The sequence below is a fragment of the Castanea sativa genome, chromosome 11, assembly GCF_040712315.1.
Source record: "Castanea sativa cultivar Marrone di Chiusa Pesio chromosome 11, ASM4071231v1".
NCBI lineage: Eukaryota > Viridiplantae > Streptophyta > Magnoliopsida > Fagales > Fagaceae > Castanea > Castanea sativa.
This window is the reverse complement of record NC_134023.1, coordinates 56,194,977-56,267,065: the sequence shown is the minus strand read 5'-3', so window position 1 is coordinate 56,267,065 and position 72,089 is coordinate 56,194,977. Positions and strand designations below refer to the sequence as shown.

The 72,089-nt window shown below is 38.0% G+C and overlaps 1 long non-coding RNA gene and 1 pseudogene across 1 annotated transcript; both read right to left on the bottom strand.

Moving 5' to 3' along the window:
* Positions 1-33,257: 33,257 nt before the first annotated feature.
* LOC142614652 (uncharacterized) lies at positions 33,258-36,249 on the bottom strand. The gene is made up of 3 exons (XR_012840492.1): positions 35,930-36,249; positions 35,087-35,187; positions 33,258-33,792 (listed from the first exon to the last, which is right to left on the bottom strand). It is a non-coding gene; the product is annotated as an uncharacterized LOC142614652 (long non-coding RNA).
* Positions 36,250-70,236: 33,987 nt separating this feature from the next.
* LOC142616760 (protein FAR1-RELATED SEQUENCE 5-like) overlaps positions 70,237-72,089 on the bottom strand; it is a 4,229-nt pseudogene continuing 2,376 nt past the window's right edge.

The window sequence follows — 72,089 nt, the reverse complement described above, 5'->3', positions numbered from 1 at the left end:
TAATAATAGTGAAATTTCGGGAGTGGTGACTTTAAAATCACTCGGCGGGGTTTTTGCCGTGTAGGTTTTTCCCATTCGTAAACAAATCACCGTGTCATTTAATTTCCGCTGCATACTTAGTTTAATTGGTGATTTGTTTATGCTACCATGCAATTTGCATGTTAATTTGATTAATTAATAACTTGGCTAATTAATCAACTTAATCCATCACAAGGGGTCAATACGTTTTTGGCCTATCAAGTGGTATCAGAGCAGACACACTCTAATTAGGATTAATCTTTGTGTGTGATCCATTGACCCCTGTTTGTCATGGATAGAGGCCAGTCTCTTATTATACCTCCATTGTTTGATGGTATTAACTATGCATTTTAAAAAGTACGCATGAGAGCTTTCTTGCAGTCTCTAGATAAGAAGGTGTGGCAAGCTATGGAGGTAGGCTAGACCAAGCCTAAAGAAGCGCCGGCCAATTGGGATGATGCTAAGATCAAGGCAGCAAACTTCAACAGCAGAGCATTGAATGCCTTATTCAGTGTGGTCACTAATGAGGAGTTCAAGAAGATATCCTCCACTGAAACTGCTAAGGAAGCATGGACTGTCCTCCAGACAACCTATGAGGGAACAAAGGCTGTCAAAGATTCGAAGCTACAAAGGCTCACTACAAGCTTCGAAGAAATTAAGATGGAGGAGGATGAGTCGTTCGATGAGTTCTATGCCAAGCTCAAGAACATAGTGAACTTAACTCTAGAATGGTTCACCAAAAACACATGGGATAATATGTTTGATCCATCACCAGTTATGCAAGCGGAAGTATCAAGTTGGACGCTTGGGGAGCAGCCAATGAAAGGAATGGTATTCGCGACTAAATTGGTGGTGCGACATGCATTGACTTGGTACGCACTGCGAGAGAATTTTAGGTTCAAAACTGAGCATTCAGACTCAGAGAGGCTTATGGTGAGTTGTGAGAATGATTCTTGTCCATGGTCAGTCTGTGCGATCTGTTGCAAGGGAGACAATGTCTGGAAGATCACAAAATGCAAGGGCCCCCACACGTGCGACAAAATTCAGAATGCTTATGATGGTCAGATGATTGATTTGGTGTTCCTAGCATACGTACTTGAGCGCTATATACGAGAAGACCCCGCGTATAAGATAAAGAACTTACGCCACGTTGCTTTGGCAAACTTAAAACACGAAGTATCTCACTACAAGGTATTTTTTAACTTGCATTCTTTTTTCAATACAATGTAGAGACATCAGTCTTCATGGAAGTATAAGCAAGATATTTTTTCCCAAAACCCATGAATACCTGATATTATGAAAAATGAAATTGAAAAAAAAAAAGAAAAATGAATAAAGAGAAAGAAATATTATCTTCATCTTATAGCCTTACAAGTCTTGATTTCTTTTCTTCAACTATAAAAGTTTAACTTGTATTCATTTCTAACGTAATCATTATGGTTCATATACAAGGTATGAGATGCCAAACAAAAGGCCGTTACAGCTATATACGAGGATTTTTAGGAGTCTTATGCAGAGTTGCCGCTTTTTTTGGCAGGACTTAAGGATGCAAGTACGAGTACAAAGTATAAGTTGCTAATGGACGATAATTATGAACCAGGAACTTGTACATTCAAGTCCATATTTTGGGCATTTCGTCCATGTATTCTTGGGTTCAAGCACTGTAGGCTTGTGATTAGCATTGATGCAACCCACCTCTATGGAAAATATAAAGGGAAATTGATGATTGCAATGGCGACAGATGCTAATAATAAGATTTATCCACTAGCCTTCACCATTGTCGAGAGCAAGAGCACAGGGACTTGGGGTTGGTTCATGGCTTGTATAAGAAGGTATGTTATCGGCCGGAGCAAGTTATGTGTCATATTTGACAGACACCCTGGGATACAAGCTATCTTCAGAGACACTAATCGAGACTTTTTGCAGCCTCCCTTGACACAACATCGTTACTGCCTTCGTCATCTATGCAGTAATTTCAATACTAGATGGACCAATGAAACTTTAAAGAATCTAGTATGGAGGGCAACAAGTGCTACCTAGGAGCGAAAGTTCAATGCCACCTTCAATTTAATTGAGAATGTCAACCGGGATGCACACCAATATCTGAAGAATGTGCCCAAAGAGAAATGGGCTCTAACTTTTAACGAGGGTTACCGTTATGGGGCGATGACTACAAACGTCTCGGAGTGCTTCAATGGTGTTCTAAAGGGTGCTCGTAGCCTGCCCATTACAGCAATGGTGAAATACACATGATTCAAACTGAATGCTTACTTCGATGATCGTTGCAATAAGAGCATAGCATAGTTGAATTCAGGGAAAAAATGGTGTAAATATGCCTTGGATATCTTCATGAGAAATAAGGAGAAGGTGGATCATCACAGGGTGACGAGATTGAGCGCGCAACAACAATCATATCAAGTAGATACATCGCATAATTCAGGGAGTGCTGGACATGGGGATCACACACATAGAGTTAATCTGCTGCAAAGAACTTGCACATGTTAGAAATGGAAATTGTACAAGATACCATGTTCACATGTCATTGCAGTTTGTATTAGGTATCGACATGATGCAGAGCAGTACATTGCCCATGCTATAGCGTGTACGCACTGTTCCGAAGCTATGCTCTCGTTTTTCCTGCGTTGAAAGATAGATTATCATGGCTAGATCCTAAAGAAACTCGAAGGGTTGTCCTTAACCCCCAATTGATCCGAGAGAAAGGTCGTCCTGTCTCAACACGAATCAGGAATGAGATGGACGAGGGCGGGAAGCGGCCGAGAACCACATCATGGAAGGAGGGGGGGGGGAGGAAGGTGCAATGCAGGTTGTGTGATCAAGAGGGGCATAACCGAAGAACATGCCCTAAGCGGAACGAGGTACTGACGAGTGGTGGTCTCATGGACTAGGTACGCTAAGTTTGAACCGTGGCATCCTTCTAAATGCAACTTGAAACAAAATGCATGATATGTTAATGGGCAATAATAATTACCAACTGATACCAGATTCACCAGGTGTATGTTAGGTGTATTCTAATTTTTACTTTCTAAAAGTTGTTTCATTATTGTTCAACTACAAAGAACCATAAATAATCCTATTCAATTTTATCTGTTAGGTTTTTTTTTTTTTTTTTTTTTTTTTTTTTTTTTTTTTTTTTTTTTTTTTTTTTTTAAAGGTAAATGAACTGCTAGTTATGGGGCTCCTTGTGGCTTGGTGTTAATTGAAACCATGATTCAGTCATGTTGTGGTCTACTTAATTTTCTTGGCCATGAGCTTATATGCAGTTTGATAAATTAAGTCCTTTATGAACAAAAACAGCTCTAGTACATATTAATTTTCTTGATCATTGTTGGAATAATCATTTTCCTTCTAATAATTATTTTCCTTGCTTGTGGTAGGTTGTGTTCATACAGTTTGATAAATCATCTCAATCAAGTTTTTCCAAAGGTATTGTACTTCTAGTTGAAAATGCCTTTTGCCTTAAAAGGATTTAGTTGACCATACTATCAAAACTCTAATGGTACCCTAGATGTACTTGGTGGCGTCAACTATGAAAATATTTTGGGGAACGTGTTTGACATCAATAATGCTCAAGACAGTATAAGCTAGTGGATGTTTTCTTGTGAAAATTGGTTCTTTGCAAGGTCAACCAAAGGATAGACCTCAAAAGATGAGATGTCTCCATAATTTTGTATGCCGGTGATTCTCTCTTGACTTTCAAGTTCTTGTGTGATTACCAATTGGAATTTGGATGGACATGCACATATACATTAGTGTAATTTTGGACAGTAATTTTCATACCTATGTAGATGTTAGTAATCTTGATGTCCTTGTTATTTATCAATGCTGAATTACTTTCTTCTGTTAGCCTTCCATAAGAACTTAATGTAGACAGTGAAAAATGGATTCTAGTTTGTATCAAGTTTGATAGCTCTCTGATATTTATTATAAAAAAATAATGATTTGACTCCAAACACTACTTTTCTTGGTTCTGGGATGCTACCATACAATGAGGAAAACATTTGTGGAAACATAAGGTGCTCTGAGCCACATCTTGAGTGTGTTGTTTTCCTGGTTTTCTAATAACGTGAATTCTAACTCCCTTCTTTAACCAATCATTTTTTTAGCGAGCTAGTTAGAACAAATGAGTTATGCCAACGATGCTCAAATGCTTGTGTAAAGCTTGGCCGAGAAATGGGTGTGAAGGTTGTTGATCTTCTTACTGCACTTCAGAAAAGAGATGATTGGATGGATGCTTGCTTCATGTAAGTTTTTGTGCTGCAATGGAACTTCTTATAAGTATTAAAAAAAAATAAACTGATTTATAGCCACCGTCCTTTGGGTCAGATGGCGCTTCCACCCCTCATAAGTATAGGATTGTGGTTTTGGTCCTGGGTCCAAGTCCCGTGTGTGCACGCAATTTACCCATGGTTTCTTTCCTAGTTATGTTTGTGACAGTTTGTCATAACGTGTTTTTGGCACTCATGTTATCAAGTGATAGATTTGTAGTCTGAGTTTTTGAGAGGAGTCATTTTGAGATTGAATTTAAACCAATTGCATTCACATTCTTCTCTAGATACGCACCATGTTAGTCAACATGTCTTCAGTCAAGACTTCGCCAATAAAGTGTGATGTAACAGAGTAATCATTATGTTCGTTGGCTGTGTTTTAATTATAATTTAAGTGATAAAACGGGTGTGTGTGTATATATATATATATATATATATATATTTTTTTTTTTTTCCCCCCAGAGATGGGATTCATTTATCAGCTGAAGGGAGCAAGATAGTTGTTGAAGAGATACTAAAGGTGATCAAGGAAGCTGACTGGGAGCCATGTCTACACTGGAAGTCCATGCCAACTGAATTTGCAGAGGGTTCACCATACGATCTTATTGCCGCTGATGGAAAGACAACATTAAATCCATCATAATGGACTTTCTATAGGGAGCATCAGTGGGACTAAGATATGTCATTTGCTTTCATTTCCATGTAGAAGCTGCCTACTTGAATTTGAAGAGTGAAGATCTTGAATAAGATATTTAGAAAGACAAGTAGCAAGAGAGAAAGCAGGGGGAGGGGTTATCATTGTTGCAATTGTTTATTGTAAAGCACACTTAAACTGGATTATTTCATGTTCAATTTAAATTTGAAAATCATCTCTGAAAATGAAGTTTCATACATAGTTTCCACTATAATATTGTAAAAAGGAAAAGCTTCTCTTTCCATACAAGATATGGAAACAATTTGAAGTCAACCTGCAGGTAGAAGTAGGAAATTTATAGTTTTTTTATTTTTTTTAAACTCCTTTTGCCTGAGCATTATGCTCCCTTATCATGTATAATAGATATATAGCAAGTATGGCTTTGAGATTGACCAACAGTTTTACTTCTGTTCATCTTTCAACCCTAAAGAAAGCTTTTCACAGTTATGAAAAACATGCTAGCATTCATGCAAAGCGGCTTGAAGCTTGTTATGGTAGTTCAATTAAGGTCCTGCCTACTAGTGTTTATGTTTAGTACAATGACAGTTTGATAACACAATCAAGTTCATTTGAGTCCTTCTAGTATAACTTGTGTTTAAGGGGGAACCATTCCTCTAATGACAACATAAAAACTAGATTATTAGTGTAAGGGTTTGTCATACAGGTTGATACTCGAGTTTAATGGACTCGGGTACGACTAACATAGTACTCGAGTCCATGAAACTCGAGTATCAATCGGCATGATTTGCAGTAATCATATAGATTAATACTTGAGTTTAATGGACTCGAGTACCAAACTAGCACAGTACTCGAGTCTAGTAAACTCGAGTACTAGATGGATTTTTTTTAATGCCAAATGCCAGCTCAGCCTGGGACACGGTGGCAGAACTAGGGGTACTTGAGTTTACTGTGCTCGAGTACTATTTAGTACTCGAGTTTGAGAAACTCGAGTACTGAAAAAGTGGTAGATCTCCATTTAATTCCGAAACAGTGCTAAATTGACAATAATTTCAGACAAAGGTGGTATTTGGCCATTTTGGCCCTCACTTTCCCCTACAATTTGTATTCAGCCTCCATTGTTCTGCGTTTCCCAAAAAAAGTGAGCTGAACTTCTCTTAAATCTCCTCTTGCACCCTATTTTTTTCAGAGAAAGCTCTTGGTTTTCCGCTTCTGTTGTTAAACCGTTGGGGACCGGAATAAACGTGTAGCTATTTCTATGGAAGCTGTTAGAACTTAGAAGAGTGAGGGAAACTTTTTCTTGGTGGAACTGGGAAACATTTGGCACTCATAAGTCGCAATGCACAGAAAAGACCAACACTACAATGACTTGCATCATTAGCTTATATATGGCTATCCTTGCGTGGGATTCACCAAGTGGCAGAGCCATTGGGAGGTTCTTTGTTTTTTCAATAAACTAAAGAGCATTACTTTTAGATAGTTCAAATTAGTAAAATTATTAAAGCTCCACAATCTGTCACACCAAGAGGAACGGGGTGGTGACTGAAAGTCGTTCAGTGCACTGCGGGTTAACGAAGAGACAGAGGCAGAGTGAGAAGAGAGGGGCAAAGATAGAGAGGCGGATAGAGAGGGGCAGAGATGAAGATGAGAAGTGGACAGAGAGTGGAGAGAGAGAAAAGCTGATATTATGACAAGGTTTTGTTTAATGCTGAGTATTTTCTTGGATCTTTTTATAAAAAAAATGTCATATTTGAATAATATCTTGAATAATTGCTAAAATTTATAATATATTATTTATAAGCATTTCGATTATTCTTAATAGATAATATAAAACGAAGGTTTGAATCAATCCCTTAAACTACCAAAAATAAAATGCAATATAAACAAAATTAGTAAAATATTTTTTTTAAAAATATATCTTAGAAGGCTATACTCACAACTCGGTTAAATTACTCAAGATAGAAATGCTAGAAGGAATGGGCCCCTCAAAACCCCTAGCTTGGATCTCTCTATTAACAACTCAATTCAATTGGATTTGGATCACACCTGACACCTTATTTAAAGATTTATATTTAAAAAATCAAGGAAAAATGCGCACACAATTTTTGAAGTTGTTTCCAACTTCGAAAAAATTTAGCCATTCTTCCAATGAAGTTGTTACTGCTAATTCTACTGCATATATCCCAAAACAGAAACATTATTGAAAAAAAATACAAACAAGAAGAATGCTATAGTCACCAAAATGACTTAGATTTTTTTAAGGAAAATCTAAAAGTACTATCAGCCACAAAAAAGGTTTCAACCACTTACAGTTCCATTAATTTGGTCAAATTATTAAGTGCGATAGGAAATCTCCTGCGAAATTGTTAGCACAAAGAAAGCTATAGTCACCAAAAGGAAAGTTGAGGTTATTTCATGTGTTCAGAATTTAGCAAATCAATGACAATTTAGAAATGACAAATCAAATTTTATTTAAAAAATTAAGAAAAAGAAAACAAAGAAACACTTATAGATTCTCCAAGTTAACCAACTTTCCAAGCCAAGGGGAACCATTCCAAAAAATAGATTGTTCTCTATGCCCCTAAGTATATAATATATTCTTAAATATTAAAGTCGATTAGACCAAGTGGAATTATGACCTAATTTACTATCTGAAAGTTCGGATTTGTGTGAAAACACAAGAGCTGTTTAGACCCCCAAATTAAAAATTACGGTTTGGTTGATTTTACTCTAACTTAACTAAGTGCGGAATAGAGTAAATGTGAGCGAGCGAACAAACAATAAAACTACTCTAAGCCATATTCATCATATATCAACAGTAAAAGGAAAGCTAAAAAAGTAGGGAAGAAGGATGCAAACACAAGATAACACGGTGATGTGTTATCGAAAAGGAAACTGAAGAACTCGGCGAAAAACCTCTCCGCCGCCCTCCAAGCGATAAATCGATCCACTAGACAATAATTTGGGATACACGAATAGTAAGAGTCCTTCAAAGCCTAATCTACCTAATGCACCTAAGCCCTCCAAGCTCCTACTCCAACAAGGTTTCTCGGAACCGTGTCTTGTCTAGCTTTTCGGATCTTGCAATTCAGCCCGATTACATCCACCAACGCTTGGCTTCTTCCAATACTTCCCAGTAGCACCAAAACCTCACTTTACACTCAGAATGGGTGTGGTAAGTATTTGGGCTATCAACCTCTCAAGGATTTGGATATAGAGAGGTAGGAGTACAAGGAAAACCACAAAGAATTGTGTAGATGATTGTGGGTATAACAATCTCTAACTCTCAAGTGTGTATACTAGGGTTTTCTCTCTAGAAATCACTCCTTACAATATGTGGGTAATGAGGGTATATATAATATGGGTGAAGACATGGTGTAGCAGATATGCCAAAATAGAAAAACAGAACGTATCGCGGGTATTTCGCAGGAAGGCCTTACCTGCGAATTACTCGCAAAAACTAGCTGTCATGACTCTTCGCATTCCAATCATGTGCTCTGCATGTGGCTCACTTCGCGAGAAGACTTTTCGCGAAATCCACTTGCTCTTCAATAAAAGCTTGATTCTTTACACTCTTTCTCACACACAACCTATACAATGAAATCCCACATAAAATACGGGATAAATATGATTGAACAAAATTACAATCAAATTTGACACAGACTTAAAGCCAACACAAAATAGTTGTAAATAACAACTTTACACTATCTACATGACAAGTGATGATAGAAATACTACAAATTTTACTACATAAAGCTTACAAACCGATGTGTCACAAATTACCAAAAACCAATTCAAATATTCATTCATTAGTGGTTGAAGTCCACTTATCAACTTTCATTGTCATATCACTTTGTAAGCTTTATGTTGTTAATTTGGTAGTAGCTCTAGCATTTTCCCCTATATTATTGGTGAGAAAGAAAGAGACAATGAGAGCATACAGAAATGTAAGTGTGGTAATGTTTCCCAAGAACCTTGGAATTGGTCAATTAATGAAAGAAACTAAGAAAGTCATATTAGTGCCTAGCCAAGAACTTCAAGAATCTTGAGAAATTGCCTAGCCAAGCTTTGTCCTTAGCTTGGTAACTTGTAAAAGGATTTTAGCAAAGGATATTGAAACTTGCAACAACACAGTAAAAAAGACCAATCACATCTATTTGGCATTAAGGAATTAAAGATCGTATCTAAGATAAATAACTTATAAATTCCAGCAATTACAAAGAGAATCATATACAATTCACATAGGAAAATATGTATATATTAATTTGGGCACTATTCTCTATCTACATGGTTTATTTGATCAATAGGATTCCATCTACTCTTCTGCATAATAAAAGACCTTTAGAAATGTAATCTGACTCTCCCCAGTCCTCCATCTTATGCTCACCTTAGGGTATTTGGCTGTATGTGTTATGTTGCCACCTTGTCTCATCATAGACACAAATTCTTACCAAGAGCTGGACAATGTGTCTTTCTTGGTTATCCATGTGGAATTAAAGGTTACAAGCTTCTAGATTTACATTAGCATTCCTAACTCTTCTCATATTCACTCTCCAACTCATGGCAAATTGTCTCCAAATCTAGATTCTGCACCTTCTACAAAATCTACAGAACCTACTTTCCTAGTTACTCACTACAATAAAATAGCCTTATTGCAATGAAATTTTTTGTTGCAATAAGCTTCATATTGTTGCAATAAACCTCTATTGCAACGATTTTTTTTTGTTGCCCACTGTTGTGGTAAAGTTTGTGGCAATAGACTATTGCAACAAAAAATTTGTTGCAATAAAAGATTTTTATTAGTATTAAAATACTTTATTGCAACTAAAAATATTGTTGTTATAATTTATTGCAACAAATTTTTGTTGCAATAGGTTATTGCAACAACCACCATTCCACACATCCCCATTGATCCTTCCTACAAGAAAGTCATCATGACCACCACCATCATCCTCGTGGTGTTATTGGTCATCCTCTTCATCATTTTAGCCTTTACCATCATCTTCCTCTTGCTCTCGACATTGCATCCAACTATGCCGAGCATGGAGGAGGAGAAGGAGGAGGAGGAGGAGGTGGTTGGAACCCTTGAGGTTGAGGGAGTTTAGGTTGTGTAGGTTTTTTTCTTTTCTAGTTAGCTCAGTCTTATGTTATATAATCTTTGTTTTGTTTTATTTGCGTGTGTATGTAATGTAAGAGGGTTAGTATTAGTACTGCCTCTTTGTGTTTGATTGTCAATATTGTAATGGCTTTTGCTATAAATAATATATGTATATATGTGAGTAGTTTTTATAAGTTTTTTTTGTCCATTGTTACATATATAGTCATGTAAAGCTAGACCATTCGGATATAAGTTTTTATAAGCTTTTTTGTCCATTAGTACATGTATAGTACTCTCTACAAGAAAATAGCCTTATTGGAACGAAATTTTTTGTTGCAATAAGCTTCATCTGTTGCAATAAACTAGGGGTGACAAATGGATGGGTTGGGTCATAAATGGGTTGCGTGTGTAATTACCCATTTATCCATCTATAACTTGTTTATATATAAATTAATTACTCGCCCGACCCATTTAATTAGTAACCCACCCATTAAATCCAATATGACCCAAATACCTTTAAAACTAGTTGAATACCCTATTGACTTCCAAAATTACCAAAATACCCTTAAACACCCAAAATGACCCAAATACCCCCTACACTTTCAAATTACAAATATACCCTTGGATATCCAAAATTACCAAAATACCCCTAGAATGATAAATTTGAGCTTTTAGAAAAACCATTGGATTGATGAAATTGTCCATGCCTAGTAAGACACCTGAACCTATTCCTTTCCTTCCCCTTCCCATAAATCTAATAAAACTTGTACATTTTGACAAGTCTGGGATGGGACCAGCGAACTGTTTCTTCATTAGCCACAGTTGGCACATCGATGTCATCGATGACAACACGTCAATGGTACCTAACAAGCCATTTTGCTGGTGGTTGAGCCTGAGGTTTTGAATCCCGGATCCTACAAAGGATATAGGTAAAGTACCATTAAGATTGTTGTAAGAAAGTTGGAGATCCTGAAGATCCAGTAAGGAACCAAAGAAATCTGGTAAAGGCCCAACAATGTTTGCGTTGCTAGCATAGAAACTGACTAAACTAGTGGCCTGAGTCAACTTGGTGGGGATGGTTCAAGGTGCAATATTAAGGTTTTGGCTCAAGGTTAAGATTTGTAAGCTTGTGAGTCCTTAGAAGAAACCTGAAGGAGTGAAGGTGAAATTTTTGTTGTCAAGGTAGAGTTTTTGGAGAGAAGTGAGGTTGGCAAGGGAGGGGAGAGATCCAGAGAGAGAATTTCCATTGGGAGAAAGAGTGGTGAGTTGGGTTTGAGTGTCGAGATCGGAAGGAAGAGTACCATTGACATAGAAGGGTTTAGTGGGTATTTGTGGGTATTTAAATTTTAGATGGGTTTAGTGGGTATTAGTGGATTTATCCATTTAGAGTAATCTAATTAAATAACCAAATGGGCCTTTATCCATTTAACCCAAATATTCAAATGGGTTGGGTTAAGGCTTATCCAAATAAGGTGGGTAATGGGTGGGTTCATGGATATGAATAAAAACTGCCACCCTTACAATAAACCTCTATTGCAATGAAATTTTTTCATTGCTCATTGTTGCGATAAAGTCTGTGGCAATAGACTTTTGCAACAAAAGTTTTGTTGCAATAAAGTTTTGTTGCAATAAGTTTGTTGCAATAAAAGAGTTATATTATTATTAAAAATACTTTATTGCAATAAAAAGATTGTTGCGATAAAAAGATTGTTGCTATAGTTTTGTTGTGATAGGTTACTACAACAGTAATTTTTGTTGCAATAAAGTATCTCTTGGAAACTTATTGTAACAAATCTTTTTATTGCGATAGGTTAGTAAAGTACTTGTGAAACTTATTGCAACAAAACTTATTGATTTATAGGGGGATTTTTGATTTTGTTTATATTATTAAGAAATGAAATATTATGCAATTTTCTATTCTAACCACTGCCATTGTGGATAGAACATTTTGATCCTTAACCTTATTTTATCAGCTCAATTGCACACTTACATAGTTTCTTATATTGCTTACTATTCGTTATCTAGAAAAAAAAAATGATTTATTGTACAAGGAGTATAGTATAAAGCCCACAAATCTAATAAAACTTGTACATTTTGACAAGTCTAGGATGGGACCAGCGAACTGGTTCTTCATTAGCCACACTTGGCACAGCGATGTCATCGATGACAACACGTCAATGGTACCTAACAAGCCATTTTGTTGGTGGTTGAGCCCGAGGTTCTGAATCCTGGATCCTACAAAAGATATAGGTAAAGTATCATTGAGATTGTTGTAAGAAAGTTGGAGATCCTGAAGACTCGGTAAGGAACCAAAGAAATCTGGTAAAGGCCCAACAATGTTTGTGTTGCTAGCATAGAAATTAACTAAACTAGTGGCCTGAGTCAACTTGGTGGGGATGGTTCAAGGTGCAAGATAAGGTTTTGGCTCAAGGTTAAGATCTGTAAGCTTGTGAGTCCTTGGAAGAAACATGAAGGAGTGGAGGTGAAATTTTGTTGTCAAGGTAGAGTTTTTGGAGAGAAGTGAGGTTGGCAAGGGAGGGGAGAGATCCAGAGAGAGAATTTCCATTGAGAGAAAGAGTGGTGAGTTGGGTGAGAGTGCCGAGATCGGAAGGAACAGTACCATTGACATAGAAGGGTTTAGTGGGTATTTGTGGGTTTATTTAAATTTAGATGGGTTTAGTGGGTATTAGTGGATTTATCCATTTAGACCCATCTAATTAAATAACCAAATGAGTCTTTATCCATTTAACCCAAATATTCAAATGGGTTGGGTTAAGACTTATCCAAATAAGGTGGGTAATGGGTGGGTTCATGGATATGATAAAAATTGCCACCCCTACAATAAACCTCTATTGCAATGAAATTTTTTAGTTGCTCATTGTTGCGATAAAGTCTGTGGCAATAGACTATTGCAACAAAATTTTTGTTGCAATAAGTTTGTTGCGATAAAAGAGTTACATTATTATTAAAAATACTTTATTGCAATAAAAAGATTGCTGCTATAATTTATTGCAACAAAAAGATTGCTGCTATAATTTATTGCAACAAAAGTTTTGTTGTGATAGGTTACTACAACAATAATTTTTGTTGCAATAAAGTATCTCTTGGAAACTTATTGTAACAAATCTTTTTATTGCGATAGGTTAGTAAAGTACCTGTGAAACTTATTGCAACAAAACTTATTGATTTATAGGGGAATTTTTGATTTTGTTTATATTATTAAGAAATGAAATATTATGCAATTTTCTATTCTAACCGCTGCCACTGTGGATAGAACATTTTGATCCTTAACCTTATTTTATCAGCTCAATTGCACACTTACATAGTTTCTTATATTGCTTACTATTCGTTATCCAGAAGAAAAAAAATGATTTATTGTACAAGGAGTATAATACAAAGCCCACAAATTTAATAAAACTTGTACATTTTGACAAGTCTGGGATGGGACTAGTGAACTGGTTCTTCATTAGCCACACTTGACAAAGCGATGTCATTGATGACAACACGTCAATGGTACCTAACAAGCCATTTTGTTGGTGGTTGAGCCCGAGGTTTTGAATCCCAAATCCTGCAAAGGATATAGGTAAAGTACCATTGAGATTGTTGTAAGAAAGTTGGAGATCTTGAAGACTCGATAAGGAACCAAAGATAATTGGTAAAGGCCCAACAATAATTGCATTGCTAGCATAGAAACTGACTAAACTAGTGGCCTGAGTCAACTTGGTGGGGATGGTTCAAGGTGAAAAGATTAAGGTTTTGGCTCAAGGTTAAGATCTGTAAGCTTGTGAGTCCTTGGAAGAAACCTGAAGGAGTGGAGGTGAAATTTTTGTTGTCAAGGTAGAGTTTTTGGAGAGAAGTGAGGTTGGCAAGGGAGGGGAGAGATCCAGAGAGAGAATTTCCATTGAGAGAAAGAGTGGTGAGTTGGGTGAGAGTGCCGAGATCGGAAGGAAGAGTACCATTGACATAGAACGGTTTTGTGGGTATTTGTGGGTTTATTTAAATTTTTAGATGGGTTTAGTGGGTATAAGTGGATTTATCCATTTGGACCCATCTAATTAAATAACCAAATGAGTCTTTATCCATTTAACCCAAATATTCAAATGGGTTGGGTTAAGACTTATCCAAATAAGGTGGGTAATGGGTGGGTTCATGGATATGGATAAAAATTGCCACTCCTACAATAAACCTCTATTGCAACGAAATTTTTTCGTGGCTCATTGTTGCGATAAAGTTTGTGGTAATAGACTATTGCAACAAAAATTTTGTTGCAATAGAGTTTTGTTGCAATAAAAGTGTTATATTATTATCAAAAATACTTTATTGCAATAAAAAGATTGTTGCTATAATTTATTGCAACAAAAGTTTTGTTGTGATAGGTTATTACAATAGTAATTTTTGTTGCAATAAAGTATCTCTTGGAAACTTATTGTAACAAATCTTTTTATTGCGATAGGTTAGTAAAGTACCTGTGAAACTTATTGCAACAAAACTTATTGATTTATAGGGGGAGTTTTGATTTTTTTTATATTATTAAGAAATGAAATATTATGCAATTTTCTATTCTAACCGCTGCCACTGTGGATAGAACATTTTGATCCTTAACCTTATTTTATCAACTCAATTGCACACTTGCATAGTTTCTTATATTGCTTACTATTCGTTATCTAGAAAAAAAAATTAAATGATTTTTTGTACAAGGAGTATAATATAAAGCCCAATCAATTTCAATATGATTCAACACACCTATGCATTTCTGACCACTCACCTAAGATTCCAATACATCCTAATGCTCGAGCAATTGCCTCTTCAAATTGTAACACAAACTCATGTCAAACAGGACTAGTTCATGCAATGGTAATTGACTTGTCATTACTAAAGAAACAAGATTAACCTACATTCGATCAAATATTACTAATTTAACATGATATAAGTTCCTACTATTTTTGCATATATTTTTTGAAACCATTTAGGATCAATTACTAACACACATTTTTATTGCATTGTTATTAGAATGCTAAATCATTATAATTATAATTTCATAATCAAATTGATATTTTATTAAAGTCCATTGTACAAACAGGCAAGGTCCCGTGAGTGGTACAAGTAAGGGTGTCTACAGTGCAATTTTAGCCATTTTAAGTGCTGCACTTTGCGGTATCATTTGACTAAAACTGTCACTACACTGTACCTCAGTTTTGAAGTCAGATGTGTGGTGCGGTGTGGTTTGGTCAGTTTTAGACTAGTATATTTTTCAAGATGTTATGACTAATTACTAGTTTACTATTGATAACCATGACAATATGACAATAAGTTTATATATAAACACACACACACACACACAAGCAAAATATGTGTAACAAAAAAAGTAACATAAATATATACAAGACCAAAACAAAATCTATGACGGATTGTTAATAAACTAAAAATAACACAAACATATACAAAAAAAATCCATGATAATTGTGGGGAACAACAATTTAATAAGATAGCAATGCCACACATCATGTCCATGACTGAGGAGTTCAGTATAGTTATGAGGAGACCATCCTCTCGGACAGTGAGACCAAGGTGGCAAGCTCTGGCCATATCAATGGTACGTCATCAAAGGAGGCCACACTATAAGGGAAGAACTCCAGGGATGGGACAAGCTTGTCATGTCTGCAAGGATAGAAGCTACCACCACATTAATTGCATTCCACCAAACCCCTTAGCCGCATTTATGTGGAGAAGACCCCTAAACAGTACTGTCTTGATCGCTGCAACTCATAGAAGACTTGAGAAGGTGTTTGATGGGACAAGCACTCAAGTAGTGACCTACATGATCAACAAATAGAGGGCCAAGATTAGTGGAGAGGGGCTATATAATGTATGGGATCCTCCAGGCAAAGGGGATCGGAAAAATGGTGGAAGAGGACATTGTGGCAATATTGAACAGAAATTGTAACCAAGTTTGAAGAAATAGATTTTGGAACTACCCTCCTCGGTAGAGTCCGAGGAGATTTTCTTCACATAAAGCTTGTTTGCCTTTATTTTCCTAAGGCCTTTAATCCATTGTGCGTATTGCTCTACCAATGGAAGCCTAGTTTCCAAACCCACCCTCTACAAATTCATTGTGTTGGGCTGTTTGAGCCCTAATCCTGTTGCTTTATGGGCTTAGGATCCAAATCGTATCCCTACAATAATAATGTTAAAAAAGGGTAAATTACAATTTACCACCCTGTGGTTTGACTGAAATTTAAGTTGCCTACCTGTAATTTGAAATTTGACATTTTATCCACCTGAGATTTGAACAAAATTTAAGTTGCCTACCTATGATGCAAGTGTTGCGTTGGATTCTTTTTTATCTTATTTGATCTTGTATATTTATGTTTTTTTATGTTTTTGGAGGAGAGAGAGGTAAAAGTTGAGCAAAATTACATATTTAGTCTTGTTTTTATTAGATATGAATTATGAAACTCTAAATGGGCTAACCTCAAGTGGGTAAAGTGTTAAATTACAAATCATAGATAGACAACTTAAATTTTGGTCAAACAACATGTGGGTAAATTGTAATTTGCCCCTAAAAAAATGTTAATAGTGAATAAGAAGGCCAATAATTCAAACAGTCTGAATAGTTTCAAGAAATTGTATCTTTTAGTAACTAGTATAAACAATATACTTTTGTGATAAAGGAATTAAGAATAATATATGGATCTGAACTTCAACAAGAACACAAATATATTCAATAAGTAAACCATACACAATTATAATTGAGAGTGAGAGGGTATCGGGGGAGAAAAGTGAGAGTTTGAGATGAAGAAGCAAATAAGGTTTTGAACTTTTGATTTTGTATTTAACCCAAACAAAGTTGTTTTAATGTAAAACTAGAACACAATAACTTTGGGCTAGCCACTTACTTCATATAGTATTAAATTATTAATATATATTTAATATAAAATAAAAATATATATGGGTGTAGTGCGGTGCAGTGCAATTTTGTACAGTTACTCTATTTTGTTGGCAGTTTTGGTCGGTTTGGGTGTAGTTATGCAGTTTAAGTAGTTTGGTGAACACCCCTAGGTACAAGCATGCAACTAGTTTGATATACATTAAAAATTTATGGAATCAATGATGGCATTGTAGATAGCTACAAATAATAAATCAATTCATCTTTCTCATTTCATCTAGTCAATATTAACGCTATTTATCAGGCTTAGTTGGTGCCAAGAGCCTTGTTGGCTCTCCTTAACAGTATAACAAGAACTTATAAATAAATAAATAAACTTGGGCTAGCGTTTCCAATAGAGATGGTAAGGTGAAGATAATATAAAATATCAATCCATCTTTTCCTCTTGGCATTTCAACAAAGATGTCCATGTTTCAAATTCTACCTCCCCCAACTATCAAGTTATAAAAGAAGATGACATTATAGATAGCTACAAATAGTAAATCAATCTATCTTCTCTTTCTTTTCTTTTCTTTTTTTCCATTTGATCAATATTAACAATTTAACACTATTTAACATGCTTTGTTGGTATCAAAAGCCTTGTTGGCTTTCCATAACAATACCTTACAAAAAGAAAGGATCAATCATTCTTTTCCTCTTAGTGTTTCCAATAGAGACATCCATGATTCAAATCCCTCCATATCCCAAATATTAAGTTATATAAATAAATAAAATAATAATAGCAATAATAATAAATAAATAAATAAACTTGTTTGATTTTCCATAATGAGACCTTATGCTTATCTTCACCTCATTATCACTCCTTTATAATTAGCCTCTTAGTGTTTCCAATAGAGATGTCCAGATTCAAATTCCTCCCTTTCCCAACTATCAAGTTATATAAATAAATAAAATGATAATAATAACAACAAACATACTGACATACTTGGTTGGCTTTCCATAATGACAACTTATACTTATCTTCACCTCAACATCACTCCTATAAAATAGCCTCCAAGTACAATAATCCAACATACTTACATCAAATTAGTGAGGCAATGGAATTTGAAAGACAGATCCTAATTGTAGTTTTGTGTATAAGCAACTATTAGTTGAATAGAAACCTAATCTTATCCAAAGAAGAAGAATTGGAGTTGGAAAGACAGCTAAAGCTCATAAACAAATCCCCTATTAAAAGCATTCAAGTTTTAGACAAATTCAAACTTATGTTTGTTAGAATTTTTATAAGTTGTAATACTATAATACTTCATACATATCTTGTGCAATGATATTTAAACATTCTATTTAGAAATTATGTTTTCTTCTTATTATCAATTGATTGTCCTTTTGAGTAAGATAAAATGTTCCAAAGTATTGAGATTAAGTGTTATTCTCCAATTCTCCCATAAAAGAAGAATTTGAGTTTGATTTTTGTTGTGGAATTTATAAATACTTATAAGCGCACGAATCATACCGAAATATAGTTTGACAAGAGTGAGATCGAACTCATAAGGACTTGTGTGAAAGTAGGAAAATTAACCACACCTTAACTAAATAAATCATAATCTAGTTTAATAACAATTGATTATTTTGAAATTAAATAAAATTAACGAACAATTAAATGAAGCAAAGATATCATCAAAGTAGTAAAGAGATTAAACAATCTAGAAAGAATAATAAAGGTTTTCGAATCCGCCTTATTAATTGATATCAACATATAATTATGATCATGAATTTTTCCAAACTATTACATGGTAATCTAGAATTCAATGTTGTTATCATGAAAGATATTCTCATTAAAATCTAAAGCATGCTCTTATTTGCTTCCTAAATATAAAATCAAATAATCAATTGTATCCGTTAACAAGCAAATCATAAGAGATATCAAAATTTAAAATTAAGCAATCATAAACCAAAAATTTAATTGATTAAGATAAATTATAAATCATAAGAAAAACATGATTGACTCATATTTAGAATTATATCTTAGGCAATTAATATGTAACAAGAACATTTAAATCATCAAAGAACAGTATTATGGGAAAAATTAAATCTCATAAACAAATACTGATAATCCTGAACAAGGTTTCATCCTCAACCTTAATTAAAAATTTAACAACTCATAATAATAATAATAATAATAATAACACGAAACATTAAATTTAAACTAAGCAAATAAAATAAAAGAAAGAAGAAAATAGTCACTATGTTGTCACAGAGGAAAGGCACAGAAATCTGCACATGAAGCTGCCCCTTCTCTCTCTTTCTTCTCTGTTCTACTAGCTGTCTCTATTTTCCTGTTTAGCTCCAATGAGGAGGCCCACAAAAAAGATACAGTTAAGTAATTAGATTCTAAAGCCCACCACGCTATTGTACCTAATTCCCTCTCTTTTTTCTTTTCTTTACTTCATGCCTAGGCTGGATCTATTCAAGGATTAGCACTTCGGCTTGACAATTGGCCTACTTTGTAATTTCACATGGTACGTCAAGTGCGTGAGGATAGCTTCTTCTTTTTTCCTTGTGATCCACTAATTTTCATTAGCATGTCAAGCCTTTATAACCTATAAAACAAAGAAAATTTATAATCAATTACAAAATAACATAAATGTAAAGCTAAATATGTTTTATTATATATATTTCATGCACATCAATTTCCACTCTCCTTTTTATTGCAAGGGGAAAAAAGATACAAAGACAAAAAAATAAAAAAGACTTCAATTAAGTTATGAAATTAATAACAAACATTGATTTAATTTAAAGAACTGAGACTTGATGAAACGAGTGAATTTATATTTAATTTTGACTAAAATATGTGTTTGACCTCTTAAACTTTGTGGTTTTTTCATTTTGGTTGCTCACATTTTCTTTTATCTTAAATTTTATAATGATATGATTTGCTTCAAGAGAAAAAAAAGTATTTGGTGTTAAATATTTGACATTGCACAAATTCTTGTTTTAACTTTTAATTCTTGAAAGTTTAACAATATCTTATCAAAGAGCACAATTTTCGAAAGATCTGGGGTGTTGATCATATGGGATGATGACATTCGAAAGCTACCATAAGTCCATAACTAAGCTCAGCTGACACTAGTAATGAATTCCAAATTCAGACATTATTGCGTAGTAGTAGAGCTCATTATTACATTCATCAAAAAGAGCTCATTATTACTCTACTGCATGCGTGTTGTGTCCTAACTCCTAAGTTCAGCATAAGGAGTACGTACGTACTTAAAACATGTATGGAGTGGATGCATGAACAAAGAAAAAGATGGATCAGAGTTTTGCAGTAAATCTCAGCAGAACCAATTCCTCCAACAAAAGTCCCAGACCTCAAACTATGCTTCTTTATGAGTCTGTGGTTCCCATGGTGCATGATTTTGAGGGGTGCTTAGGACAAACTCCTGTCAGATATTCTATGAATGCTAGCTAGCTAGCTCTTTTTAGTCTTCACCAGAGAGGTTTGCTTTTTCACTCCAGAACTTGGGAATTGCCTATCTTTGAAAAAAGTTTTATGATTCTCAAGCTAGTAAAACGACACTGGGAATTATTCTTTTTCTATTTTGTGCTATTTTTTTGGGTGAGACAAAGGGTATTAGAATACAAATACAAACACAATATTTTTCATATGATATATGGTTCGTTGTTATTGATTTATGATAAAATTACCGTTTAAAATAAATAAGTTTAAAACGATATTTCTCTAACTGGTATAAACCATGCATGTACAATTGCCAAAAGTACTGTAAAAAAAAAAAATTACATTCCTAACATTACTCAATTTATTAAATGGAATCTGTACCATATATATATTGAGGTGGAAGGAGCTCTTGTGACTTGAAAGAAGGTGCCAAAGAGAGTAGTACCATAGTACCTTGAAGGACTTCATGAGAAAAGTGGCAATTAACAATAACATATCCAACTGCTATCACTGAGTTAAGTGAGTTGGTACATTCCTAAATCATAATTCACAAGTACTTGGGAGAGAGGGAGTGGGTTTGAGCTGTTGGAGTCGCAACATATATATATAGCATGTAAGTATGTCTAACAATTTAAAATAATAATAATAATAATAATAATAACTAGTTGCTAACCTATGCTATACACGGGAACCTATCTATTTATGAGGTAAACTAAAATAATTTTATAAAATCTTAAATTGATTAAGACTCTAAACCATTACATGATTTGCTATTGTATGACTTCAATTTGTGTTACAATTTAATGAAGAAGCCATGGCTTACAAAAATTTATCATACAATTTTAAATACTGCAAACAATAACTCAAAAATTCAAATATTAAAATTTCTGAAAGACCAAAAAATATTAAAGAATCAAATAATTCACTACTTAGAAATTATTGAAACAAAACAAAATATATATGACTAAAAAATAGAAAAATATAAGAAAAAAATTGGGTTACATTCAAAAAAATAATCCATGGCTATAAGTTTGCACCCTATCATAAAATATCACATTAGTGAAGTAAAGAGATAATAATAATAATAATAATAATAATAATAATAATAATAATAATAATAATAATAATAATAATAATTGTGTGGGGTAAAAGGACCCAAGTGGGCATGTGGGCCTTTGGGCTCTAGCAAGGAGGGCCGACCTGTTCATAAGTTAGGAATTTGTTAGTACTATGAATCGGCCCATATGCCGAAGGTCCGAGGATACAGCCGAGGGTGAGTTCCTCCTCGGACCATTCCAAGAGAACTCGGAGATTCACTACAAAGGTCAAGACAGAATTCTGGAAAGACTGTTGGTTAAAAGGGGGAGGCCCTGAACCTTCTAGATGCACCAGTTTTAAAGAAAATATCAAGAGCTAAGGCTGCCACCTCCGCATTAAAGACTCTGCACCTACCTCCCTAGCCGCAATAATGGGGAAGTGACCCCTGAACAGTAGGGCTGAAACTTCTAGTCACTGTCCAAAAAGCATCAGGGAAGGAAGTATTTAAGGGGGGTGAAGGCCAAAGAGGTGAGGGGGCTGGAACGAAGAAAGAAATTAAGAATTGTAATCTTTAAGGAAGAAAGAGAAATAGTAAAGAAATAGTCCTCGGCTCAAGTCCGAGGAGACCCATTTGCAATTATCATTCATTATTTACAAGTGTATGCGTATAAAAGTCTGTTATCAAGTTCTCAGTACCTTTAATCTAGATTTCAAACCCACACTCTACAAATTTCATTGTTTAAGGCTCATTGGGCCTGAGCCCATAACCTTCTTTGGGTCCAGGTGCAATTGTGTACTTACAATTGGCGCCGTCTGTGGGAATCTAGTCTAAAAGGAGTTGGGATACTATGGCAGGCCTAGGCTCACACCATGCAGAGTCTCAAGGATCACAACCGGAGGACCTTTTCGAGCGTCTTGAGCGTCAAAGGGATCGTGAGGGAAGTGTCCATACAGAATACCCTAGGGCTAGCCATACTCATGGCGGGGGTAGCACCACCCACGAGGATGGTGCTAAAGCCATGCAGAAAGAGATTAATCATTTGAAAAGAAAACTGCGCCGCGCCAGACGTAAGCCTTCACCGTCCTCATCTAATCCTTCTTCATTGGAGGTTCGGGAAGGTAGTTACAGTTCGAGGTCATGCTCACCCCCCAGCGCAATGTCCTCTTGTGAGGAGGACGACCCGCCAGCTCGCAGACACAAGAAACTCCCTTCTAGGGGCTTGGGAAATGATGCTATGAGTCGGGCGTTGCACCAATTCTCCAAATCTCCATTTTCACGGAGGATTGAGAAAGGGAGGCTTCCCAAGAGGTTTACCCAGCCCACCTTTACCATCTACAATGGCCGGACTGATCCGGTGGAGCACGTGAGTCACTTTAACCAGAGGATGGCGGTGCACTCTCACAACGAGACCCTGATGTGTAAAGTTTTCCCCTCTAGCTTGGGGCCTGTTGCTATGAGGTGGTTCAACGGCCTTAAATTGGGGTCTATAGGTTCGTTTGGGGAGCTTACTAGAGCATTCGCTTCGCGGTTCATTACGTGTAGCAGAGTACCTCAGCCATTGGACTCGCTGTTATCCATGACCATGAGGGAAGGGGAGACGTTGAAAGCATACTTCGACCGTTACTGGGAGATGTTTAATGAAATAGATGGTGACTTTGATGAGGTGGCGCTCAATACCTTTAAGGTAGGTCTTCCTACTGATCACGACCTGAGAAAGTCTTTGACTAAAAAGCCCATCTGCAGCGTACGTCGCCTCATGGACCGTATTGACGAGTACAAGAGAGTGGAGGAAGACCAGCAGCAAGGAAAGGGTAAGGAGAAGGTTATCCCGCAGGAGAGAAGGGATTTCAGGTCGGACAGGTACCACAACAACAAGCCGAGGAGAGATTACGTTGGGCAGTCCGGCTCGGCAGCACCTCAGGCCGTGAACACTGTGTTCCGAGAACCAGTACATCAGTTGCTGGAGAAAATTCATAAGGAGCCCTTCTTCAGGTGGCCTAGCAAGATGGCAGGAGACCCCACAAAGAGGAATCATAACCTCTTCTGCCAGTACCATCAGGATGTGGGCCACACTACCGAGAATTTTCGGACCCTTTGGAACCACTTGGAGCAGCTTGTTAGTGAAGGAAAACTGAAGCAGCACTTGTGCCAACCTAGCGGGCAGGGAAGTCAATCTGGCTCAAACAATCAGAGGAATAATTCATCTCGGCCGACGTTAGGAACAATTAATGTTATTTTTGCTGCACCTGGCAGGACCGGCTCGGGTCCCACCAGGGTGATGGCAGTTTCACATCCTCAGGCCGAGGAGTCAGGCTGCAGGCCGAAGAGGTTGAAGCTAAATTTGCCCGTCTTGGGATTTTCTGAGGAGGATAAGGTGAGGACTATCCAACCCTATGACGATGCTCTTGTAGTTACTCTTAGGATAGGAAATTATGATGTGAGGAGGGTGATGATAGATCAGGGCAGCGGTGCAGATATCATGTACCCTGATTTATTTAAGGGGTTAAGGTTGAAGCTGGAAGATCTTACTCCTTATGACTCGCCACTCATAAGCTTCGAAGGAAGGGCCATTGTGCCGAAGGGACAGATTCGTTTGCCCGTTCAATCTGGTTCAGAAACGGTTGAGGTGGATTTCATTGTGGTCGACGCGTACTCCCCATATACAGCCATCCTCGCCAGGCCATTGCTGCACACTCTGGGAGCTGTCTCCTCTACCTTGCATGTTAAGGTTAAGTTCCCCTCGGGGGAATACGTTGAAGAGGTCCTCAGCAGCCAATCGGTGGCCAGGCAATGCATATCGGCTGCAGTGCTGCACCAGACGGAAGCCGAGTCTTCGGCTTTGATTACCAAAGACTTATAGCAGTTAACAGCTCCTGATGCACCTGGAATGATGACAGGAGAGGAGGCTCATTGTGAGGAGTTAGAGAAGTTTTTGATAGCCGATGATCCAGAGAGGTTCTTCCAAGTCGGCATACGTTTGCCACACCAGGAGAAGATGGAGTTGTTGGAATTTCTGAAGGACAATATTGATGTTTTTGCGTGGGACCCTTATAAGGCTCCAGGCGTAGATCCGAGCTTCATTTGTCATCGTTTGAATGTCAACCCTACCATTGTTCCGAGAAGGCAGCCACCTCAGCGTTCTTCCAAAGAACATTCCGAGGCTGTAAAGGAAGAGGTGCTCAAACTCAAGAGGGCTGGGGCTATTAAAGAAGTTTTCTACCCCGAATGGTTGGCGCATACGGTTGTGGTTAAAAAGAAGAATGGAACGTGGAGAGTATGTGTGGACTTCACAGATTTGAACAAGGCCTGCCCCAAGGATTCATTCCCAATGCTGCGTATTGATCAACTGGTGGATGCCACTGTCGGACATCCTCGAATGAGTTTTTTGGATGCCTTCCAGGGTTACCATCAGATTCCATTAGCATTGGAGGATCAAGAGAAGACTGCTTTCATTACTCCAACAGGGAACTACCACTATAAGGTCATGCCATTTGGGTTGAAGAATGCTGGGGCTACCTACCAAAGAATGATGACCAGAATGTTTGAACAGCAACTAGGGAAGACCATTGAGGTATATGTGGATGATATGGTGGTGAAAAGTAAAACAATACCTTCACACTGGCCGACACCTTTCAGGTGCTAAGAAGGTACAAGCTGCGCCTTAACGCCTCAAAGTGCTCTTTTGGCGTGGGGTCCGGAAAGTTTTTAGGATACATGATTACTCACAGAGGCATAGAGGTGAACCCAGCGCAGGTCAAGGCTATTTAAGATTTGCAGCCGCCTCGGAACCCAAAAGAGATCCAAAAATTGACCGGAATGATTGCTGCATTGAATAGGTTTATCTCTCGGTCAGCTGACTGATGCCTTCCTTTCTTCCAATTGTTGAATAAGTGGAAAGGGTTTCAATGGACCGAGAACTGCGTGTTAGCTTTCCAACAGCTTAAGCAATATCTTTCTCGGCCACCCATTTTGTCTTGCCCCGAGGCGGACGAGGTCTTGTTTGCTTATCTGGCAGTGGCCGTCCACGCAGTCAGCCTGGTCCTTATAAGGAATGAAAGCGGGGTGCAAAGACCGGTCTACTTCGTTAGTAAGTCTTTGAATGAGGCCGAGGTGCACTATCTGCTCTTGGAGAAAGCGCTTCTGGCCATAGTTCACGCCACGCGCAAGCTTCCTCATTATTTCCAGTCTCACACTGTGGTGGTTCTGACCCAATTGCCTCTTAAGGCAGTGTTACGCAGTGCCGATTAATCTGGCAGGGTGGCAAAATGGGGAACCATGTTGGGAGCCTTTGATGTTAAATACAAGCCTCGCACCTCGGTGAAGGGCCAGGTCCTCGCTGACTTGGTGGCAGAGTTTACCGAACCATTGCTAGAAGAAACCCTGAAAGAGGCCCACATGGATGAAAAATCAGTTGGTATGATCACAGCTGCAGTACCTCCGACTTGGAAAGTGTATGTGGATGGGGTAGCTAATCAGAGAGGGTCTGGTGTTGGACTTGTCCTAATATCCCCTGAGGGGATTGTCTTCGAAAAATCTTTGAGATTAACGTTCTCGGCTACTAATAATGAGGCCGAGTATGAAGCAGTCTTGGTAGGCATGGAGATGGTACATAGAATGGGTGGAAAGGAAATCCAGATGTTCTCGGACTCTCAGTTAGTGGTCAGCCAAGTCACGGGGACCATGGAGGCTAGAGACCCAAGAATGCAGGAATATTTGGCCCAGGTCAAGCGTCAGCAAGCTGAATTTGACTCCTTTGTCTTAGCTCACATCTCTAGGTGTGGAAACAACCATGCAGACTCTTTGGCCACATTGCCAACGTCTTCGGCTCAGGATTTGCCCAGGATTATCCTGGTACAGGATTTGGTAAAGCCAACTCTTACCCCCGTCAATGCGGCTCGCATCCATCTAATAAGGCCTGGACCTAGTTGGATTGACCCAATCATATCTTTTCTTAGGAATGATATCCTTCCTGAAGACAAGTCTGAAGTAGATAAGATACGTCGAAAAGCGCCACGTTTCTGGTTGTCCGAGGACCAGAAACTATACAAACGATCCTTCTCGGGACCATACTTGTTGTGTGTACACCCGGAATCAATGGAAACGCTTTTGGAAGAATTGCACGAAGGGATTTGTGGAAGCCATACTGGGGGAAGGTCCTTAGCCCATAGAGCCCTAACTCAGGGTTATTGGTGGCCTAATATGCAGAGGGAGGCTCAGGACTATGCCAGAAAATGTGATCAATGCCAGAGGTTCGCCCCTAATATTCATCAACCTGGAGGGGTTCTTAATCCTCTCTCCAGTCCTTGGCCTTTCACACAATGGGGATTAGACATAGTAGGGCCATTTTCGAGAGCTACAGGAAACAAAAGATGGCTTCTCGTAGGGACAGACTATTTTACTAAATGGGTTGAGGCCGAGCCCTTATCAAATATCAGATACATTGACTTTAAGAAGTTTATTTGGAAGAACATCATCACTAGGTTCGGAATACCACATACGCTTATATCAGACAATGGCGTTCAATTTGACAGCAAGGCTTTTAGGAAGTATTGCGGTGATATGGGCATCATAAATAGATACTCCACCCCAGCTTATCCTCAGGGAAATGGGCAAGCCGAGGCCGTGAACAAGGTCATAGTCAGTGGGCTAAAGAAAAGGTTAGACGATGCGAAAGGCAGATGGGTAGAAGAACTCCCACATGTCCTGTGGACGTATCGGACTACACCGCGCAGGTCCACGGGAGAAACGCCATTCTCTATGACTTATGGAGCCGAGGCGGTGATACCTCTGGAATCTGGTTTTCCCACCCTAAAGACGGGTTCTTTTAGCCCGGAGAATAACGATGGACTCCTGGAGAGAGGTCTTGATTTAATTGAGGAACGACGCGAGGCAGCTATGGTCCAAATGGCTTATTACCAACAGAAGCTAAAACGGGGATATGATGCCCACGTGAAGCTAAGGCCGCTCGCGCCTGGTGATCTTGTACTAAGAAAAGTTGTGGGCACTTCTAAGAACCCAGCTTGGGGTAAGCTAGGACCAAACTGGGAAGGCCCCTATCGCATTGTTTCAGTAGCAGGCATAGGGTCGTATCGGCTAGCTGACCTAGATGAAAGAATTGTACCACGCCCATTGAATGTAAATAACCTTAGGAGGTATTATTATTAATAAAATGTGCTTTTGTTAGTTAACATTTCAAAGTTATAAGTACCTCTGGCGTTTGCGGTTACCACTCTTAAGAATCAAATAGAAACTTGGTTAAGTGTAGTCCTCGGACCACAAACCTGGTGGAAATTGATATCTTGTCATTTGTTAAACAGAACTTTAGTTATGTCGGGTTCTCGGACCTCCTACTTTGGGGAAATTAACATTTGAAGTTACCACTCTTAAGAATCAAACAGAAACTTGGTTAAGTGTAGTCCTCGGACCACAAACCTTGTGGAAATTGATATCTTGTCATTTGTTAAACAGAACCTTAGTTATGTCTGGTCCTCGGACCTCCTACTTTAGGGAAATTAACATTTGAAGTTACTATTCTTAAGAATCAAACAGAAACTTGGTTAAGTGTAGTCCTCGGACCACAAACCTGGTGAAAATTGATATCTTGTCATTTGTTAAACAAAACCTTAGTTATGCCGGGTTCTCGGACCTCCTACTTTGGAAAAATTAACATTTGAAGTTACCACTCTTAAGAATCAAACAGAAACTTGGTTAAGTGTAGTCCTCGGACCACAAACCTTGTGGAAATTGATATCTTGTCATTTGTTAAACAGAACCTTAGTTATGCCTGGTCCTCGGACCTCCTACTTTGGGGAAATTAACATTTGAAGTTACTATTCTTAAGAAACAAACAGAAACTTGGTTAAGTGTAGTCCTCGGACCACAAACCTGGTGAAAATTGATATCTTGTCATTTGTTAAACAGAACCTTAGTTTTGCCGGGTCCTCAGACCTCCTACTTTGGAGAAATTAACATTTGAAGTTACTATTCTTAATATCTTGTCACTGTCCTTATTCTTATCACCCGTTTTGTGGAAATCAGTATCTTACCGTTCATTAATTTGTATCTCAAGTTCCACATCTTTAAGTGTTAAACAAATTTTTGTAAGGAATGGTCTTCGGACCTTACATCCTACTGAAAGTAATACATCAGATTACAAAGGTTTAACCATCATGTGAGTTGTCTAACTACGACATTGTTTAATATCTAAACTAAGTTATGTGGCTGTTTTGAAGTCATAGTTGTATGCTTAGTGGAGTTAGACTTATTTATGATGTTCTCCCTTTAACTATTTGTTAATGAAAACTTTCATGGCAAGCACAAAAAAAAAATAAAGTGAAACAAAGACAACATGAACGAAAGTTGAATAAAAATGTTCTTCATTAATTATATACAAAAAAGGGGAGTACAGAGAGTTCCTATACTAGGCCCTAAGCTAGGGAAGGGGGGTCTTGGAAGGAGCTGCTGCCAGCCTCAGTGCTCTTCAGTTCCAGCTCAAAGGTGGACAAGGCTTGTTTCCCTTTGTCTGTTGAAGGAATGAGGGGCTCCACGTTTTGAATCTGCTCCTTCTCGGCACCACCACACTCGTCCTTCTCTTTATGGGAACCTTCAGGTTCTGTAGGATCAGGAACAAGTTCTTGCACCATAGGAGGAAGGGCAGGAGAGGCAGTAACAGGATGGTCTTCAATTTCCTGTATGTCTAGGGGAAGCCAAATGTTCTCGGGCTTCCTCAGCTCGGAAGCTTGAGGAACCCCTGCTGCATTCATGGCCTCTCCCTAGACCTGCTAACAGTACTCTCGGCACAAGGCCGCAAAAGCCTCTGTCAGTTGTTCTTGCGTTCTATTCACCCCCTCCTGATAGCTGGCCTTCTTCGCGGCCTCCAGTGCGTGCTTGTGGGCGCGAGCCTCCTTCTTTGCCCGCGTAAGCTCCTTTTCCAAGTCAGAGCGTGCCTGGTGGACTTGGGCGAGCTCATCATCCTTTTGGCGGAGAAGCTTACGCTGCCCTTCCACTTGGGTTTCCATCGTCTTCAAGCTGGCCTTGTCACCATCTCTTTCTCTTTTCAAGTCGGCCAGCTGTGACGTGATTTTCCCATTCTCTGCTAGGGCCTGGCTTAGGGACCTTTCTGCCTCTTGCCTCAGCTCTTGCTCCATCCCAGCGAGCTTCCGAGAATCCTCCACGAACTTCTCGGCCGCGAAAACTTCTTGGATGGACTGCAAAGATGTCAGAAGGTTAAATATGGTAAAGTGTTTACAAATAAATATAAAGTACGAGTGCGAGGTGGAACTTACCAGAGCTAAACCCCTTTTTAATGAGAGGAACAGCTGAGGCTGACCCATCTTCTCCAAGGTTTCCATGTCCTTGGGCAGCAGAAGAGGACGCTCCAACACCTCGGCCAGATGGTGGGCGTGGCCTTGTTGGACTACCCTAATGCTGGAGTGGTAGGGAATTGGTGCACCGTCCAGCCTCAAGTCAGGAGACCAAGTAGCTGGTGCTCGGCGCACCTCGGCCACGTCCCTGATCTCCCCACTTTCAACTGAGCGGGCGCGCCCTTTGCCCTTGTCCAACTTCTGTTGCTGGGCCGGCGGTGGCTACTGTTTCAGCTTCTTTAGCTTCTTGCCACCAGCCCCCTCGGCATCCACCTTTCTTTTCTTCTTAGAATCATCGGTGGGAGGTTTGGGCTCGACTGGAGGAGGGGGTGGTGGCAAGGCAGGGGGAACTTGGGACCCCTTCGTCCCCTTCTTCGCCACTCATGTGCCTCTTGCGGTCATAAGGCCCTTCAGCTCGTCCATCTCTTCTTCAACGGAGCTGTCGTCTGGACGCGCTATCACTAGACCTTCGATCCCAGAGGCCTCAGCTGCTTCTTCTTCCTCATCGGAAAGGATAACAACGGGTTTCCGCAAGGTCGTGGGGAGTCCTCGAGCCGAAACTGTTCTATCTCCTCGTCCAACGTGTTCGAAGAAGACACTTGCTCCTCTGGGACAGCGATTGCCTGAGAGTGCACGGCGAGTGGGATTGCCGCGATGGGCTGTGTGTACAATACGGTGTGAGGGGCGTCAGGGATGTCGTGGTCGGCCAAAAAGTGGGGTCTGGCTACATGAATTCTCCTACGCCTTCGGTCACCCGCGATTATTGCGTTCTCGATCTCCTGGAAGTCCGAGGAGATGGGATCGTACCCCAAAATCAAGTGGGCCGCCCTAAGTTGTAAGTCTCTGCTGACGAACACCTCGGAGCGTAGCACTCTATTCAAATCTGCAACGTTGCAGTGGCTTAAGCGGGGGCGCACGTTTTGCTTATCTGCAAAGAAAAACATCCAAATAAACAAACATGGTCAGATGCGTAGAACATATAATAAATTAAAGTTAGACGCTCAAGTAAATGCGAATGCACATTCCTAGATGATTTAGGGACTTATGGGGTGGGAAGTTAAATCCTAAGGTGTCGCACCTGGATCTCCCCACTCAACTGGGCAGTGGGGGCCGTCGTGCCAGTTGCCAGAGACGATGAGGTAGTCATCCTTCATGCCTTTATTGGACTTGGGCAAACAGGAGATCAACCTAACTACGCTGGAGCGGGATTTGATGTAATAACCTACTCCAGTGAGTTTGTGGCATTCGTACATAAAGACGACATCATGCCAGGTGAGGTTCAGACCCATTTGCTCGTTTAGAGCATCGACGCTTCCTAAGACCCTAAAAACGTTGGGAGCGCACTAATCGGGGCACAATCGGTGGTTGCGGAGATACTCCCTGGTAACGGGTTTCATTGGGAGGGTTATCCCACCTTCTACGAAGGCGACCATTGGGATGATGACCTCTCCGGCTTTCCTAGAACCAGCCACGGCTTCCGCCGGGCAGTATCTTAAACCTACGTCGCTGGGAATGAGGTACTTAGCTTTAAAACCCTTCATCCCAGCAGCGGTATCTACTAGACACTTAAACTTTCCCATCAGAAAGAAACGAAATACTAAGTTCTAAGAGAGGGAACAGTTAAAAGGGGGGCCGAGGATAGGATCCGAGGAGAAAGGGTTAAGGAAAAGGAATAAGAACTTACAAATTTCAAGTTGTGCGAATTTCCACGAATTTCTGCAGACAAAAGGTGATTACTGATGTTTTGATGGGATTAGCCTCTGAGGAAATAAATGAGGGCGCAGGTTCCCGAAGCGTCACGACATGCGGGAAGCGGCCTCGAAATTGCATTTGTCCCGCCCAAATTTTCATGGAGTAACGAGTGCCGTTGGATGCTCATCTCACCGTTGAACGTGGGGGACAAGGTGTAACTTACGGTAATAAATGCGCGAGTTTTTGAAAATAAAACCGCCAAGTGGCATCCTCTGGAACGCGAAACGGTTTCCACACGTGCAGTTATTTACAAAACATGTGGGATAAGTCCTCGTTGAATCAAAACCCTATTTTTTCTCCTCGGATGATGAAAAATAGAGTTTTTAGGGGCTATTGTGTGGGGTAAAATGACCCAAGTGGGCATGTGGGCCTTGGGCTCTAGCAAGGAGGGCCGACTTGTTCATAAGCTAGGAATTTGTTAGTACTATGAATTGGCCCATATGCCGAGGGTCCGAGGATATAGCCGAGGGTGAGTTCCTCCTCGGACCGTTCCAAGAGAACTCGAAGATTCACTACAAAGGTCAAGACAGAATTCTGGAGAGACTGTTGATTAAAAGGGGGAGGCCCTGAACCTTCTAGATGCACCAGTTTTAAAGAAAATATCAAGAGCTAAGGCTGCCACCTCCGCATTAAAGACTCTGCACCTACCTCCCTGGCCGCATTAATGGGGAAGTGACCCTTGAACAGTAGGGCTGAAACTTCTAGTCACTGTCCAAAAAGCATCAGGGAATGAAGTATTTAAGGGGGGTGAAGGCCAAAGAGGTGAGGGGGCTGGAACGAAGAAAGAAATTAAGAATTGTAATCTTTAAGGAAGAAAGAGAAATAGTAAAGAAATAGTCCTCGGCTCAAGTCCGAGGAGACCCATTTGCAATTATCATTCATTATTTACAAGTTTTTGCGTATAAAAGCCTGTTATCAAGTTCTCAGTACCTTTAATCTAGATTTCAAACCCACACTCTACAAATTTTATTGTTTAAGGCTCATTGGGCCTGAGCCCATAACCTTCTTTGGGTCCAGGTGCAATTGTATACTTACAATAATAATAATAATAATAATAATAATAATAATAATAATAATAATATCAATGTTTGAGTTTGATTTTGAATTTAAGTTGGACTTATTTGAGAGATAGAATTTTACTTCTTGATAAGTTTGGGTTATATTCAAAAAAATAATCCATGGCTATAAGTTTGCACACTGTCATAAAATATCACTTTAGTGAAGTAAAAAGATGATAATAATAATAATAATAATAATAATAATAATAATAATACTAACGTTTGAGTTTGAGTTTAAGTTGGACTTATTAGAGAAATAAAATTTTACTCCTCAATAAGTTCGGATTAAACAAAAATATTTTTGTTTTAAAAAAATAATGAGTTTAAGTTTAAGTTGGACTTATTAAAGAGATAAAGTTCCACTCCTTATTAAGTTTGGACTAAATAAAAATAATTTTATCTAAATAAAATGATAATTTTATTTAAATATTATACTGATGTGAAAAATTGTGAGAGCTTCATAAGCTTCGGTTTTATATAATAACTAGTCGTTAACCCGTGTGATGCACGGGAAATCTATTGTATATGAAGATGTAAATAATTTTGTCTTTTCATCTTTAATTGTACATTAAGATTTCAGTCTAAAAGTTTCCTATCCTTGATATGAAAAATTAAATTACGTAATGAAAAATAGAAATCAAACTTAAATTAAAATTAAAATTAGGCTTCCAATCCTTAACATCATCAATTATCCATTAAATGTATGAAACAAAAATTTAAAGAACTAATTAATCAATATTTCAAATAAATTGAAAAACAACTTTAAATTAATCTTTGTATCTTCTTCCCTGTTGCTTCGTAGAAGTCACTGAACAACTCCTTTTGTTTTCCTTGATTACAGATATTGGTGTGAGTTGTACATTGCTTTCAACATCAACTTTTTGAAACTTTGTAGAATCACCACATTGTTCACTTAATAAGTTGTTGTTAGAATATATACAAGTTAAATATCAAATTTGTGCATAAAACCAAGTTTGAGATAACCAAGAAACTTAAATATGCAATCACATTCCAATTTCAAATTCTTTCTAGAAACATATTACCAATAAATATGCAAGAAATAGTATAGAATAAAGGAGAAGACTCGTAAATACTTGACTGTTCTCATCTTGTATTAAGAGTCCTACACAGATCAAGATCCATAGTTCCAAATAACCTAGATAACAAAATGCCAAATCCTTATCTGCAAAACAATAAGAAGCCAATTTCCAACAACATTTAAGAAACAATAATAGAAGAGAAATAGTGTAGTGCAGAAAGTTTGAAACAGTGGAGTAATGCATATTTTGGTTGTAAAAAAGTGCAGATTTTAGATGTAAAACGCAGATTTTATGCAGAAAAATAGTGCAGAACAAATTTTATTCACTGAAAAATTTAAACAAACACAGAACAAAAACAAAGATAACGAACACAACACAAGTCCTCAAGTAAAGCCTAAGGCGTCTTGGCTGGAGATGTCTAACAAAATGGAACATCCTCAACATACATAAAAAAATTCAACACCTAAAAGAACAAAGCAACCATTAGTCAACTCAAATAAGCTATATCATAATTGCAATAAACTTCTGGCCTCACTTCAAGAGGGTTCCCAACAGACTCTGGTATCTCTTGGGATTTACTCATTATCGAAGATTTGATTATAAACTCATCAAATAATTACTTACCTGAAGGTGTTTACAATCACTACAATTATCTCAAACAATCAAAATCAGCATGAGAACAAAAGCATTAAAATTTTCAAACTGGGCTTTTATGTTAAATTATAAAAAGTAGATCATAATTCTTAAATAGCCACAATTTTCATAAATCAATTATTGTCAAAAGCATAAATAGATAACAAACCAAATCTAGTTTATCAAATTGTTTGAAGCTATAGGCGATAAGAATGCAGCCCTGTAATCGATAAGTTTTTGGTAAGAATCAATTCATGGACAGCAAATAATTTTTCATTTGATGGGAGACTTCAACTAATCCAAAATTCCCATAAATGTTGTATTTCTTTTTGGTATTCATGCCTATTCGACCATCATTTTTTGTTCTACCTACAAAGAAAATCAAGAAAAAGTATTGATTCCTCAGCTTCAGGTGTTAAGTTTTCTTTTGGAAGTGTCTAATTAGTTTAATCAATAATTTTACCAAGGTACATGAAAACAAATGATCCCCATCAGCCTTTACTGGGTGCCAGCCAATCATTATTTCTCTCATAAACCATGATAGGGCTGCACAACAACAACAATAACAATGCATATATATAGTAATATAGACATTAAAAATGCCTTTAATCTAAGTATTATACCGATGTCAAGATGGCCTACAATTACATATACCAAATAAAGGTTTTTTAGAGTTATTTTATTCCAAAAACCACAAATGCTAACCTTGAGATCAACATTGACAACATATATTGAAAGAGACAAATATATTGAGGAATGGAAAATCAATCTAAATGTAGAAAGAAGCATTATCAATAGCAGTACCTTCATCCATCAATTCCTTGCAATAGAAGTCCCATCTTCTAAACTTTGATTGCTTCAAGAGGATTTATTTTGAAATAGAGCAGCGTGAGAGTTGTTGAAAACTATAATCAAACACATTGTAGGCAATCCATTAATAAACAATCAACACTCTTAGACGACTACCATAGGCCTTCTATAAGTAAAGCAGCTAATAGGTTTAAGTCCCTACCAAGTGAGCAAAAACAACCTTACCATGTGGCTGAGGATCATTCTAAGCAGGAAGTAAACAGAAGTAAACAAACCAAAATTGATGGCCTTTTTGTAAAAGAACCAAGATGCAAACTAACACCAAAGTTGACATTCATCAGGTATTAATGTGTGTGTGTGTGTATATATATATATATATATATTTTTTTTTTTTACCACAGAACACACATTATCAATTTATCATCAATAATAAGATCAAATTCAAAATCAAGGCCTTCAAAGTAGAAAGGAACCTAAATACCTAACTTCCCATACAACAGTAGCTACTTCATTAATTGAGTCAAAGACAACAAGCCAAACTATCCAAATCCCAATTTTGGTTCAAAACCGAGATGGAAAAATAAATTTTCCACCTTAAATCGCCAGAATTTAAAAAAAAAAAAAAAAACCCCTTTTAATGCAGGCAAATCAAAGGCCAACCATTCAGGGGCCTTTTCTGAACCCTTTTAATTCCATGAACAATTGAAGTGGAGAGAGAACAACATATAGGAAGTAATAACTGGGCAGACAGATTTTCAATTGAAGAGAAAAATTCAAAAACCCAAACCAAACAAAACCCTAACTCATACACAGAGACAGAAATTTACAAAGTTATACCTCTTCGGTATGAGCTAAGAAGCTAAGGAGGTAATTCCCTTAATCCTTTCAGGGACTTTGAGCTTCCAAAGCTTTTTCCAGCTAACATCAGTTTGTGGTTGGCGTATCAGTGAGTTGGGTTGCAAGATGGTAGGCAGATTTAACGGAGAATTGTCCATTGGGGTTCGGTAACCATAGAAGCTTGTCTGGTCTCGGGGTGGAAGGATGGGGAGGGAAGAGATTTTGCAATTTGGGGGAAGGAGAAGAGTAGAGAAGAGATGCGTTTTGAGTTTTTGATTTTCAGAGTTGGAGAGAATAGTTATAGGGTTTGATTTTCGGGTTTGAATAAGAAGTAGAAGCGTTAGAGTATATGTTTTAGGATTTTAGCTTCTTTATTATTATTTTTTAGTTGAAAATATATATTTTTTCTTTTTTAATAATGCTGACGTGTAAAATTGTGGAGAAAGCAGAGGCTTTGGTTATATATATATATATATATATATATATATATATATATATATATATATATATAATAACCTAATTAAGGCTAAAATCAACAGTACCCTATTCTATAATTGTCACATAAACTAAGTTCTCTTTCAAGAATGGTGGGTGTGGACTAGCCCAATTAATAAATTCTCTAGGCATTATATATAGATTCTATCAGTGGGCCAAATCTAGCATAGTAGTGTGTAGATCAGCAATGGACAAAAGGTGAAACAAAAAACGATAAATGGTGGGCAAAATAATTTTGAAACTGAGAGCCATGGCCTATGGTACACAATAAAGAAATACAAATTTAAATCATTAAATTGAAAATTGAGAGTTATTGTACATTTTTTCCACAATGTTAATAGGGTAGTTATTAAGCTATTCTTTCTCACATTGGTAGTATCAACATCATATGTGATTGTACTTTTGTCACATTCGGTTGTTCCCTTATATTTTTACTTACATGTGATGGTTCCCTTGTCACATTAGACAATACCAACATCATATCTAACTGTACTTTTGTCACATTTAGCAGTACCTTAATATTATTTTCTCACATCTGACAATTTCATCGTCACATTGGACAGTACTATCATCACTTCTGATTGTGTTTTTGTCACGTTTGGTGGTTTCCTTATATTTTTCTCACATTTGATGGTTTCATTGCCACATTATGTAATATCAACATCATATTTAACTGTACTTTTGTCACACTTATTGGTACCTTAATATTGTTTTCTCACCTCTAACAGTTCCATTGTCACATTAGACGGTACTAACATCACTTTTGATCGTACTTTTGTCACATTCAGTGGTACCATTATTTTTTCTCACATTTGACAATTCCATCGTCACATTGGACAATATCAATATAACATTTGATTGTATTTTTGTCACATATGGTGGTACCCTAATTTTCCATAATTGTGTTCTCACATTTGATAGTTCTATTGTCATATTGGGCAGTATTAATATTACATTTAAATGAACTTTTGTCACATTAGGTGGTAGCCAATTTTTTTTTTCTCACATTTGAAAGTTCCATCGTTATATTGGGAAATACCAACAATGACATCTGATAGTACTTTTGTCACATTCAGTGAGACCATTATGTTTTACTTCACATTTGACAGTTTCATCGTTACATTGGCCAGTACCAACATCACACGTGACTGTACTTTTGTCATATTCGATGGTTCCCTCATTTTTTCTCACATTTGATGGTTCAATTTTGACATCAAGTAATGCCAACATTACATCTAATTGTATTTTTGTTACAATTGGTGGTACACTTATTTTTTACTCACCTTTGACGGTTCCATCGTAATGTCACGCAGTCACATTTGACTATATTGTTATTACATCTGGTGGTACCCTTATTTTTTTACTCACATTTAAAGGTTCAATGGCTTGCCAATGTTTTCTTTTTAAAATATTATTATATACATAGATACCAATTTTAGCAATTTTGTTCCATAAAATTACACCTTTCTCTCCTTAACAATATTATTGATTCTTTTAAGAGTAATGTTAAAGCCACAAACTTACCCAAAATATATAGATCATCTTTATTTCATTTGCATCAGCATTTTCATACTTTATTACATGAGTAAGATATATTTTGTTTATGATAGGGATATAGATTTTTCTATGTAATTAATGTAGAATGTGACACTAAATTTTTCTCCCAAAAAAAAATGTGACTCCTAGATGCAATAACTATTCACATATAACCGTCAAAAAAAACAAAAAAAAAACTATTCACATATATATTTTAACCGCATAACCTATTACATCTTTCGAACAAGACATATAGTTGTTAATTAAATAAATCATCTAATGCATTTAAGTACACAAATAATCATTTGAATAATCCTATGTTAATAAGTTAAAATAATTTTTCCTTAAACTAATTTAAAAGAAAATGTTGTCCTTTAATTATGGAAAGCAAAGAAAAGATAAATTCTATGTATGTTGAAATGAATCAATGACCATGGCACCTACAATTGTTTTGTGTTTTATTAAGAACATCTCTTCCAATAGCTTTGAATCAGTCCAATCAGGAATCTTTAAATTTTTGTGGAGGATTTCTAGTAACATATTTGTTCCAACTAAAAAAAAGTCGTTGTTGGTATCATACTCTTTGATGAAACACAGGTTTGTCAGTTGTAGTGAGGTCGTCCAGATGGAACCAGATGTCTGCTTGTGTCGTCGATGGAAGAAGCTATTCTCTGAAAAGGTCACCGGTGTGGTGCCTGCCACAACACCTCCGATGCCAGAGTCAGTATAAGGGAGTTTTTAATAATAGAAAATAAGATTGATTAGGTATCTCTTGTAAAAATGTCTTCGTACCTCCTGTTAGCAATTTGAAGGCTTTATATATGTTGCTCTGGATTCTAGCTGTTGAGGTTGATATTGTGATGTTAATGCCTTTTTTGGTAACGCTTCTTGCTGAGTAATGGGGTTTTAATATGCCTTCAACGGTTTGTCCAGCTGGTTCTGTAACCGTCCGGGGTATTATTGGTGGCATTGAATGATCCTGATATCCTCGTTGGTGACGTGGATACTTGCTTAGGCTCGTCTCAAAGAGCGGTCTCGTCTGTCCTATTGAACTCGTCGGTAGTTGATTTCGTCAGTCCCATCAGATGCCCTCGGATTCTGTGGTCGTCATGATGTGCCATGACGACCATAGAAGATGAAAGGTTTTTTTTTTAAAAATAATCTTTTGGCTACATCAGTAATGTACATCCGTCAAGGCGGAATCTTATTACCTAGCCATTTTCGATGATCTTTTGGCTTCGTTAGTAATGTACATCCGTCAAGGCAGAATCTTATTACCTAGCCATTTTTTGATGATCTTTTGGCTTCGTCAGTAATGTACATCCGTCAAGGCGGAATCTTATTACCTAGCCATTTTTTATGATCTTTTGGCTTCGTCAGTAATGTACATCTGTCAAGGTGGAATCTTATTACCTAGCCATTTTTTATGATCTTTTGACTTCGTCAGTAATGTATATCCGTCAAGGCAGAATCTTATTACCTAGCCATTTTTGATGATCTTTTGGCTTCGTCAGTAATGTACATCCGTCAAGGCATAATCTTATTACCTAGCCATTTTTTATGATCTTTTGGCTTCGTCGTCCTTTCGCCTGTCCCCGTCACTGTTTCAATGACCTAGATCTTTTGGCTTCGTCGTCCTTCCGCCTATCCCCGTCACTGTTTTGATGACCTGGACGCTCCCTTTTTTGTCCCCTACGATCTTCTTCTCTCCATCCCTCCTTTCTTGGCTTTTCTTCGTCTGTTATGGCTGCTAATGCATCTTCAGCATTCATATACTTCTGTGCCTTCAGGAGCATTTCTGTCATCGTCTTAGGTGGATTCTTTGCAAGAGAAACCACAAACTCTCTAGACTTCAGCCCTGCTTTAAAGGTCGTCAACTGCACCTTGTCGTCAGCGTCATCTACCTCCAAGGTTTCTCGGGTGAAGCGTTTCACATAGGATCGCAATGTTTCTTTCTCCGCCTGTCTAATGATGAGTAGGTGGTCTGCTGGTCTTTTATGACGTTGCCCACCGACAAAGTGACGCAGAAAGGCTTTACTTAACTGCTCAAAGCTGTCAATTGACGAAGTTGACAGCTTTGTGAACCACTCTCTTGCAGCTCCTTTAAGGGTGGTAGGGAAAGAACAACACAATATTTCGTCAGGAGGTTGTTGGAGGCTTAATGTTGTCTTAAAGGTGTTAAGATGATCCTGGGGGTCCTTAAGCCCGTCAAACGGCTCAAGCTAAGGCAACCGAAATTTCGCTGGTACGAGGCTTTCCAAGATCGCCGCAGTGAAAGGAGAGTCTGTTGCCCTGACCATCCTATCTAGGCTCCGATCCGTCTTCTCCTTAATGGCATTCCTCAACTCGTCCATCTCCTTCCTCATCTCTTGAAGGAGGTCAGAGCCCTGTTCATCTGGAGTAGTGGGCCTTCGTCAGTCACTTCTTCCATGGCTGCCCACCTCATCCTCCTGGCTAGCCTTATCTCTTGATTCTGCCTGGTGAATTCTTCAACAATGGCCACAAGAGCTTGGACTTGCTGAGCTAGGGTCGCTGAAGCCTGGTTGGTCTCCATCTAAATATCGAAGTTGGTAGAAACTACGCTTTTGAACTTGAGTACGAAAATGTCGTTTCCCACAGACGACGCCAAACTGATGAAACACAGGTTTTTCAGTTGTAGTGAGGTCATCCAGATGGAACCAGATGTCTGCTTGTGTCGTCGATGGAAGAAGCTATTCTCTGAAAAGGTCACCGATGTAGTGCCTGCCACAACACCTCCGATGCCAAAGTCAGTATAAGGGAGTTTTTAATAATAAAAAATAAGATTGATTAGGTATCTCTTGTAAAAATGTGTCTGTACCTCCTGTTGGCAATGTGAAGGCTTTATATATGTTGCTCTGGATTCTAGCTGTTGAGGTTGATATTGTGATGTTAATGTCTTTTTTGGTAACGCTTCTTGCTGAGTAATGGAGTTTTAATATGCCTGCAACGGTTTGTCTAGTTGGTTCTGTAACCGTCCGGGGTATTATTGGTGGCATTGAATGATCCTGATATCCTTGTCGGTGACGTGGATACTTGCTTAGGCTCGTCTCAGAGAGCGGTCTCGTCTGTCTTACTGAACTTGTCGGTAGTTGATTTCGTCAGTCCCATCAGATGCCTTAGTCTCATCGGTAGTTGATTTCGTCAGTCCCATCACTCTTAAATTAGAAATTAAGATGTAACATTTTGTTGGAGGCAAATAGCTAAAGAAGTATATCCAAACTCTTGTCTGGAGAATGCAGGTGTAGACATCGCATTTTGTACCCCTTACAACTTGGACCCCCGTTCTTCAATGATATTAGAATTCTAAAGCTCAAGGTTGGTTTAGGGCTCAATCAGATTGAAGTTGACATGAGGAAAGTGTTTTCAGTAAAACATAACTCTTTTATGAACTAAATAAGCTATTTTTGGAAAAAAAAACAAAATGCCACGAAAACCCTAGGGCATGCGTACGCATACACACGTATGTGCATGCATGCTCAAGCTCTACGTGCACATGCTTCATGCATGCATACGCATAAATGGGCATGCGTGCTCATGTTAGGATTCTGGAAACTATGAAAGACAAGTTTTTTTGAATTTAAAACTTGGTTTTGGAAAGAATCCCGCATTGTCTAGGAGCTGTTCTAAACCCCCAATTTCTAACTATAAAAATCCATACATGGTATATTTTCAAAACACACAGAAAATCCTAATAGAAAACACAAGATTCACTAGAAATAGTGAATCAAAGAGGGAGTTTTTTCACAAAACACCCTCAAGTCAATCTTTTTCTAATTGAGGCATTTTCTAGCTTTGACGAGTTTCAAGTTCACTAATAACTTTTTATTTGATTGTGAATAAATTGAGTGAGAGAAACGGTCAAAATCAAGTTAAGGAGCTTTGTGTTTTGAGGTATAATATTCTAGTTCCTTTTCTTTTTATTTTCTTGGTTTTTGATCTTTATTTCCTTGTTTTCTTGTTTGTTTATGTTATAATTTGCCTGCTTAGTCTAGGTTATTTATTTATTTATTTATTTATTTTATCGTTTTAAGCATGCTAGGTTGTTAGTTTTAAGTTTCTGTTCTGCTGTGTTTTGTATTTCTAGGTTAGAGTTTAGGGCGTGTATGCGTACATATGCTTTCTACATGCACATGCATACTTGAAGTATGTGTACGCATACAATTGGGTTGTGCATGCAGGCCTTATGTATGCGCATGCAATCATACTTGAAATATGAAAACAGTTAAAAAAATAAAATGACAACAACCAATAGCAATAGATCAAAATGTTTAGACTTTTCCACACTACCAATTTTTGGTGGCTCAAACTAAAGCAGATGAAAAAGTATTATCTCACATAGAGAACCACATTGATAACCATGTTACAACCAATCCTATAAAGGTAGCTGTGTCATTTACCTATTACGTTTGCAAATACATTTTCCCTTTTCCCACTTAGGCATGGAAGAAATATAACAATTACAAGCAATCATATGAAGAGTGAAGCCTGCAAACAAGAAGTGCTTTTGTTGGATCCCTTTCCACTCCCTTCAGAATTACAAATTAAATATCGAGAAACTAATTTTCTCTCCTCATTACTTAGCATATAAGAACTATAAAACCAGTACAAGGCTCCACGCATATTGTACCTCAATCATTCAGAAAATCACACTGAATTCACTCACAAGTCTTGTAGAATTTGGCAAAAATATTGTGAAAAATTGAATGATATATAGAACTTCTTCAATTTAGAGGAGGGCAGTTCACAAACCAACTTGAGCAAATACTAAAAGAGAAGGTAATATCAAACTAAACAGCCCCATGATGCAGGGGCGGCGTTAATGTTCTTCTGGGGATCAAATGAACCCCTGACTTAAAAAATAAAAAATAAATTATTAGCTTACTTTACCTTTAAAAATATTTTTTTATTAGCTTAATTTCTATGAACATCACAAAGACCCTCACTTGTTCTCTCTGGAATTCACTCCCCTCTCCTTCCTCTTACTCTGCCCCCCTCAGTTTCTCGCCTCAGTCCCAAAAAATCCTAAGTTGAAATTACCCCAGATTGAAAACACTAAAGTCTCTTGACTCCAGAACGGTCACTTGTTCATCTGCATAATAATAGAACAACAGGAAAACTACTTGAATAATAATCAATTGACTGAATGTGACAGGTGCTCTTAACATAATAATCGAAGGATCTCACTAAATGACACCAAACAAAATTTTTTTGATAAGGCGGCAGTTGCACAGGGTGGAAAATTCTGTCAAATGGTAGTCACAATGCTTGTGATTATCAATCTATCTTTATATACTGATATGTTCATGTGTTAATATACAAAGTCCAAAGAAAACAAAACATAGAAAATGAAAATAATGGTTTTAAATGCTCATTTTAAATAGACTGATTGGTACATTTCTAACTGATTTTTTTGGCTGCTAGGATGTATTATTCGCCATTTTATTATTAGGTACCGTACGAAAAAAGAGGCCATTGGTTGCTTTAAGTTTAAAGAATAAGATGGATTCTTGTATATATTATTGCTAGAAAATAATTATTTAGTGTAAGAACAAAAATACAGCAATAATTAATTTGATTCTTGTAGATTATATATAACCTGACATCGTCATTTGGAATAACACAATCAAAATTACTACTTGCATACCCTTTGTATGATGGTAATGAAGATTTCATTACTTGATAAATTTTTTTTTGGTAATGATAGTATTGGATATACGACTTGTTTGCACTTTTCCTACTCTCTTAATGCTAGCTTCAGACTGTCATGTTAATATTTGTGCCTCTTTTTAATACAAGGATTAAACATAATCTAATTTTACCTTTTCTTTTGTAGTCGTTCGGTGCTTTGATGCTCAAACTATATCCGTCTTCAAGTTTCAAAGCAACAGGCGCATGCAGCTGAGAGTTCAAGCTATGTAAGATTTGTTGTCTACCTCAACAAAGTTCTTTACATTTAAATTGGGTATGAAGATTTTTTATGCCAAGTTCAACTCTATAACTTGCACACAGCGTACTCGGAGAAGAAGCTAGAGACGAGTGTCACGGGACCCAGGTTGAACAATGTCGTTGACAGTGGCAGCTCCTTGCTCCGGCGTCGTCTCCTGCAATTTGCTTTTACCATTTTTTTTTTTTTGTTGTGGTTTTTTAAATTAATATTTGGATATTTTGAAGGGCAAAGTGATCATGTGTGGTACTCTCTACTTTTTTACTTGAATTTATGCGGAAAAATCTGACATGGCCTTATTGGATTGGAGGGTGTAAACAGGGGTGTTTAAACTAGGTCCTCATAGAATTTCCACTCAAAGGAAAATAGCAACATTGTTTTACATTTTGCAGGTTTTCTTTTTTAATTTTTACTACCAAAAAAATAAATAATAAATATTTGAAACCAATTCTACCCTACTGATTTTTGCTTCTATTATATTACTGATGATGCCGAAAATATCACCAGTGAGTTGCAAGCACTCCTTAAACTAAAGCAACACCTGCAAAAAAAAAAATAAAGGACCCAAAGGAGAGCACCGGTGTGGTGCCGGCCAAAAACCCTCCGAAGGTCAAGTTAGAATCTTGTTTCTTTAACCCTAGAATGCCAGAGTTAAGAATATTGTGCGTACCTTCATATCTAGGGTTTCTGGGGTATTTATATTGGGTGGAATTACCTTTCTTTTAGGATACAACTTCCTTCTCAAGTTTCTTTCCATATAGGAGTCTTCTCAAACGTGTGTCGCAAGAAGTCCAAGTGTGCACGTTTGCGTGGGGATAAAGCAAAAGCCCATTTGAAACATATCAAATGACATGCAACCCGGAATCTGCAATTAATTCATACATGACAGATACTCAGCAAAATTTAACCGTCATAGTCGTGTCACCTACGGTGTCGATTCGTCTTCATTCTCTCCATCCCTTCAAGTTTTACGGGAATACCCGTCTCCTATTTTTATCCCCTTCAGTTGCCCCCTTCAGTCCTTGGATCCGTCTTTGAAACCTGACGGATTCATGGAATGACTAAAAGCAATGTATTGAGAGGGGACGGTCTTAGTATACCATAGCGGATGACACGTGGCCTGTATTTCTGACGAAGAACACGTGGTCCTTGTGGATTGGCTATTTCCCCAAAACGAGGCGTCGCTTCGTATCCCGCGCCCTTTGTTCTATAAAAAGCCAGACATTTCTCCCTTCATTTTCTCTTCTTATCAAAAATTTGTGAGCAGAGCGCAACCGTCACAGCTATCGTGCCTTCCTGTCGTTCAGCAGATCCGTTCGTCTTTCCTCGTCAAAAACCATTTCGATCCGGTATGTATTCCAAACCTTTCTCCGTCTTTCCTTTAATTTCATTGTTTCAAATATATGCGCTTTCTTTAGATCCGTCGGTGTCTTAGGTTATACCGTCATAAATGTAGGTAATGTCTAGTGCGTCAAGTAACCAGTCGTTTGTCCGCGAGGGGGCGGGCTACGATGAAAAGTTTCCGTCAGGTCCAAGAGATCCTGACACTTCAAGTGAAGAGAGGAATCCGTCCAGTACCTCTTCTTCCCTTGATGGTGGTCTGGAGACGGAGAGTTCAGAGTCGTCCAGTAGTAGCTTGGACGGCGTGGATCCCCCCGTCCAGTCAGTAATCGGCCCAGATGGCCTTAGAGAGTTCGTCATGCTGCCTCTTTGGACGGTAAATGATTTTAGGTCATCCATGACTGAATCTCAACTCAACACACTTAGGACCAAGTACCAAATACCAAACAACATCCGTCTACGTCTTCCCAAAAAATCTGAAAAATGCTACTATAAGGGGGTAGACGGTGTTGGGATCTACGAGCAAGCTTTAAAGGCGGGGCTCAGATTTCCATTAAGTTCTCTTCACCGTCAACTTCTTCAATACCTTGGCCTGTCCGTCACCCAAATCTCCCCAAACGCCTGGAGGGTGTTCATTGGGGTTGAAGTTTTGTATGGGGCAATGTCTGACGGTGCCAGAAGGTTGACGGTGGAAGAATTTTTCCATTGCTATCGTCCAACAGAGATTGTCAAGTCCAAGGGGATGTATAGTTTTGCGGCTAGAAGCCCATTATTGAGGCTCGTCAGTGATACTCCAGACTCGAACAGAGACTGGAAGAGTCGTTATTTCTTTTTGGAAGGGGACGAATGGATGTGTCGTCCAGGAGATATAACTAACATGCCCGTCGACACAACATGGGGCATAATGCCTCCGTCGGGTATGTATCCCTTTTGTTTCCGTCCAGTCAGTCTTCGAAGTTGATTTATTATTTTTTTTAAGGTCTAACCGTCTTTTGCTGCAGCTCGGGACCGTCCACAAGTTAACTTGGAGCAGTGGAGTTTTCTGGAGAAAATTTTTAACAAGACAAAACTGCAAGAGAGGGCTTGGGCTCAACTCGTCACACTTGATACTCTACACTGGTATTGTGACGGACCCGAACCTTCATCCACTGCCCGTCGATATGATAACAGAATTCGAAAACGTAAGTTCGTCGAAACTCTACCCGTCTTTCTTCTTTTTTTGTTTTACCTTACCTTTCCTTTCACATCCGTCTTTGATTTGCAGAGATGGACGCCGCCAAGAGGAGAGCCTTCATTAAACAACAGGCAGCGAAGAAAAAGCAGGAGGGGGGTCAAACAAAGGGGACGGTCCCACCTGTACCGTCAAAACGAACTCAACATGAAAAAACGGACCGTCCTCCAAAGAAGCAAAAGACCACCACTGAACCTGTCGTGGCCTTGGAGGCAGAGAAAACGCCCATCAAGCATGGAAAGGGCAAAGGCTTGATGAAGGGTCCAGTACCCTCCGGGGAGAAACCACCCGTTCTCTTCCCGGAGGATTCAAGCTATGCCCTCGAGAAGCTGTCGTCTATCCTGACAGCTGACGACTACGCAGACCTTGGCAACCATTCAACAGAGGCGATGGGTGAGATGGGCCTTTTCACCCTTGCACAGGTAATTTTGAATTCGTCTACTATTGTTGCAAGTTCCTTCACACCCGTCATTATCATGACATTGTATTTCGCTTCCAGGCCATGGTGATGATGAAAGGGCTCTTTGGCCGTTGTCTCAATCACGAGACAACCATGGACCGTCTGAGAAAGAAAAACAAGACGATGGAGGATGAGCTTTACGAGCTGAAAACTTACAAGATCAATGTGGACAGAAAGCTCAAGTGCTCGGAGCAGGTCAGAAGTGAGGTGGAAAAGGAGAACGGGCATTTGCGCGAGATTTTGAAGGACAAAGAGAAGCAGTTGACGGAGACAATGTCCAAACTCGACAACGCAAAAGAGATAGCCATCCAAGAATATCGCGATTCTGAACTCCTTCTGACGGAGCTTGGGAGCTCCTTTGCTGACGGATTCGATGACGCCATCCGTCAGGTGAAGTCATCGTATCCTGATCTGGACGTATCCCACATATCCATTGAAGCTCAAGGGCAGACACTTGCACAGTCCGTCCGTTCAGAAAGTACAGACGAAGTGTTTGCCGTCACTGCTCCAGCTGACGAAGGTGAAGCTCTTCCTCCTTGTCAGCCAAACGACGGTCCATTGGTCGGGAACTCTTCCCCAAAGAATGAGTAGGATACTTTTCTTTTTTGTAAAAAACATTCTTACCATTGTAAGAGAACTTTTGTTGAACCATCGTCTGTAATTATTAAATTAACTTATCAAATCTTTTATTGCTTGTTGCTTGCTTATTATCCGTCGTATATTGCATGATCGTTTATCTCATTCAGATAACCCGTCTACAAAGAAAATTTTAGGCGTCCGTCCTTTATTCGGACTGGACTTTCAAATGTATTTTTAAGACCCGTCCACTTAGTGAACTAGATTTTTCATCACTTTGGGGTGATTCATCCATTTTGTGGACTTAGAGGTTTCCATCCCTTTGGGACAATCCGTCCACTTTGTGGACTTGTAGGTTTTCATCCTTTGGATGATCCGTCCACTTTGTGGGCTTGTAGATTTTTCATCCCTTGGATGATCCGTCTACTTTGTGGACTTGTAGAATTTCATCCCTTTGGGACAATCCGTCCACTTTGTGGACTTGTAGGTTTTCATCCTTTGGATGATCCGTCCACTTTGTGGACTTGTAGAATTTCATCCCTTGGATGATCCGTCCACTTTGTGGACTTGTAGGTTTTTCATCCTTTGGATGATCCGTCCACTTTGTGGACTTGTAGAATTTCATCCCTTCGGGACAATCCGTCCACTTTGTGGACTTGTAGGTTTTTCATCCTTTGGATGATCCGTCCACTTTGTGGACTTGTAGATTGTCATCATTTTGGAATGATCCGTCCACTTTTGGACTTGTAGATTTTCATCAGCATGCATTTTGTATTTTCTAAATAAAAATTCCTCTCATAAGTTCAACAAACCAAATTGTCAATGGAAAAGAAAACTTGAGTTCTAAAAACTAAAAACTATGACTGTCTAAAATTAAACTGAAAAATAAGGCAGTAGGTATCGTCTTGTGACTGCTGCACTACTGGTAGTACTTCTTCAGGTGCTCCGTGTTCCAAGGATGGCCCAACTTCTTTCCGTCTAATGTCTCCAAGTAGTACGTTCCTTTCCTGCGCCATGAGATGATTCTGTACGGGCCTTCCCAGTTAGGACCCAGCTTTCCCAGGGATGCATCCTTCGCAGCGCCAAGCACTTTTCGTAACACTAGATCTCCAACCTTGAAGTCCCGGTGCCGAATCTTGGAGTTGTAATTTTTTTCCATCATGTCTTGGTACCGCGCCAGTCTCTGGGCTGTTGTTGCCCTGACTTCATCTACAAGGTCAAGCTCTAGACGTAATGCTTTAACATTCTTGCTCTCATCATAGCTTTCCACGCGGTAGCTTGTCAATCCTATTTCTGCCGGTATGAGGGCCTCAGCACCGAACGCCAATCGAAACGGTGTCTCTCCTGTTGGTGTTCTTGCCGTTGTTCTGTACGCCCATAGCACACTTGGTAATTCGTCTGGCCATATGCCTTTTGCCCCCTCCAGCCGGGTCTTGATGATCTTTAACAAGGACCGGTTCATGACTTCAACTTGTCCATTGGCCTGTGGATGAGCGGGCGACGAGTAGTGATTCTTGATTCCCAGCTGAGAACAAAAGTCTCGGAACGCATCGTTGTCGAATTGCTTCCCATTGTCCGAAACAAGCACTCTCGGGATCCCATATCGGCAAATAATACTTCTCCATACAAAGTTGCGAATGTTTTTCTCCGTGATACTAGCAAGAGCTTCTGCTTCCACCCACTTGGTGAAGTAGTCGATACCAACTACCAAAAACTTCAGTTGTCTTGCCGCTATTGGAAATGGACCCATGATGTCTAACCCCCATTGCGCGAACGGCCATGGGGCCGTCATGGGTGTGAGTTCCTCCGTTGGCTGTCTAATAAGATTGTCGAACCGTTGACACTTATCGCAGGCTCTAACGTACATATGGGCATCCTTCTGCATTGTCGGCCAGTAATACCCTGCTCGGAGTAGCTTGTGTACCAGAGACCTTGATCCCGAGTGGTTTCCACAAATTCCTTCATGAACTTCCCTCATCACGTAGTCTGCTTCGTCATGGCCCAAGCATCTTAGATATGGTCGGGAGAATCCGCTTTTGTAGAGGATGCCTTTAATCAGTATGAATCGGGCAGCCCTAACCTTCAACTTCCTTGCGTCTACCTTACTGTCTGGCACCTTGCCGTCCTTGAGGTACGCCACAATTGGAACCGTCCAATCGTCCTTAGTGCTTAATTCCTGCATTCGAACGTTATTTAGTAGCGATGAATGTTGGACGAAGGACAATACCTGTTCTGGAGCGATCATGGGTTCGGCCGAAGCTGCCTTTGCAAGTCGGTCCGCCTCTTGATTCTCTTCTCTTGGGATCTGAGCTATCGTGAATTGGAGGTCGCTCGTTAGACCCTTCACTTCTCCGAGGTACCTTTTCATTCGTTCATTCCTGCAATCATAGCTCCCATTAACTTGGCTGGCTACGATTTGAGAATCGGAGTAGACTACTACCTTCCTGGCCCCGGCCGCTATTGCAAGTTCCAATCCTGCCACCAGGGCCTCATACTCCGCTTCGTTATTTGTAGTGGGGAACTCCAGACAGATCATGCATTCAACCTTACCTCCTTCCGGGGTGTGGAGTACAATCCCGACTCCTCCTGCCTGCTTATTTGAGGATCCGTCTATGTGAATACTCCATGTGGGCGTCTCTTCTGCCCCCTTCTCGTCAGGTGTAGTGAATTCCGCGATAAAGTCTGCCAGTATTTGTCCTTTCAAAGCTATTCGTGGTTGGTATTGGATATCGTACTCACTCAGCTCGATAGCCCACAAAGCCATCCGTCCGGCGGTTTCAGGATTGTTCATTGCTCTCCGCAAGGGCTGATCCGTCAAGACTATTATTGTATGTGCTTGAAAATATGGCTTCAGTTTTCGAGCTGTAGTTACGAGTGCAAAGGCGAGTTTCTCCATCCGTGGGTATCTCTCCTCTGCGCCTCGTAGCGCCCGGCTTACAAAGTACACGGGCTTCTGTATCTTCCCTTCCTCTCTGATGAGAGCCGCACTTACCGCTGCCGATGAGACAACAAGGTACAGGAACAATTCCTCCCCCGGCATAGACGGACTAAGCAATGGCGGGGCAGAGAGATATGCCTTCAACTCTTCGAATGCCCTTTGACATTCGTCCGTCCACTCAAAAGATCTCCTTAGCATTTTGAAGAAAGGGAGACACTTGTCTGTTGCTTTCGATACGAACCTATTTAAGGCTGCTATCTTCCCTGTCAGGCTTTGTACTTCCTTTACCGTCCTCGGAGGAGATAACTCCATAATCGCTTTCACTTTCTCTGGGTTGACTTCAATGCCCCGCTGGGACACCATGAATCCTAAGAATTTTCCAGCGGTAACTCCGAATGCGCATTTGCTTGGATTCAGCTTCATTTTGTACATCCGAAGAGTGTTGAATGTCTCCTGGAGGTCCCTCAGATGATCGGACACCTTTGCGCTTTTCACCAACATATCATCCACATAGACTTGGACATTTCTGCCAATTTGGTGCGCGAACATTTTGTTCATTAATCGTTGATACGTGGCTCCCGCATTCTTGAGCCCGAACGGCATCACCTTGTAGCAAAAAAGCCCCTGGCTTGTCACGAATGATGTTTTCTCTTGATCACCTTTATCCAATTTGATTTGATTATACCCCGAGAAGGCGTCCATGAAGCTCATCAATTCATGTCTCGCGGTGGAGTCCACTAAGGTGTCAATGCGCGGGAGTGGGTAACTGTCTTTAGGGCATGCTCTGTTCAGATCCGCGAAGTCAACACACATTCTCCACTTCCCGTTTGATTTCTTGACCATTACCACGTTTGCCAGCCAGTCTGGGTAGTACACCTCTCGTATGAAGTTTGCTTCCCGTAGCTTCCGCACTTCCTCTGCTGCGGCTCGATCCCTTTCGGGGGCGAACACGCGCTTCTTTTGTCGAACTGGAGAGAACGAAGGTGACACGTTCAATTTATGGACTATAACTGCCGGATCTATTCCCGGCATGTCGTCATGGCTCCATGCAAACACGTCTTGGTTTTCTTTGAGGAACAGTAGGAGGGCATGTCGAACCGTTTGGTCGACCAAGGTTCCTATCCTGGTGGTTCGGTCGGGCCTCGAATCATCTAGTTGTACCTCTTCCAATTTCTCCACGGGTTCTGCCACTGTTCTCTGTTCTTCGATGTTCATTGCCTGTACATGGTCATCCATCTCCATCATGGCCACGTAACATTCCCGTGCAGTCACCTGATTTCCGCGCAGTTCCCCAACTCCATGTTCAGTGGGAAACTTGATCATCAGATGGTAGGTAGAAGTGATGGCCTTCCATGCGTTGAGAGTGGGTCGTCCGAGTATGGCATTATAGGCTGAGGAGCAATCAACCACTAAAAAGGAAACATCCTTGGTTATTTGTTGTGGGTAGTCTCCTACTGTCACCGCCAATGTGACGGATCCTAAAGGATGGACCCGGGTTCCCCCAAAGCCAACGAGGGGCGTGCATGCCGGGATTAGGCGCTCTTTTGCAATCCCCATCTGCTGGAACGCAGGGTAGTAAAGGATGTCTGCTGAGCTCCCGTTGTCCACTAAAACTCGGTGGACGTTGAAGTCTCCTACCTGTATACTAACCACAAGCGCGTCGTCATGGGGGTGGTGAAGGCGTCGGGCCTCTTCTTTAGAAAACTCGATACTGGAGCCGTTCCGTCGTATTCTTTCTAGTGAAGAGCCCGTCGACTGGACACTTTGTACCGTCCGTAAATAAGTCTTTCTGGCCTTTTTAGACGACCCCGTTGAAGTGTTGCCCCCTATTATCATCCGTATGTCCGCTACAGGTGGTCTGGGACGTTCGTTTTCCCGTCTAGGATTCTGCTCCTGGGTTTGATCCATTCTCTCCTTCCTTACGAACCTCTGCAACCTTCCTTGTTTGATAAAGGCTTCGATTTGTTGCTTCAGGTCATAACAGTCCGTCGTATCATGGCCGTGATCACGATGAAAACGGCAATATCTATCTCGTGGCCTCTTGTTCGGATGTCCCTTCAATTTGCCCGGGAACGTCAAGGTTCCTTCATCTTTGATTTGCATTAATACCTGGTCGATTGGGGCTGTGAGGGGGGTGAAACTCGTAAACCTCCCAGAAGGTGGTTTGGATCTCCGGTCTTCTCGTCGATCTCTGGTTCTTGCCATTTTTCGTCCGTTATCTGGTTTCGTATCTTCCTGTCTTTCCCTTTTCCTTGGTTTATAGTCGTCTCTGGCCAGCAAGGCATCCTCCGCGTTCATATACTTCGTCGCCCTGTAATATACATCGGACATAGTCTTTGGGTCATTTTTGCATAGGAAGAACAAGAACTTACCCTCTCGTAGCCCGTTCGTGAATGCTGCCACAAGTATCTTGTCATCTGCCTCATCTATTGAGAGGGATTCCTTGTTAAAGCGGGCTATATAAGACCTCAATGTCTCTTCTTCTCGTTGCTTAATACCTAGTACACATGCAATAGACCTCTTGTGTCGATGACTTCTAATAAAGTGCGATACAAACTGTGCGCCTAGTTCCTTAAAAGTGCCGATGGAATTAGGCGTCAGCCTACTGTACCAATCCCTCGCAGGCCCTTTCAAGGTGGTGAGAAAAGCCCTGCACATGATTTCATCCGGTACACCCTGAAGATGCATTAAGGTTCTGAAAGACTCCAGGTGATCCAACGGGTCTTTGGATCCGTCATAGTTTTCCACGTGGGGCATGCGAAACTTTGGAGGAACAGGGCATGAATTCACCAACGCTGTGAATGGTGAATCCGTTCTATGGACTAGGTCGTCCAAGTTGCTGGATACCCGTCCTCTAAGGGCGTTCATCATCACATCCATGCGTTCCCTCATCTCCTGCATTTCGGCGGCTATGTGAGTCGGCACAGCGTCTAAGGCAGATGGTTGATTGGTTTCTTGTCGCTCGGGTCTAGTTGGAGCGTTGCTGCCCTCAGGTCTTTCCGCGTTCCTTCCTTCCGGACTAGCGCCCTCTTGGTCTTCCAGTGGTGCACTCGGGTGTGCGGTCCTTTGCCGCAACTGTTCTTCCAAATCATGATTCTGCTTAGTGAGGCGCTCAACCGCCGCCGCAAGCGTTTGGACCTGCCTCTCTAGAGCGATGGCGCGCGGTTCGTCGCCTTGATTGTTGTTCGTTGCCATCGATCGGGTGAGTGCCATGCAACTCTTTGTCTCAGGAATAGAGCGAGGCTAAAATAATCAGAAGATTTTCTTCTTTTCCCCACAGATGGCGCCAACTAATGATGCCGAAAATATCACCAGTGAGTTGCAAGCACTCCTCAAACTAAAGCAACACTTGCAAAAAGAAAATAAAGGACCCAAAGGAGAGCACCGGTGTGGTGCCGGCCAAAAACCCTCCGAAGGTCAAGTTAGAATCTTGTTTCTTTAACCCTAGAATGCTAGAGTTAAGAATATTGTGCGTACCTTCATATCTAGGGTTTCTGGGGTATTTATATTGGGTGGAATTACCTTTCTTTTAGGATACAACTTCCTTCTCAAGTTTCTTTCCATATAGGAGTCTTCTCAAATGTGTGTCGCAAGAAGTCCAAGTGTGCACGTTTGCGTGGGGATAAAGCAAAAGCTCATTTGAAACATATCAAATGACATGCAACCCGGAATCTGCAATTAATTCATACATGACGGATACTCAGCAAAATTTAACCGTCATAGTCGTGTCACCTACGGTGTCGATCCGTCTTCATTCTCTCCGTCCCTTCAAGTTTTACGGGAATACCCGTCTCCTATTCTTATCCCCTTCAATTACCATTTATATGATGCTAATAATATTATTAATGAAGGAATTGTATGCTTCCCCCCTCCCTTCTCTCCCTATTATTTGGATTGTGATGTTCATTTTTGTATATTTCTTTGATTCAAGGACAAAATTTTAATTTCATTTTACCTATTTCTTAACAGTTCGTTGGATACTTTAATCTTCAAATTGCATTTGATTTGCATTAAAGCTTCAAAGTAACAAGTAAGTTCAGTTAATACTTCAAACTATTTATGAGTTTTTTGTCTGTGTTTTTGGTATATTGACTGTAGAATACCTTTATACTTGTTCTATTTTAACAATCTATATATTTGTTCTTTTATGAAACCAAATTGTATTATATCTTCTTTGTTTGGTCATATTTTTTAACATTGATACTGTTATTTATCATAAACTCTTATGTTGTTTTATATATTCTGTCATTTAAAATATTTTACCCTTTTCTAATTTTTCTGTTCATTTTTATATCATATATATATATATATATATATATATATATATATGTATAGAAAAGTTTTGGCGTGCTAATGGGCTTTGTTATTATCTTGTGAATTTAACTTTGGGTGTGGGCTTTGGTTCTATTTAATGAATTTATTTTTAGGTTTGGAGTGGGCTGATGATATATTTTTATTATGGGCTTCACATTTAATGTAGGATTTTAGGACTAATCTGTGAAAGTTTTTGGTCACAATTGAGTATTGGGTTTTAAAATGGCTTCCTTCCTTGAGAATAGACAATGAAAACTTGATTTAATATTTTTGGACCGGGCTTTTGAAAATGGCATAAGAAATGGGTTTGTTTATGCGTGAGCTGGGTTGAAAATTCAAGTGGAAATTTTGGGCTTAATGGTAATTTTTGGAACCGGCTGGAGAAAAGAAAAAAAAAAACAAAAGTTATGTTTACTTTTGGGATTATGTTTGAATGTGTGTCTAGGCTTGGGCTTGAGTATTTTAAGAGCTCTAAGGGTGGGCCACGGCTGGTGTGGGATGGAGAAGTTGTGGGTTCAATGAGGCTTTCTGAGAGAAGGGTAGCTAACTCCTGCTTAGCTAGGGACAAGTGTTCTGGATTCATACCTCTATGGCTAGCTTTTGTAGGGTTAACATCTTCATTCTTTTTGAAGGGGAGGGTTATGAAAAAGGCTGGGTTTTTCCATAGTGGGTGTGGGTTTTTTAAGAGGAATTCTGAGTGGGTGGCTGCACAACATTCATTGATGATCTGGGCTTTCAAGGAATCAAAGGGGTTTAGTGAAAACAAATGTGGTACCTGGGTCCATGTGAGAAGGTGTTGTTTATGCAAGAGGCCTTTGGAAGACCATCTGAGGCTAGGTATCTGGTGGAGGAGGTCAAAACCTATAAGGAGGTCTCTGCCTGTGAGAGGGGATCCAAGGACTTGGTGTTTAATGGTAAGAGTTGGGAATATTCTAATGTGAATGGGTTTGCTTTTCTGGGTGATCAGGAATGTTTCTCCATTGGCTGCTCTGAACATCTGATGATGGGGTAACCAAAAATCTTCTGGTAAAATCTTAGGATGAAGGATTGTTGCTGCTGCTCCTGTGTCAAACAAGGCTATCACTGGGATGGGTCTGGAATATGTATCAAGGAGGATGTGAACTAATGATACAAAGGGCCTTGCACTTTGAAATAGCAGTTTTATGTTGCCTACCTTGCACTCAACATCCATATCCATGCAATATTTTCCAAAACCTGGTAAAGCCTCAGAATCAGTTTCTCTCTCCTTTGATTAGTACACTTGAATTATTGTCCTGATTAGTATGCTCTGTGATTAACAGTTGCCACTTATTGTGGATCCTCTGTGATAATCACATCAGAAAACGGGATTTGATAATCAAGTAGAAAACTAAGGAGTTGTACAAAAAGTGTCAAAGAATTATTTTTCCTGAGTAATCTCGTGGACGTGAGCCTAGGAGTGGCGTTTTAAGTCCTGTCAGATCTTAGGAAAATTGTTCTTCATTTTAGAAACAATCATGGCCAGTTCCAGTTCATCATCCTCAACAATCACATCCTCAGCAGTCCCTGATACCATTACCACTTCTTGTGATCTTTCCCTTAGAAAATCTACTGCAAATAGATTAGAGTATTTATATGAAATATCCCATATTCCTGAAGATAGTAAAATACCTATTACAGACTTTCCCATTGTAAATCCTTATACTGTGTTTGATAAACCCCAAAAAACTTTCAAAAAATCCATAAAAAAATTTCTCGGTCCTTCCCAACCCTCTAGTGTTAAAGAGTATGTCCAAGCTTCAAAATTTGACCAGTTCAATATTCCAGCCAGTGAGAAAGAAAATTTTATCACTCTTGCTCTTCCCAGAGAGTTTGTCATTCCATGGCAAAGACAAGGTTATACTAACCTCCATTTTGGTGCAGTAAGACTTGCACTCACCTTTCATGGCAGAAAAGGACTCCCTATAGCTTCTAGAATTGCTCTCCTTGATTCTAGATTTATGGAATATCACAATGCAGTCATAGGTACAGTCCAAACCACACTTAATGCAGCAACAGTCTTTGTCACCCTTTTTCCCAATTTCAACATGTCTCTCAGAGATCCTCACATATGTGATGCTCTTAAAGTTCAAGTTCAGATTACAGGAGCCTCTCAAGTACCAGATACTTTTGCTGCCACACTTCACTACCAACTTGCTTATAGACTCCAGAACCATGCTTTTGATGTAGCCATACCAGAGTTTGCCCAGTCCAATGATGCTCTTTTGATCCAAGTTGATCCAGGCATGACGCCTACGTGCACATTTGTTCCAAGACAATTAACCAAAGATCATATGAAAAAGCTCTTTCCAGAGACATGGGTTACAAAGTATGAGATTCTCCATCAGGTATCTCAGCCAATCCAGTCCAACACTCCTTTTTTATCAGAAACCAGAATGGTGAAGTTGAAGCCAGATTTAGGTCAACCACACCAGAAAAAGAAGAAGTGACAGTCTTTCCAACAGCTATGATCCAGCCAGTTTCTTATGAAGGTCTTGATGGTCTTCAGATCAAAGCATTTCAAGAAAATGGAAAACCTGTCTATGAAGGAAAATCACCCACAGGCCATATATGGTGGGATGTTTGTGATTGTGAAGAATGCAGAGAAGAAGAAATATTTGAAGAAGATAAGAAAAGAAGAAAGAAGAAGTCTTTCCAGCAGATTCTCAAAGAAAGATATGAAGCAGGAGACCCAGAAGTCGACCTCCTTGGAGAACCCTCAGGAAGGTTTGATTATTATGTCCTTTACCCCAGATCCAGAAAACAAAAAATTCCATCCCTTTCCCCATGCAAAGAAAGTCATGATCAAAACCAACAAAACCAGAAACCACCTTTAATCCCATATTACCAGAAAGTCCTTCCCCAAATACAAAAATGTCATCCTAAACCTCCCAGTCAAACCCACACACAAAAGCCCTTACCCTGTTACATGTTTGACCATGCATCACCCTCATACTCACAAAATTTCCCTCCCTTAGAAAGTTTTGACCACCCACAAGCCAATGTAAAACATGTTTGGAAGATAAAAAACCCTGTTGGAACCAATCCAGATGGAAGTAAAAAATAGGTCTCATCAGCTGAAGCAGCCCTCAATTGGCAAGCAGAAAATGCTATTGCACAGAATCAAGTCCTTTCAAAAATTCTTGACAACCAACAAAAGTTGACTGAAGCGGTATCCAATACCTTTTCATCCTCAAATTCCCTCATTGAAGATTTGAAGAAGAAGATAATGTCAATTGAACAAGAATTGGAGACAATTGTTTCTACAGTAAAGGATTTGTCTATATCCTTTCCCCTCATTGGGCAAAAAGAAAAAGAAAAAAAGCAGTTGTTGATGCAACTCCAGTCTTTGGAGAACTCCCAGAAAGCAGCTACTCAAGCTCTTCCAATGCAAGTTTACATGCCATACCAACCTCGTCAATCACTGTATAAAGATCTGTCCATACTAGTACCCTCGCCATTTTCCCCAGTTTCCCCATACCAAAACCTCCAACCATTAAACATGACACATCCAGCTCAAAACCCTTTTAAACCATGTGGACTCTTTCCCAACATACCAAACCCAACACTACTACCTCAACTAGAACCCAGACTTGAACCTCCAACCAAACCACAAAATGAACCTTCTCCCATCAAAAAAGACAAAGAACCATTACACCAACCACCAGACCCAACCATTGGTGCTTCCTCCAGACCCCCAGATATGAACCTGTTAGCCATAAACACTGACCCTCCAAACCCGATATCATCATTTCTCAGAACTTTAACTCTTCAAGAACCAACGGAACCCTTTGTCCTCCCAGTCATTGATGAAGCAGATCTAGACTTGTCTGATCTTGACTTAGATGAAGTCTTTATGACTGAGCCAAAAGTGGAAGAAGAAGATGATGTCCTCCGCCCTAAACAACCTCCACCTCCACCATCACCAATATTTCCTACACCACCTGTCATCCCTGATCATCATACAAGATTAACCTACTCATCAACCACAGATTCAAAACACCTGTTCACCCTTGATAACAGTCCTCCTTCCAAATGGCATGATGAAATTTTCAACATGTATTCATGGTGTACAGCTGAACTTCAAGCCCCAAACAATACAGTTGCCCAGATAATTGCCAAATTTGTAGCAAGACTCACAGGTAGACTGAGACAATGGTGGATTAACCTTGGAGAATACAGGCAAAGACAAGCAGCCCAGAGTAACACACTCGAGGATTTTTTCACGATCCTCCATAATGAATTTCTTGGTTCATTAGCCCATTACACTGAAGTAGCCAGAGATGAGTTCCTATTGATGAAATGCTGTTCTTTTGAAAGAAAAGATTTGGAGAAACACTTTGACAGAATGTCGAGTAGATATTATGCCTTTAATGGCATGGATGATGTGAATTCCAAGCACACTTTCTTGAATTCTTTTCCAGAACCACTTGGTGATGAAACTCTTCGCATGATGAATCTTCAAAAAATCACCTTGCAGCAAGCCTCTCTTGGAGAAATCTATCAGCATGTCCTTATTGCTTTGGAAAAATTATGCAATCAAAGAAAATTTCTTTCGGAGATTGACAAGATCCATAGCAAGCTCAAAGACAATTGCAAAAGAAAAGATTTGCAGATTAAGTGTTATGATGAGAATTGTTCTTGTCCAACCAAGAGAAGAGATCATTACAAAAAGTATTCTTGGAAGAAGAAGAAATATTCTCATCCAAAGAAGAAGTTTTTCAGAAAAAAGAAATGGAAGTTTCTCAGAAGAAAGCAATTCAAAGGAAAAAATTCAAAAGTCTGTTTTGTATGCAGAAAGCCCGGTCATTTTAAAATGGCGAGGGTACTGGTATGGAACCAATCCAACATACCAAACTCCTCCACCAGATACCTAGCCTCAGATGGTCTTCCAGAAACTGATTCTGAGGCTTTACCAAATATTTTACAGGACTGGAAGACATAGACTGTAAAATATTACACAAGCTAGCTGACTCTCGACTTGTCTGATCTTGACTTGGATAATGACGAAACAACTACAAGACGAACATAGGAGGGTGTAAGAGGATCATGGAAGCTTATTAATGGTATATATTGCTAAAATACTATAGAAAATAACTGCAGAATGTGGGATAGAACACAGAACAAGATACAACAAACTGATAGATATTATTAGATTGAACAAATATTTTACAGGACTGGAAGACATAGACTGTAAAATATTACACAAGCTAGCTGACTCTCTAATTTTTCTTACTCTTGGATCTGCTTGGTGTTGTGATTACCCAAACATGAGAAGAGATGACCATAACTGAACCGCGCAAAAAAGGAAAAATGTAATTAACTGGTAGTACTAATTACTAAAGCTAAGATACTATGAGTTAAAGTTTATTATTTTATAGTCATTCTGTATATTCTTAAGTACAAGGATGCAAATCCAGCCACAAAAGGCATGATAAATGTATTTCTTATTGAATAGATAACAATAGCAGAGAGCCAACAGGTAAGTTAGTAAACAACGCCACATGGAGCAAGATGCAAAGCAAAGCTGCCAGCAGATTTTGTTATTTCTTCCCTAACATGTGCTTGTTTGAGATCAGCTACTGATCCAGAAAGAGAGACATCTGAATTTGACCAAATTGAATCCCCCTCATTCGCTTAAAAAAAAAAAAAATTAAATATGTTTCTCCAAACTCATAAATCCATGCAAAATTGAACTAGAATTCAGGATGAGAATCTGTACAATCGATTGCATCCTTCTATAGATTCTATACTGCATGATGCAGATTCTTCAACACCAGCTAATCAATGTCCCAGCGGGGAATGAAATAACAAGGAGGCCAAGTTAAAACTTCTATGAGATAAGGTTTTGTATTGACACAGTCAAAGAGGCAATATCTTTTATTTGGGTAATTTGTTTTAAAAAATAGAATAGATGTTGGGTTTGATTACTTTGAAGTGAAATGGAGCAAAACCCACATAAGTTATGCCTAGATCCGAGAGATCCAAAATCTAAGAAGTGAGTTTTGGTGAAATTCATTAGGCTTTTTGATGTTTGGAAGAGGATTGGATTTGGAGCAAAACCCAGATGGTGAAATAGGGTTTTCAAGTATTGAATGAGAATTGGCTAGACCCATATGGAGTTTTTGTGGATTTGTGCAAAAATGGAGATGACCCAGATAAGAATCGGAAGTTTCCACATGATTTTTTTGAGTTTTTTTTTTTTTTTTTCTTTTACTTGCAGAAGAGATGTAACACCGAGAGCTTTTCGGAATGACGCCAGTAACTCCAAGGTTTCCGGCACTATTTCCGATGGCTTCTTGCCGTATGCTACCAAGGGCAGTGATGTATGGGCTGAGGGTTTGCAAGGGAGGTAGCTGAAATGTGTTTGAACGAAGCAATAAATTTCGTTTCGAGGTGGCTTAGTTGTTCACCGTTAGATTTTTCATTTGCCACGTGTCTTGCATCAGGTTTAAAACAGGAGAGAATTGGAGAATTTTGAACCGGAGGGAAGCCCGCCCCTTATAACTCTACTTTTGAATATAGAACAAAATGTCAAGAATAAAAAAGGATGTATGTCAAAATTAAAAACATAATATATTTTAACAACTAATTCATAGAGAGAACTCCTAAAAAGCTCATTTAATCAGTGGAGACAAATATGCGCTTTGATGCCACATCTTGGTCAAATAGTTCCTATTTCAAGCTTCAGCTTAATAAGTTGTTCCTAAACGGACACTTACAATCTATGTATAAGCGTCGTGCTACTAAAGTTAGGAAATTTTGATCCCTCCCCAACTAAGTCAATGATCCTTTTACATAGGGTTGCATCATCAATAAGTGTTAGTTTGTCATATTAAAAATCACATGAACCTATCATAGGGATTATGCAACTCAAGAACTGTTATCTTAGAAGACTGTACTCGCAGCTCGGTTAAATTACTTAAGATAGAAATGCTATAAGGAATGGACCCCTCAAAACCACTAGCTTGGATCTCTCTGTTAACAATTCAATTCAATTGTATTTGGATCAGACTTGAAACCTTATTTAAAGGTTTATATTTAACAAATCAAGGAAAAAGGCGCACACAATTTCTAAAGCTATTTCCAATTTCGAAAAAAGTCGGTCATTCTTCTAATGAAGTTGTTACTGCTAATTCTACTGCATATGTTCCAAAACAGAAACATTATTGAACTAAATACAAGCAAGAAGAATGCTATAGTCACCAAAATGAGCACCAAAATGACTAAGATTTTTTCAAGGAAAATCTAAAGGTACTATCAGCCACAAAAAAGGTTTCAACCACTTAGATCATCCACATCAGTGGATGCAAAGTCTTGCATAATTGAAAAAAAAAATCACATTTTACATATTTTGACCCAAAAAACACCCACATCAATGAGTATAAAGTTGTGCATCTACAGTAACTGTGTATTTAATATTTTACATTTTTTTCTCTCTCCTTCACCTCACTCTCTTAGCTTCTGACTCTCACCTCTCTCTTGTTTTATCTCTCCCTCAGTCCACTGATCAGTCCAGCCTCACCGATCCGATCATTCATTGATAGTGGCACAACAAAATTACACCCCCCAAGAATCTCACTTTCACTGAGAATTTCAATTCTTGGGAATCAGAATTCCTTTTTGGGCGAAAGTGATGGTCTAGCACACCTAATCCGAGACATTTCGATTCTCAGCAAAACCAGAACCACCAACATCTCCCACATATTTTTCGGCCTCACAGGCACAGTTCAGATGTGGAACAAGTGTAGTCGATACAGTGAGCTTTGGTGGGACCCAAACGCAACATGCGGTTTCGTTTGGCTCGACAAGAAACCCACTTGAAAAAACTCAATCAGGCCGGGAGTTTGAAGCCTGGAACCTTGGAGGAACAAAGCAACACCAACGCACCTAGGTTTTTGTTTGGCTGCTCATAAATTTTTTTTTTTTAAAATTTTGTTGATTGTTTATGTGTTTGATAGAAATGAATTAGCAGAAGATTTGTGGGTTGATGATGGTGGCTAGGTGGGTTGATGGTGGGTGTGGATTGAATATTTTATTTGAATAAAGGTGTATAATAGATAAATTGATATGGGTGTTTTGTAAAAATAGGAGTGTAAAATAAAAAAAAATAAGTTTTAGATGTGCAAATTTACAAATTCGGTGACATGGGATTTTTGTTTAACTCTAGTTTTGGTGGGTTAGTACTTAGTGTGTGGTGCCTGACTTGTTCCATTGCCGATCCCAAAATTTTGAAACTAAGGTTTTGGTTGTTGTTTTTTGTTTGGCCAATATGGTGTATGATAGTCACCTTTTGCCACCGCCTCTACACTATGTGGGTTTGGTTAAAGTTTTCAAACTAATCCTCTATATAATAGTGTTTTCTTTTAACTTTTCCTTGACTTTTTTGCTTGGTACATTATTCTTGATGTTTGGTAAAAATGAGATTTTTATTTTTATGTACATTTTTGTATGTTTTATTTATTCATGGATAATTTCTGAAATTATATAGCTACTACGAGTTTAATCATAGATTTCTCTCTCTCTTTAGATTTTGGGTTATGCTGAATAGCATAACATTGATGTGTAAATGTTATATGACAAGCATTTTTTCCTAAATTCAACCGAGCAGTTTTTTATTCATCACACTTTTTGTTACTATTTGTTGGAGTATTTTAATAGTAAATAATTAAAATGAATAAATTTTATAACATAAATGTAAAGATGTGGGAGTGAATGTGGAAGATGAGGAGTTAGTGAAAATGTTTAATCTCACATTGAAAATGAGAGAGACTATTTTGTTCTTTTTAATTGTGGTGATTAATGGGTTAACATGAATTGTCTCAAATATTAGGTCAGATACGTGCGCAAGGGGGAGGTGAATTGGGCTGTTGTATCCTGGAGAAGACAAGTCAGAGACGGTCTGCATCAGTTACAAAGTTTAGCCAACCAGAGCTTGAATCTCCTTAAAGAGAGCGAGTGCCGCGCCTCAGTCCAAATAGTGTTGTGTAATCTCTTTCTTTAAACTAATAAAAATTTAGAAGTATTATTCAGTTTCTCTTCGTGTTATTTCCATTATCATTGTGTTTGCACCAACACTATTGATGGGTAAATTTCAGCTGGAAGTCCCATGTCATTGTTTCCTTTCATATTAATATATTATCTTGCGTTAGTCCTTCAAAAGTACCTTCTTAGTCGTTCCCTACCAAAGCAGTTATTGACTTTTTGGTATCTAAATATAGTTTATAGTGGATTATTTCTTTGAGGTTGTTCGTTTTGGTTTTTTCTAAATTATAGTAATATAATTATTTTCTTTTGGTTCCAAGGTTTTTAAAGATGGTTAATTTGTGCCGAGCATCTTTAATATTGGGAGAAATACAGTTTTATCTGCTACACAGGATTGGTTCTAGCTTGTTGAAGTTTATCATATTGCTTAGGATTAGTTTAGGAGTTATTAATTGTTATCTTCTTATGTTTATAGGATTAGTTTTCTTTTCAAATAATGTCGTTATTCTAAGCATGTTCTTAAATGTGTTTTCATTGTCATTGTTGCTGATGATGCTCACTACATAGCTAGTACCATTTTCTTTCATGACTGTTTTCATTGGTGGATTGGATTTTCTTTTTAGTGAATTTATGCATTTCATTCGGTAAAAGTTTGGGCTTTAATTATTCCCAAAATGAGTGGATGAAAAATTGTTCTCTTTCTTTGAATTTGTTTTTGATACCATCTGATTTATTGGAAATTTGCAGTGGCAAAGCTATTCATATATTTTTGCATTTTACTCTGCAGTTACCAGTATTATTTAATGCCAATGATTGTGTTAGATAAGTTAGAATGAAAGCTTCTAACTTTTTGACTTTGAATGTAAAAATGTAACTTTTTAATGGTTGTAATCAGTCAACCCTTTTTTTTAAAATTATTTATTTATATAATGTGACAATTACAACAATGTGGGAGTGACATTTATGCATTTCATTTAGTAAAACTGGTAATCTTTCTAGATGTTCCAGATTTGATGGTGAGTGTCAAACTAGGATTGATGATAAAGAAAAAAAAAGTCAGACTAGATTGATGACCGCAAGCATGACCAAAAGTTCACCGTGAGTCTGTGAGGTTTGATATTTCTATTGCTTTGTCTTGTAGTTGTGCCCTTCGTTTTGTAATGACTTCTCAAGATTCTAAGTGGGTTTTTAAGGTTTTTTTTTTGGTCCGGATTTTCCTGCTAATGTTGGCTGCAACTTATTCTCATTTTTTATCCCAGCCGTGATTCTTTCTTTTCTTTTTTTTTCCCCTGTGATGCAGATAGATGGTTTTGAATACTTGAAAGGAAAACTGCCCTACCTCTGGCCTGAATTCTTGGAGTATGTGGCTAGAGTTAGTGAACAATCTGTCATCCTATGATCCTCTTTTTGTATACCGAACTACAATAGGTTTTATTTCAAATGTCTTCCCAATCTTGTGATACTTTTTTTTGTACAATATATTGTGACAAATTTTATTTTAAAATAGTCAAACTCACACAATGCAATAGAATATATAATTATTTTGTAATATGATATAATCTATAATTTATTCTCTAAAATTTATTGAACATAATATGTCCTCCTATAAAATTGAACTATTTTTAAAAGTATTTTCCAACTCTCTATTTCTACAAATATATCATTCTATTATTTTAGGTTTTTTTTTTTTTTTTTTTTTTTTTTTTTTTTTTTTTTTTTTTTTTTTTCAGATATAATATTTATAACCCAATAATGGAGGGACATGCTGACACAATATTAGTTTTCCTATTTTTCTTCCCATGATGAGATAGTATCATATTTTAATTCTTCTAAATTTTCAGGTGCAACCTTCGTACCAGCTGCTAAATCCTTAATTCCTAAAAGTGATGTCTAGTTAGTTGTCAACATAAAAGGATAAGACCACAAACAAAGAATTAAAGTGAAGTTTTACAGGTTAGAATCATCATGTACAAAAACTTATTTACAATAAGGTAAATAAATAAAATACGTTTTAAACATAACTTATTTAAGCAAAATGATAAAATTTAATAGACCCTCACTTATATCAATTTCTATCAAAGACCAAATTGTCAAATAGTAATGTGTCATTGATTCCACCCATGTCTACTACACACATTTATCAATGTGTCCATAAAAAAATCACCCACTTGCCATTACATTCATTTTATCAATGTTCTAAATTTCCACAAAGAATCAAAATAGTGCATATACGAATTGTAAGTGAGTCACCTGTATTTCCATGATGTGGTCAAAGGTAGTGGCAAACTTACTAAACTTTAAATGGCTATGGGAAATTATCAAATTGCATCAGCTGCTATGCCCCAAAAATAGCAGTTGCTTTTGTCTTCATCAGATCACATCAGTTATACTTATATCATATCGTGTTTAATAAGGAAAGAAATAGTAAGATCCAAAAGAAATAGCATTGTTAAGTTTTGTCTAAAACTCGTGTACACAGTTTTCTAAATATTCAAGAGGAGAAAATTCTAAAAAGAAAATCAAGTTGTTGAAAAAATATCTTAATTCGAAATCTAAAACTAAAAACCCAAGTATTGTTCATGTACACAATATTATAGATAGATATTCAAGGATCAAGAACCAAATAGTTTTTGCATCCATACAACAATTGGCTTAAAGCTAGATACTAATGGAATTTAAAAAGAATTCAGTTTTTTGAATTTCCTCACGCCTAAAATTCCAAACAATTTCTCATAAGCTAAACAATCCCCAAAGTTATTCGTCAACCAAACAACCCAACTAAGGTCCAAAATACAAAAATTCTAGCCACAACACAAGAGTTAAGATAAAAAAATTAAGATAAAAAAAAAATTTAAACTGTTACACCCCAAGTTCCATACAACAAAAAAATTTAAGATTCAAACTCTACTCTCTTTTCTCTTCCATTTTTCCACAGTTTCTAGGACACCAAATAATCAAATTATACAAGAAAAAACAAATTATTAGCACAAGGAAATTAAAATTTAATATAGTTGATGTGTATTGAATAGTAAATAGCAAATTATCAAGCACCACCCAAGAAAAGCAACAAATATATTTGCCTTTTCTTCAAAAGGTTCTATTTGTTTGTTTGAACCCCTCTTAAAGTAGATTGTTTAACCTAATATATTAGCCAAGTGATTACTTAGGTTAATTATCCAAATCTAGATTAAAAAATAATAAATCATATCATATCATATAAAGTAGCGGAAAATAGATAACACAACGATATGATGACCCAGGAAAACCAATGCAATCAACAGTTTCAAGGCAAAAACCTGGGGAGGATTTGACCTAACTATTCTCAAGGTAAAACAACTCCACTAAAAGAGAATTAAAGTTTTTACAAAAGATTTAACTCTAAATCTATTGCTACCTCTAGTAGTAACTTATTAACACAACCTCGTGCAAGTTCTAAATCTACGGATTCCTTCTCTCTTGGATTTGCAGCACACAAGCACCCATGCTTGTGACTTTGAGATCTCACTCAAAGGTTTCAGATCATGGCTTGTTGATCTATGCAGCAACTAGATTCCACTAACACTTGATTGTAGATCTAGTTCCGCTAGACGCTTGTAAAGTTAGAAGGCACATAACCTTTCAGATCTTACAGGAGTAACTCACAAGTCTTCCAAGAGTCTTCAAAACGTGGCTAGGATTTTCTTTTATATGTAGGAGTGTTGAACTCAAACCCTAAATGTTTTCGCAAGCTTGGGTCTGTTTAAAAATTCTACAGAGATTATTTTTCTACGATTTTCGATCGATCGAGCCTAATCCTTCGATCAATCGAGCTTCAAAGAAAATCAATTCTATTTCTTGCAGCTTGTACATTCTTGAGTTTTGACATGTACAGCTTTGAGCAATGTCTAACACTTATCCTAGACATGTTTTTGTTCTTGGTTTGCCAACACTTATAAGTTGAAATTCTAAACATTTAATCCTAAATCTTTAGAACGTAACAGATTCTAAGAAAAGAATGATTACCAATTGATTGGTATGACCTTTAATAGAATAAAAAGTTTCCAGTGATTGTGAGGCTTGATCGTTCACATCTGTTGAGGAATTGACAAATGGAACAGAGATAAAAATGAAATTTTGTTCAGCATATAATACGACAAGAAAAAGAAAACAATAGAAAACAAAATATCACATTGAAGTTAATTATCAAACATTAAAGCAAACATATTGAGGGTAACATTCCTACAGTCCAAAGAAGGGTAACCATAAAACAATTTATAACAAACATGATCAAAGCCCAACTCAAATCAATTTAGAAATATATATATATATATATATATATATATATATATATATATATATATATATATATATATAGTTTTGAGTCCATGGAAACTCATTCTCATTCATCATGAAATCCAAAATTGAATTACATTTTTTTCTAGTAATAAGATGGAAATAAATAAATAAATAAATAGATTAATACAAATAACAAAACTCATTTTGAGTTCATACTCTTTGGACCTAGGCTACTAATGTTTGCCTCTCATGTGCTTTGGTTTTGTCTACAATCTCTAGAGTCACTCGTTGTCTCTTGCACTCATTTGATTGGGTTTTGGTAGACAAACTTGAGCCTTGATCAAAAGAAACAGAAAAACACTCAAGAAACTATCTCATTGAAGGCCATACCGATCAATTTGTGGAGAGAGAACAATTGAAAATTTATAGAGAAAAAATAAATGAGAGGTGAGGAGGTGAGGAGGTTGAAATTTATTGATGAGTATTATAATTCCATATAATAGTAGCATTTGAAGAGCCTGGTTAATGGAGACACACGTAATGGAGTTGGAGATAGAGTAACACTTGAATTTAAGAAGTGACTCAATAAATGTCAATTGGTAAATCAAAAGGTAAAAAGGAAAGAAAGAAAATAAATGATGACATAGTGTTAATGTGGCTTAACTGGAGCGTAGCAATAATAAATACTATGCTTTAGCTTTTAGATATATATATATAGATAGATGAATGTATTTTAAAGACCTTTAAATAGAATTGTCACAATTTTATTTCTATTTTCTAATATATTCCCAAATGTATGTGATGGGTTTATTTCAAATTAAATAATAGAATTGTATGATTGCAGGTCTTCCATCTAACCAATTGTATGATCGCAAGTTGTTTTGAGAGCAATAATTTAAGAAAAGAGTATTATAAGTAGATTGTTTCATTTCATGTTTGTCATACAACTTTCATATATGAATAGTGGACAATTATATTCTTTTCAAGTTTGCATGATTGCATAACAGTTTACTCATAAAGCTTAATTTCAAATTTCATGTATTAAATTGTTTTGCAAATTGATTATAATTATAGGATTTGAGAAAAACTGGAGATTGAATGGGCTAAGTACTTTGTCAACACAGATTAGAGAAGCACATCAATGTATTTAGTTCATCTCAATATGGTTACATTTTTCCCATATTGAACAAAAGAAGTCCTTTGTAAGGTTAATTTAAACAAAAGAAAAAAGAAAACTCCAAATCCATCTCCACAGCTATTTGCAAATTATCCAAATGGGAGGACATTTAATCACCCACTAAAATTATCAGCATTTCCCTATGACAAATTATCAAGCATCTTCCTTAATGAATTTGATCAAATTCATCCACAATTGTCTTATTCAAAGATGAACCAATAAAAATGAACTTTTCCATCACATTTAAAAATATTCATAATTTTCATATATAATTTGTGTTAAACTAGAAGCTACTCAAAATGCAAATATAAAATCTAGCATGTTTGTGTAGCTTCATTAATTACAAAAGGTATACAAAAGAGTTGTTACAAAAGGTATCAATTGTCCAAATTGATAAATATCCCATCTAAAAAACTGTAAATCAAATAAGTTGCCCAAAAATACTATCCACTAGTTGTGCATACGACTATGTAGTTTGCTATTCAAAAAGCTGTCCAAAAAAGTTCTCCATTATATTTGAAATCTTGTGCATATGACTGTGCAATTTGCTCTTTAAAAACCTATCCAAAAAAATATTCAGAATATTGTGCATACGATTATACAGTTTTCTATTCAAAAAACTATCCAAAAAAGTTCTCCATTATATTCAGAATCTTGTGGTTGAATCATAGGAAAATAAATAAATAAATAACAGTACATGTTAAAAGGCCTTTTTTTTTTCTTCCTAATGTAAAAAGTTTAAACTAACATAATGTACCTGACTAAATGGTGATATTAAGGTATTTTCCTACGATGATTGAACTCCTAAAAAGACAAAAAAAGAGAAAATAGTAACAAATGGTTAAACTTAATAGGAAAAGTTGAGAAAAAAAATAATTAAAAGAGGAAATAGTAAAAAATGGTTGAACTTAACAGGCAAAGCTAAGAAAAAAAATTATGAAAATAGTAGTTTTGGACATACCATGTATCATAGAACTAACTTGTGGAGCTTGTGAGCTAGTTGCATCTTTTACACTTCTTCTCATCTTTTCCACTTGAATTTCTTGATTTTCTTGTAGAGCTAAACATGGGATAAGCAATAGACATCTCCAGGGGAATGAATGATGATTGAACATCTCCTAACAAAAAAAAAAGGAAATAGTAACAAATGGTTAAACTTAACAAGCAAAGCTAAAAACAAAAAATGATTAAGATAGTAATTTTGAACATACCATATATCATAGAGATAGCTTGTGGAGCTTGTGAACTACTTGCATATTTTCCACTTCTCATCTTTTCCACTTGAATTTCTTGATGCATTCTTGTAGAGCTAAACATGAGATAAGTAATAGACATCTTTGGTGGAATGAATGATAATTGAACATCTCCTAATAAAAAGAGAAAATAGCAAATAGTTAAACTTAACAATTAAAGCTAAGAGAAAAGATGACTAAAATAGTAGATTTGAACATACCATGTGTCATAGAACTAGCTTGTGGAGCTTGGGAACTAGTTACATCATTTACGCTTCTTCTCATCTATTTTACTTGAATTTCTTGAAGTATTCTTGTGGAGCTATTAGATTGTGGAGCTTGTGAAGTTGATGCATCTTTCACCTTTTTTTCTTTTCTTTTTCTCCAATTGAAATTTTATTCTAGCATTGGTTATCCCTTTCTTTCTCACATGTGGTGGATCATGGATTGGTTTCTCCCCATCTAAGTTTGGTTGCATCTCATGTGCAAGATCTTAAAGACATTCTTTATCAACATCTCTCATCCCATTTGCAGGCATCATATACTTTTCAAACTCTTGTGATAGCTCTCTTTGATTATCCATAATAAATTTTGTCCCACTATGGGTCAATGAAGTCTTATCAAACATATAATATCCCAAATGACTTAACATGCTCATATACAATGTACGACTTGGTTTCTCTTTTGGTTGAGGAAAATAACCATAACAACAAAACTTTTTTTTTACATCTTTTGTCCATCTACTTGATATATATTTATTGGGTATCTTGTTCACATTGTTAACAGAAACACCCTTAAAGCATGACAACATAACAAGCCCAAAGTCTTAAATAACTTGCAATCACAACAAATGGTCAATTCAGACTGGGTAAAATGCACAATATATACCCTACTACCCATCTCATTATGTAGTGAATATGTGAAGTTATTCTCATGATGATTAGTTTCAACACAACTCAATCCTTCACTTGAATTGAACTCTTCTCCAAACATTTTAGACAAAGTAACACTATAAACTTTAGCAACATGACTTAAGATGCCTCTATACTTCATTAATTTTGAAGGTACACTATTCTTACAACGAAAATCTTTATTTATTTTATTTTGGAACATTTCTACTACTTTTTCCTCATAAAATTCAACAACTTGGATATGTGTCATGGATGCTTTCATGATTTGAAGAAAAACTCTATTTGTACTCTCACTCCATTGGGAAGATTTCATCTTTGCAAAAAAGAAATCTACATTGAAGGAAGGACGCCACTTTTCTCAAGTTTGGTATAACCTCTTAAGTCATGCATGATCATTTAAATTATTTTTCTCAATCATACTATTCCAAGTTGACTCAAACTTCATTTCAGTTAAACATCCATTTAAGCACTTATTAAATCTTTGATGGAAATTTGGATTACCATAGAGTCCTGGGAGTTTTTGTTGGTCATTTTTACTATTATGCCATGAACAAAGTCTATGACAAGACTCAAAGAGAACCACCTTAATAGCATTTTTCATTGCTTGGTCTTGATCTGTAAAAATAGATTTTGGTTGTCGACCTCCCATTGCTATCAAAAAATATTCAAACAACCAAATAAATGAATCGATCATTTCATCTATTAA